Here is a 60,948-nt window from a genome sequence, read left to right as displayed (position 1 = left end):
ACACAATTTGTCTCTAATAGAATTTTTAGTAACTTTTCTTACCCACATATACAGTGAAGTAATTGACTATTACTGAGATGTATTTAAAAAAATCAAGGTGGAATACTGTGGAGGGGTTGACTTGACTGGAGTTAAAATGGGTTTAGGGAGTACAGCTTTTGAGTAGATGAGAGATTCTCTGGTATCCAAGTACTCTTTCCTGCCTTCCCCCATATTATCTTCATGCAGTGGAATAATATTGTCCCCAAACTTGGTGATAAGAGCTTTTTACCTCATAACACTAGGTAGCAGAGTTAGCAAACCCTTTTTTAATATGCCCCTTCCACACAGGAATCAAACTCCTTTCCACATCATAGATTACTTCTTACTCTTCTAGATGTCAAGGTTTTCCCTGCTTTATCAGTCATACTTCTTTCCCCACTCAAACTCCTCTTTAACCACATCTTACTGAAAGAATTCTTTTTTTTCTCACTTCCACCATTCCCCAAAGTATCTTTTTTTCCACCAACTCCTTTCAACACAAGTTATATTTTAGTTCCCTTCGTGAAAACCAAGTTTGTCTCTGCCTTTTTATTCTTTTCTCCAAATAACTTCCTTCTGCTTGCTCCTGCCTCTCATAATGAATGCTGTGTGAAAGTTTGCACCTCTTTCTTTCCCACAGTATCGATTTTGCTCTCTCAACCATACAATGAACTTTCCTCTTCTTGAAGTACTAAATTTTCGCATTACCCTTTTCCATAATTTACTGTTTCCATGCCCAGATTATTCTAGTCTGTCAACATATTTCCCCTTTTCAAATTTCACTGAATTTGTCCCATTTAATATTTTTTCCTGAATTCCACAATCTAAACACTCACCCATCTGTCAGCAGACTGTACCAACAGTTGTTGCTTAATTACTGGGAAAATATTTAACACACTAAGGATATCACCATGACTAAATACTACAATGCCCTTGCGCATCAGACAAGCACAGATCACAAGTATCTCAAGAAATTTTAATTTTTAAGAATCTTGCAATTCATTGAAAAAGAACTTTAAAATCCAGTAACTCTAATGAGAAAAGTGCTTGAAATGGCAGCTTAGTTGATTCAGATGGCAGTTCTATCAGAATAAAAAAAATTTGCATCTACATCTGTACCAAAACTAACTATTTTGGAAAAAAAAAATTAAAAATTAGTTACATCTAGTCCATTTAAAACAATTTAATAGGAGTATTTCCCTCAATGCTACAAGAAACTATGTTAAATAACATTAATACAAACTAAGAAAAGTCAGAGAACCTGAAGTTAGAAAGATACCATCTTTCTCTCACATAATGAAAGATAAAATACATACAATTCATTCAAACAACTATATTACCATAACTGTAAGAAAAAACTTAAATAAAAATGTTTAAATGAGGGAGCTGAAAGTCAGGCATCTAAATCCACGTATAGGCACTGAATAGCTGGTTTAATTTTCAGAACTGCAAACACTTTCAACTTACACAAAGTTTAAGGTGACCGACACCTACAGAAGTCCCATTAACACTTATTCACATAATTAACTTTATTCATCTGAGGAGGTCCATCAAACTAAAAGGGAGGATTTATATGGATAGATCACATGACTAATGTTTACAGGATTACAACATATGCTAATATATGGATTTAGTTGTCTAATTTAAGTCTCAAAATGTAAAACTTTCGATCACAACATTTAAAATATGAGTTGTTTATGTAATGATGCATTTAGGTTGTATGCTACAGTCTTTAAAAAACATACGCCATGAGGAACTCCCACTAGATTTGAAAACAGAGCAATTAGTACATTTTTTCAAAGTGGCAACCAGAGTCCTCATGATCAATGTATTATTTGAAATATTGAGGTATACAAATAAGAGAAATTATTCAGAAGCAGCTATTTTCCTTAATGACTGTATGTCCTTAATGACCTTCCACAGTTTAAAAGGTGAAATCCTGTTAGCAAGAATGGAGATTTCTGCTTAGAAATGGATGACATAGATAGTTCTGGTATTTTAGAAGTCTATGTAACTTCCTAAGTGCCTAAAAAAGAAACGTAATCTTTTATACCCCAACTTTTAATCAGGGATCAGTATTTACATTTGAATCAATACCTCTAAATACTTTATTAAAATCAGGATGCTGGCCATCACAACACAATTAATTTCAGTTAGTTAAACATCTTTTCAGTTGCTAAATGAAAATACACTTTCCCACAAGCATTTTTAATCATTCATCTATTATTACTTATCAGGTCAGTGTCACATTATTTGTCTTTACTATGCTCTTGTTCTAACAAATCACAACAGCAAAATAATTAGGTTGCTCTTTTTAGCAGAAAAAAAAGGGCTCAGTCCTGTAGACACTTTTCAAGTGTCTAATTTTATAAATGCTGATCATCATATTAGTATACATAAAATAAAGCTTGAGATGAAATGTTTAGACAATCAGGGTTCAAATCAGCGTAACAGTTACTACTGATATCAAGTCTGCAATGGTCAGAAAGCTACAGCACTGAAATTGCTAGTCAGGTAATGTCTATGAAACTGAATTCATCTGAGGTCTACTAACCACTTCTGTGGTAAAATGAAAATATATATCCACTTTGTTCCTGGGAGGGAAAGACAAGGCAAGCCACTGACTGGGTCTTACCCTCTTCTTTGTCACCACTGAATGAACAATTAGAGATTGTTCTGGTTTGCAACACAGGTAAGGAACTGTTCTTTTAGAAGACCAGATCTTTTAAAAATTTAAAACTTGATGGATTGATTTGACCTTTATTGTGTCCACCCAGATGTCTTCAACTAGCAGGAATCCACCTTGGTTTCAGAGTAAAGATCTCGAGTATCCTTCTAGTTCCATCCTATTTTTTTTTTTTTTAAATCATTAAGGCTGTTTTATATCTGTGTCAACTTGATTTACTTATACCAAATTGAACAATCACTTTGAGGACCTTCAAGTGGAATGATCAGTCTTGTCAATACTCCAGGAAAAGTCATTGTATCCATTGGAATAATTAGTCTCCAACATCGCCATCTCTGTCACCTATAAGCCACAGAAAATGAAAACCTACAGCTAGTAAGGCAGTTCCAAGGAGATCTCCCAGTGCAGTAAGGTAAGGGATAGAAAAACTGTCAGGATCTTTTCCTTTTTTCCAGAAGTGGTGCACCATCCAGTCAGCAATCCATAATAGAGTAAACACCTACGCAACATCAAACAAACAAAATTTGTATTATTATCATATAAGTTACACTGAAAGGAAGTCAACAGCCAACATTATTGTCTCCTTAGTACACGGCACTATTGTATACAATATTTGAATTGTACTGCTATTCAATATACATTGAAATGTATACAGCATTTGAAAAATATAAATAATGTATATGAATTAATTTCAGACTAAAACTCCCCACACCTAGAGGTGGGGACACTTAGCCAACTTCTCTCAGCCAAACACATGCACAGGTAGAAGGAACATATTGAATCATTGATAGCATTCTTCACCCAGTCTATGCTTGAGGACTTCTGAAAATGAGAAAAAGCAAAAACTCCAACCAAACAATGCAACTGCACTTCTCACAGAAGGCATCGTTCTGTACAGTGAGAGCATAAGTGGGGCTTCGAGATCGTTCAGAATCGACTGACGTTGCCCCAGATGAAAACACTCAGCCCAGGCATAACTCTTGTTTCCACAGGTCTAGAACTGACCTGAAATCAGACATGATATAAGGAATACCAGGTCAGATTAAGAACAGTTTCATCTCAGTTTTATGAACTGCAAAAAATGTCCTCAAAGCTACTTTTATACCTGAAATACCACCTTCAGCCCTTCTGTAATAAAGCACACCTGCAATATATATTATGAAATTGTCACTCCAGACTGAAGTTGTCCCAGAGTAAAAGATTTCATTCCCAACTGTGAATGTCTGAACATTCGAGAGGTTTGATCTTAATACCAAAGGTATGCATAATCATTAATCCAATTTTAGAAAAGAATTCTTTTAATGTTGCACAGCTGTATGATAAGAGATTCTGGTTCAATGGAATCATGTGGTGTGGCATTGGCACAAGATGAATGGAGAAAGGACCACTGACTGAGCTTCCATTTCTTCTTGTCTCTCCTAAGGAGCTCCGTAAGATGAAAAACCACTGTATTTTGTGTATTTTTAGTTAATTAGATCTTTGGGAAGGGTAAACTTAAGACAGTTACTACCATAATTAATTTTTTAAAAGTCTACTATGTACATTTAAAAGAATATGCAGTATCAAAAATAGTAAAAAGTACAAAATTAATATTTTATTAGTCAACGATCAATTACTGGTATCAAAAGCATCTTTATATATGTATTCACTCATTTATTGAAATACTGATGTTTGCAAGACACTTGTCCATAATACAAAATAAAGTAAAATGAATGTCATAGAAAAATCGTGTTGAAAAAGTTTCTCGATTAATCTTTGCTCTGAAAAAGTATATGTTAAAATGCAAGCCTGAATTTCTAATTTAAAAAAAAGAAAGGGAGGAGTATTTGCTTAATGAAAAATGCATGGCTTATTTATATAAACATATCTTCTGAAAAGGGAACTCTGTAGTCTAAGCTAATTATGCAAGTCCTAGGTGTGCTGACTGGAATCCAAACAAATATATTTAAAACAGATGTTTTCCTTGGAAGACTATCAGATTCTTTGAGTCAGGTCCTTCTTCTAACAGAAACAAAAAGAGGTCTGTTTATAAAAGATATTGCACATTAACATCTCCTACAGGACGTGCAGAGAAGACTGTGCAGCGCTCCACATCAACAATAGTTACACATGTTCCATTAGAATATGAGAGCGTTCGTTCCACGAATAATTTATAATGCATTTATATAACACAACCAATTAGACATAACATACACAGTCCAGTTTAAATGACTCTATACACTTTTTGGCTCTTAAAAATCATGGCATGAAGACCTTTAATTTGTCTATGTTTCCATCCTGAAATAACTGACTTAGACTACTGTGAAAAATGGGTAGTTTGGAAATTAAGTTTTGTGAACCTTCCCAAATAATTATATTTGCTGTATTAACTTATGGGTGCATAACAATGCAAATTATAACAAACCTGGCTTCTGTAAATAATAGGAGAAAAGTTATAGCATATTATAGTAACTGATGCCTATAACAGTGTATGATGGCAGTTAGGACATAGTGCTTACAGAATGTTATGAGACTGCAGTTCACAAGCCTTTATTTTGGTGAAGGAATAATGCTATCATCATGCATTTGCATGGCTAGAAACTCACTAACATTTAAGAATTATGCAGATCAGTCTTTGGAAATGGTTACTTATTTAGCCACAGTAGTTGGTGTTGCAAGACAGAAGTCAATCAATGTGACTTAAATCTTTAATGAGATTTTGCTTCTTATCAATGTTGAGGGGGTGATCAAAGTCATCAATCAACTGTTATTTTTTAAAAAAAAAAGCAAAAGCCCTACTATGAGTTTGCTTATTTTTTGAAAGGAATACAGTCTTTGAATTTAAAGTGATAAGAAAAGTCACTCACAAAGATCTGACACATGTAAAAAAAGAAGAGAAAAATCACACAAAAGACATTATGAGACTTGTTACTTTAGTGGCACAACACGTCACATTTTCTGAGATTTATCAGTGACCTATACGCATTTCAGCAAAATGATACAGATGGCATAGCAGTACAAATACTGTGTACTTCGGCTCTGCTCTCATGCTATGAAGAAGAAAGCCTTCCTTCTTCAAGTTGAAAACTGTCTGGATTTGGGGGAAAAATAAAGAGATCAACATTACAGAAGAGCCTAATTATATAGTACAAAAATTATCTGTTTAGCATGAAATGCTGTAGAGAAGTGATAAGGAAAGCTCGTAAATATACGCAGAACTGTTCAAGATGTGAACTAGTATTTTAAAATGATTTAATATACAGAGGAAGAGAATAATTAAGTGTTTTCTGCAACAAAGGAGATAGGATTCTACTAGTAGAATTATGAAATGGAGCCCTAGGAATTCTTCCAGTCTGAAGAATGAAATAACTGCAACATTTAAAAACAGTAAAAAATAACTAAATATCTATATACATAAAAAGTCACTGATCAAGAAAAAAAGCCCAGAGCCAGGATTGCTTTTGCAATACAAATAAATAAATAAATACATTAAATACAGGCAAAATTCCAGATGTTTTCGTATTTTAAAAGGAACATCATGCTACATTATTACTCTCCTGGGAAAAAATTACAATCAAAACTGAGGAAAATGAATCTAAAGACATCATCAGTTTCAGACTGTATTTCTAAAATGATCTATCAGTCACATTGTCAAAAAAAGGTCCTCAGAAGACAGAAGCAGCAGAACATAGCAGTAAGAATGGGAGGGAGGGAGCTCAAATGTCATGATTGCAAGACTAGAAATGGGAGCATTGTACACTACAAAGCATTTTTTTTCCTTTATTATTGGGAACAAAATTTACTTTCATTCTTTGCAGGTCTTTGATACAAATAGCAAGATTAGCTAAAGAAAAGTTATTTTTGGTCTTCTGCATGTGGTAAGGACCCCTAAAAGCTATCTTTATTTTCTAAAGTAATTAATTTCTCATTATTTCTGAAATGGGAAAAGAATGAAAAACTGTTATTTAAAATAAAAATACATAACTCCCTCCAAACATTCTTAATACTGTCTAAACTTTCTACAGCCCAATTGATACATTGCAGGATGCTATAATATTTTTATTGTTTCTTTAATCTGGGATGACCATATTTCATCAGTGAATGAATGCACTCAAATGCATAATATTTGTAAAGTGGATTTGAAACTTTCAGGTTTATATATGTTTATACATTAGTTGCTGTCATTAGTGAATTCCGACACCAAACTGGAAAGAGGAAGTTTAGGTTATATATTTGCATATGCTTTTTCACATGGGCATTATAAAAATTCAACTATAACTTTAGTATGCAGAACCAAGACTTTTTAGCAGTTTATTTAGTGTGCCTTGGACAGGATATCCTGCAGGTTGCTAGTGCTGCTGAGTCACCTTAAATTGTTTCCATGTGAAGGTGCATTACAAAATAGTTTAATTCTGCTACTTTAGACAGGAAACACAGATGCAAATAACCCGTTGTATCTTGTTTTCAAATGTGTTTTAATTCTCCTTTATTCTCAAACGTATATTGACTCAAAATTCACCAATAATGTAACTATGACAAGATCTGGTAATTACTGCATAAGAGCTCTTACAAATCTATGAAATTAAAAGGTAATTTTTCTTTTAATTATGAGTTAAAACTCCTAATTAAGAATCTCTAAAGACTACTGTGTCCTGACTCTGACATCATTCTCACCAGATTTATGGTTTAGGTCTTCTAGTGATTTTGACCTTCATTAAGTTAATTTTTAAATTATATATTAAATTTCTCAGATTCTAAATGGCTTTTGATGTCTTTATGTGAAACTAAGTGGTAACTGTAAGGCACTCGTAATAAATCTACACTGAATTTACTTGCTGAATTTCTGTTGTCTACAGCTAGAATTCTGTAGTCAGTAAACTCTCAGAGTAGGGTCTACATATATGTTTCAAAATAAATTTTTCTCCACTCTCTTCTCAGGTAGCATATCTGGTATGTATCATGTCCAGGGGAAACAAGTCACTATTTCCTCCAAACATACAGAGATTTCCTTCAATGTCTGGCTGCAAAGAAACTACCGAACAGCAAGTTCTTTCTTGCTGCTCTTGTTTGTGTTGTAGCTAAGTGGTATTAGCTACACTATGGTATCCAAGTACCCAGCCTGCATAGCATACATTTATGTTAAGACTAAAACCTCATCTAAGTAAAAAAGAGGATACCATCTTAACTGAAGTTGTTTCTAAATCAGTTTGATTATACTGATGTAATTTTGTGGGAGGGAGCTTTTTTTAATTCCACCATTTGAATGCAATTTCCTCAGATTGTGTGAAGCCCCCATAATCCAAGGGGAAATAGTGACTTGCTACACCACTACGCACAAGTCTATGGGGTTGGGTGGGATCCACCCAAGGGTACTGAGGGAGCTGGCAGAAGTGCTCACCAAGCCACTTTCAATCATTTATCAGCAGTCCTGGCTAACTGGGGAGGTCGCAGTTCACTGGAGGTTAGCAAATGTGATGCCCATCTACAAGAAGGGCCGGAAGGAGGATCCAGGGAACTACAGACTGGTCAGTCTGACCTCAGCGCTGGGGAATGTTATGGAGCAGATAATCTTGAGCGCCATCTCACGGCACATACATGATAACCAGGTGGTCAGGCCCAGTCAGCATGGGTTTATAAAAGGCAGGACCTTCTTGACTAAACTGATCTCCTTCTATGACCAGGTTACACACCCAGTGGATGAGGGAAAGGCTGTGGATGTCGTCTACCTAGAATTTAGTAAAGCCTTTGGCATACAAATCAACAACATTCCCCTGGAGAAACTGGCAGCTCATGGCTTGGACAGGCGTACTCTTTGCTGGGTAAAAAACTGGCTGGACGGCGGGGCCCAAAGAATGGAATGTGGTGAATGGAGTTCAATCCAGTTGGCAGCCGGTCACAAGTGGTGTTCCCCAGGGCTCAGTACTGGGTCTAGTTCTGCTTCATATCTTTATCAACAATCTGGATGAGGGGATCAAGTGCTCCCTCAGTAAGTTTGCAGATGACACCAAGTTGGGTGGGAGTGTTGATCTGCTGGAGGGTAGGAGGGCTCTGCAGAGGGATCTGGACAGGCTGGATCGATGGGCCGAGGTCAGTTGTATGAGATTTAACAAGGCCAAGTGCCGGGTCCTGCACTTGGGTCACAACAACGCCATGCAATGCTACAGGCTTGGGGAGGAGTGGCTGGAGAGCTGCCTGGTGGAAAAGTACCTGAGAGTCTTGTTTGACAGGAGGCTGAATATGAGCTGGCAGTGTGTCCAGGTGGCCAAGAAGGCAAATGGCATCCTGGCCTGTATCAGAAATAGTGTGGCCCGCAGGAGTAGGGAATTGATCATGCCCCTGTACGCAGTACTGGTGAGGCCGCACCTTGAATACTGTGTTCAGTTTTGGGCCCCTCACTACAAGAAGGACATTGAGGTGCTGGACTGTATCCAAAGAAGGGCAATGAAGCTGGTGAAGGGTCTAGAGCACAAGTCTTCTGAGGAGTGGCTGAGGGAACTGGGATTGTTTAGCCTGGAGAAAAGGAGGCTCAGAAAGACCTTACCACTCTCACAGGTACCTGAAAGGAGGTTGCAGTGAGGTGGGTGTTGGTCTCTTCTCCCAAATGACAAGCAATAGGACAGGAAAATGGCTTCAAGTTGGGCCAGGGGAGGTTTAGATTGGATATTAGGAAAAAATTCTCACCAAAAGGGTGGCCAAGCATTGGAACAGGCTGCCCAGGGAAGTCATTGAGTCACCATCCCTGGAGGTATTTAAAAGACGTGTAGACATGGTGCTTAGGGACATGGTTTAATGGTGGAGTTGGCAGTGTTAAGTTAATGTTGGACTCAATGATCCAACCTAAATGATTCTATGATTAGAATCCTCACACTACTGAGAAATCCAAGACATTTTTGATGTGAGCAGGAAGTCATTATAAGCACTGCTGATTTCTAGGTTTTCTATTGCCCCAAACAGCCCTGAAGCACTGCAAGTTACTTCACAGCAGTAGACATCTAACCTTCATTGCATAAGAAGGACTGCATTTTGGAATTACTTATTTGCTTGGTAATAGCTCTGGGGACCTCCTATTGTTCGTTTATTCCCCAAGTCTTTAGCGTAACTGTGTGCTCAGATTTGGTTAGGGGGTGTGAAAATTCCTTAGAGGGCATTTTACAGACTCAGTGAGAACATGCAGAACAGAGGCCACCTTTGAATGCTCAGAGTGCTGTGCTGGGACCGATGGCTTGGCAATGCCAGTGCTGCTCTCATTCCACTGCAGGTTGACAGAGGATGAAATTTTACTCAGTGCATAGCCTCATACAGTTAAAAAATACTTGTGCCTTGGTGAGGTACAAGAGGAGGACTGTTTTTCAATTAATATAGTCTTTGTTGGTCAAATACCAGATTGTACCTGCATGTGGCATACTGGTATGTACTTGTGTATGACTTGTTTTTGTAAAATTTTCAAGAAAAGAGTATTCCTCTTAAATAACGGCCACTCACCAAATCTAAATTACATTTAAAATCAATACACCGGTTTTCATTAATGCACATTGGCTTGCCCAGATACTGTATGTTGCATTATGTGAAGTACCCTACATACTTACAGAGTATACCTTCCTCATAATACTTTTTTTGTATTTTCCTCTGATGCTGCCATTCACAGTGAAAAGAACAGACTCTTCACTAATTCAGACCTTTTGAAATCAAGCCTAAAAGTTCTAGCTGAATGCAGATTAATATAAATATTTGTGCAGTTTTCCCCACCTTTATGACAATACAATCATGAAGTCTTAGCCCCACTAAAGTTAAAGGAAGTATTGCCTTGGATTTCAATAGAACCATTTTATTAATTTAATTGAAGAACATTTGAAGAATATGTATTTATTTAAAGAACAGAAACAACTGTACTATTAAAGGTAGGAAGATTAAAATAAAAGAAATTAAAACACTTTCTGGGTTTTCTTAAGTCTAGAAACCAGAACTGTTTTCTTCATAGAGAATCAGAGAGAATACAGATCATAATACAGGCTACTCATATTACTTAAAATATCTTACTTTAATGATTTTTAGAAACAACTACATATTCAGTGAAACTGTACTTTGTTTTACTACATAGTGTATTTTTGGTCAATAATAACTAAATCATACTATTGCTAATGTATATCATGTCATATTAATTACTTATTTACCATAAATATTTCAATTAAGTGACAGGTTGGGGAGAGAATATCTAAGAACAGGTAGGGAGAAGAGAGGAAAGAAGCTGCTAGGCCCAGGTGGTAAAAACCAAAAATCAAACAACGGAAGTATCAGAATTGGATTAAAATGAAATTAGCCATCTGATTGGAACTTCAGTAATACTGTATAGAGTTTGCAATGCAAATAAATTCTGTTTTATCACTTTGGGAAGAGGAATATTGAAGTTTACAGGCAATCTGAAGGAGTCATGTTAAAAAGCCAAATAGAATTCATATATATGTTACAAATTTACTGTAGAGATTACGTGGAATAGCATAAACATACAGAGGAAGAGAGAAATATGAAAGTCATAATTAAAGTTTTTGTGTTAACTTTTCCTTGATTTTTTTCAGCTTACTATAACATTCCAGTTCTACTTTTGTCATTTCCCTAAGCCTTTCCTCTTCATTTTAAACACAGAGATAGATAATCAGAGGTAATAAACAGATCTTGAAGTTAACTAAAAATCTATTTCAGTCCACTGTAAAATATGTCATTAAATAATTTAACATCTTACAATAGTCACTTGAATTTTAAAGATAGAAAATTCACTTTGTTGTGGTTGTTGTTTTTAATTTAGCATTAATTCTTTAACATAGTGGAAAAAATGTAAATAGGTGGTATATTGCCCTAATCATTATTCAGCTACCCTTTCTACCCCCCAGCTCAATATAAGTAAGGAATTGGAAAGGGCAAAATAACGATATCAAATCTCCTCAAATACAGGACTGACCATAATTAACTCTTACCTTTGGAAATTACTATGTTCTATTAAATTATCATCCACCACCTCAAACATTAAAGATATAGCCTGCAAGCAGGCTTGTAATTTTTGACATCTATTTTTATATGTCTTCCATACAAAATGAAAATAAATGCCAAGTCCAATATATTATAAAAAAGGCCTAGAATGCAGGTATCTCACTGCTCAAAAGACTGTAAATGGATTTGTTTTGTTGATAATTGTAATTACAATAATTAGCTATGAGGTCTTTCAGTTTTACAGCAGAACTGGAAAAGCTCTCATTGGGAGGACAAAAATACAAAAGAATTCTGGAAAAATGAGATCAGTAGATGTTGGCTTGTACCAAAAGAAATGTCAGCTTGAAAACTGTTCTTTACTATATCCAGGTGCATAGATGATGTCACTGAAAAAAGGGAAGAGGAATGACTACAAATATTTAAGTGTTTTCCTTGACAAAGGAGAAACTTAAAAGCACACAACTGCAGTAGGGAAGTGCTTCAGACCGTCAGGTAAATAAATTATGTTCAAGATGTAAGCGTTAAAGCAAGAATTGTCTCTCTGAAAATTTTAAATCTGCTCTAATTAAAGGTATGCAAAACTACAATAATCCCTACTAGAAAAAAGCCAGAATAATTAAAACGGGGAAAAGAATCTATTAAGTATTTTCAGAAGGTGTTAAAAAACTTGGGGTTCCAAGTTGTAAATCTGTCAAGACCCATGAGAAGTTATAGTGTGCGATACTGTTACTCAGTTTCAAAGTAAATACATCTCAAAGTGCCTGTTATGTCTAAAGACAGAAGGTAAAGAGGAAAAAATAATATATAAAAGGGAGCATGGGAAAAAAAAAAGCTGTATGTCTGCTTTATAGGTGAAAAATCAAGAAAATCAGGTGTGGCCTTATTGACTGCAATGGGGATGCATGACTGCAAAACAGAATGCTCTAATCAGACCTTGAATTAATAAAAATCAACTTTACATGTGTATATGTGCTGATGCTGGGTCTATTAGAATTACTTTGTGATCTGAAAGTCCTGCCCTAATGCCTTAACTTGGTTTTCAGATGAATTTCTGCATTTCTCTTACCTTATCCTTTGCTGCTGAAGAAAAGGTTTGTATCCCTAAACATATTACGATTGCAGTTCTATGAGCAGGAGGACTGTATGGATTTCACATGGATTTATGAATTCAAGTTGATTCCCATGTGAAATCTCTGAAGGCTAATAATGGCTGAAATTGCACTGCAGTCTCACCTTCAGCAGAGGCATTAACTCTTTCCTCAACCTGTTTTTGTTCAGCTTAAAGTATCACTGAGAGAGCCGAGCCTTAGAAAAACTTGACTGAAATGGGCCAAAGGATTCAAAAGTAATTAGAAAGGACAGCCTGACAGACAGAACAGACAGTGAAGGAATAGCATCATTTCCTCAGGAAAACACATTATAAAACAAGTGATAAGGCTGGAAACTTGGAATATTATGCAAAAGGAAAATGAAAAGTATAGCTTTTAGTATGACATTCTCACTTGCAAAGGTTGGAATGTTACCAGTAATATTCTATGAAAAAAGTATAGAATTTTCATGTCAAATTAAAACAGTGACAGTGTTTGAAACCTATCTTTACTGAAACATCAGTGTGATAAACACAGAAAGACAATTCAGAACACTAAAACTTATAATTTTTATTAAGGATTGACTAAAGATCATGTTGTTTGTATTTTAAAACTAAATGGTAACATTTTGAGAAGGAGTATGTATATTAACTTATGGATATTTCAAATGTATTTTTATTGTGTAACATGAACAGTCAATTTTTTGTTTTAGGTACAAGGAAACATTATAATTAATTCAGCCAAGTTTTAGCTAAAAATTGGCTTTGGATTTAATAAAAACATTTCATTTTGTATTAATGATTTTTCTAAGTGAAATTATTTCACCTTAAGACATTGCTATTTCAAAAGGCATCTTTCAAGAACTGTCCTTGCTGGCTGTGAACAGGCCACTAGGTAAGACCAGCCATAATAATGTAACAATGTTTGACAATTAATGCAATTACAATTTCTTGTACAGTGATCACTGTCGGACTAATTTTGGCTTTAATAAGTATTAAGAGTGCACCAAGCAAGCCAAAATATTCTCATCTACTGCATTTTTACTATGTTAACTAAAACAGTAATGTGAATCACTTTAGGAGATTTCTTTGAGAGTTTTCCATGTATTCATTATTCATAAATGCTACTTTTCCTTCTCTCCATCTCCCCTCTAGCTGATTAAAATGATGGGGTTTTAGATGCAATGGTTCCAAGATGCATGTGAAAGAGAAAGCGCAAGATGCGATGACTCGGAAATAATGCAGTCAAGTGTTGTCTGAAAAGCACTCACAATACAGATACACCTGTGTAAGCTGTACACATGTGGAGATAAGCAGTTACTTCAAAACTATGCTGAAAGCCTCTATTAACCCATACCTTCTTGCACTATTCATGAGATTTCAGAAGTCAGATAAAACATTATTTTCTTCAAGACCTTGATTTTCTACAAGCATTTTCAAGTTGTACTTGTTCTTACCTGTAGCAGAGCTGCAAACAAATATACTGCTATAAAGATAGGAGTTAAGGAAGTGTGGCCGCTTTTCATTAAGTGGATAGTGTATAAGAAAATCAGGTGTCCAGGAATCACCAAAAGAAGCAGAACTTGGGCTGATTTGTTATTTACTCCTGCAATAAAAAAAAACCAAATTCAGTTAAACTCTTCAATTACTAAATCAGATTTTTATATTTTAATATAAAAAGCAGTTGTGGAATTCCACAGCATTGACTATTGTGCAACAGCAGGCATTATTTTCTGCTAAAAGCCTCCTTGAGGATTTTTCACGGTGTGGGGAAAGGCCACCCCTAGTGTCTGCCAGAAAACTTAAGCAGGGTCCTTCCAGAAGAGGGTGCAAACTGTCTGTTTTCATTCTGTACTCATGTAATACCATCTGCTTTTTTGGAGCTGCAGTGACCTCCTAAAGCCTTCCTAGGAAAGGGGATGTTTTGGACACCATATTCAAGATATCCTCAGAAGTACCTTATATTTTTAAAAAGTAATTCCACATTTACCATTTCCTCATCTGTTCCAATTCATTTCAAAAATATGAAAGTGTAATACATGCTGTCGACACATCACATTTCACCACAGTTACTACATTATTAGGAAAGGGGGCAATACAGGGGAGGAATAAGTTGTGAAGCAAGAATCTAGAAAGAAAATGGAAAACGGGAAACGGAAGCCATGGACTTGGCTTAGTAATAATGTTAGATGTAAGGTTTGTTCCTAACAGGAGATTGGTTTGAACTTCTGGAGTTAAATGACAAAGGTTAGGCACAAGTAAACAAGCTAAGGAAAGATGAAAGTTGAAATCCTTCTGAGTGGGTATCATCAGTGTCCTGCCTCATCAGTCGCTACCTTCGACCCTTGCAGGGTTACACCTTTCTTTGTGTTCCTCTCTATGCATTGCCTCCAGCAGGGAGTTCCTTGTGATTCCCACAAGCAAACAGCTGCAGGCAAAGGAATCTGCCAAGCCTCTGCTGCCTTTGAATTGCATACAGCAAGTTGTTTGTTGCTGTTTCTCGCTGGGGGTACAGTCTGACATACAGGGGGAAAAAGAGGAGACATGAGACAGTAGTTTTAACAATTAACTGACTAATACATACCTGTACCATAATAGGTTCTGCATGGATAATAGCAACCCTTGGCTTCTTCTGGCAGTTCTCCAGGAATGCTATGTAAATGGAGGTAGGTAGAAATTCTGCTAGCTTGAATAGCTACTAGATTACCACCAATACCTGAAATACAAAAGGGAAGAAGTGGTAAATTTTCAACTATTTTTTCCTCTAGTAGGCAATATTTTTGTAAATTTACCAACTTCCTCTGTTTACCACAACATCCTATACACAACAGTCAAAAAGAGAAACATCTTTAGAATGTTTGTTAGGTATAAATGGGCTAACACCAAGCACTAAAATAAGTCAAAAAACTTGGGCTACAATTTGGTGTATCACTAGATATTTGGAATATCCACATAGGAAATCTGGATATTTGGAGATCAGTTTTGATTCATGATAGGTACAAAAGATTCCTCCAAAATGTTCAATGTGATGCTTTCTCATAGATGAAGCTCCCTTTTATTGCTCCCTCTTCTCTGGAAATGCCTCTTGGAACAATAGAAGTACTACATAATTGTGCCACTGCTGGATTACCTTCCTAGGTCAGTATTGCTGGGAAGTATAAATAATGCAAAGCAGATGCACTGACTACCACAAGCATAAATGCAGATTTCACACGCAGAATCATAAGGCTGCAAAAGACTTTAAGAGCTAATCTATCCATTCCCCTTTGCCACAGAGCAGGATTATTTATAATCTTCTGCCATTCATAATTCAGGCTGGAAGGACAAGACAAGTGTTTGAATAACTGATTTTTACAAGCATGTTAGTGGTGGAGATTCTACCTTCTCCGTGACAGCTGTTGATATACTTCCCATTAGAAACAAGGTTTCTATGAAACAAACCATGCTATGATGCGAAGTGGCTGTCATTGTTACAAGGCCACTGTCTATAATCTTTAAAAAGTCATAGAAATCAGGGGATATCCGTAATGACTGGAAGAGGGCAAATGTCACGCCCATCTTCAGCAAAGCATTTGACAGTTTCCCACAGCTTCCTCCTAGACAAACTGGCAAGTTACAGACTGGATGGGTAGTTCGTGAGGTGAGTAGGAAATTGGCTAACAGGTCATACTCAGAGGGTGGTGACTGATGGTTTTTACTCGGGCTGGCAGGCTGTCACAAGTGGGATCCCCCAGGGATTGATACTGGGCCCCACACTATTCAACATCTTTAAAACTGACCTGGATGATGGAATTGAAAGCAGCCTCACCAAGTTTGCCGATGACACTAAACTGGGTGGTGAGGCGGACATGTCAGAAGGGAGAGCCATCTTACACAGGGACCTGGACAGGCTGGAAGAGTGGGCTAGCAAGAACAGTATGAAGTTTAACAAAGACAAGTGCAAAGTCCTGCACCCGGGACAACACAATCCAAAAGCCCAGAACAGGCTAGGATCTGTGTGGCTAGGGAGCAGCCCTGCTGAAAGGGACCTGGGAGTCCTGGTGGACAAGAAGAACATGAGTCAGCAGTGTGCTGCTGCAGCAACAAAGGCAAATCGATACTGGGCTACATCCATCTCTACTTGCAGAGATAGAGGTGATCAGCCCACTCTACTCAGCGCTTGGCAGGCCACACCTGGAGTACTGTGTCCAGTTCTGGTCCCCACAATTCAAGAAAAATGTGGACCGACTGGAGAAGGTCGAAAGGAGGGCCATGAAGATGATCAAAGGGCTGGAGAGCCTGCCCTATAAAGAAAGACTGAAGGAGTTAGTCCTTTTCTCCCTGGAGAAGAGAAAGCTCGGGGGAGACCTCATCACAGTTTTCCAGTACTTAAAGGGCAGCTACAAAGAAGATGGAGGCTCTTTTTTCACAGGAAGCCACATGGAGAGGACATGGGACAACTGGTACAAGTTGCACCAGAAAAGGTTTCATCTCAATATAAGAAAGACATTTTTTACAGTGAGAACAATCATTCACTGGAACAACCACCCTAGTGATGTGGTAGAATCCCCTTCACTGGAGGTTTTCAAGTCGTGACTGCACAGGGTGCTAGATAATCTCATCTAGCCTCCCTTTCCCACAAAAGGTTGGAGCTTTCCAGATGATATTTCAACCTAGGCTGTTCTATGTTCTATGAATTTTTACTTCAATGAATAGAAAACTAAAGCCTAAATCAGTTTGTTATATCTACATTACAGAACGCAGTGGTGCTAGCATAAAATTTTCCCGTTGTTATTATCCTCTAGAGTTGTCTACTTGCATGTCAAGCATGTACCTTCTTTTTTCTTCCCCAATGGGCTGCTCTGAGAAGATATGGTTAGGCAGCAGTAATGCAGCTCTTCTTCCCACTTAGGAAGGAGAAAGCCCTTATTTATTGTAGTTGAACTGATTTTTATCTGATGCTTAGGGCTTTGTTTGGTTGCAGAACAAATATCTGTGGTCACCAGAAGACTGTATTTGCCAAAGTCTTTTGGTGAGCATGGAGTGGTTTAAGACAATGATCTAATACTGAGAACTCAAAGATTTCCTGCCTCACCACTGCTTAAAGACAATTAATGGCCAAACCTAACACGGAAGTAGGACTTTTAAGCAAAAAGCTTCAAATAAAAATCAGGAAATGAGGTATTAGGAAAAATCATGGAGTTGGCAGAAAGGACTGTTCATCAAACTTACCTGCATCTTCCCAGTCAGAAGATACAGGGACAAAATATGAACTACCAAAAGGTTGAGTCAGTCTTTGCAAAGAAAATTAAGATAACAGTAGCTTTTTTCCAGACAAACTACAGGAAGATAAGTAAAACAAGGGATTTATATAAACTACAAAAGGGGTTTAAACAGATTTTTAAAAATCTAAGTAGGGTCCAAAGTCTGTCTTTTGAGACAGAGAACAATTTTGAGAACAGTAAGTTTGAGACTTCTGACTAATAAGAATAAAGTATGGAAAGGGAGGCAGAAATAAAATTAAGGATCAATACACTAAATTTCAATAGGCATCAGATAATTTCTGTGACTGAATTATGAAAAAGCTGTTATGTAAAACTGCTTCTTAATAAAGCTACAAAGCTGGAGATGGTGCCATATGACTAGAAAATATGAAAGAGTTTCTGCTTAAAAAAGAGGGGATAAAAGCAATCTGGGTAATTACATGCAGGCTATCAACTGCAATAACTGATATATTCAAAACAATATTAAAAGGAAAAATTAGTAAACTCTTCTCTCACTATCCCTATCTATTATAGCACTATGAGAAGAAATAAAAAACAGAGGCAAATTGGGCTGTTTTTCAAGGTATGCTTTGAGGTTTGTAGCAACGCAACCATAAACTATGTTGGCACAAAAAACCAGATTTCAAGTATTTCCTAGGACGTATGCAATTTCCTCTTGTGACTGATAATTATCTGCTTCAACAAATCCAGACAATCAGAAATATGATAGATGATCTGGACCTCTTTCCCTAATTAATAACAAAGGAAACTGAGTGAGAGAAACGGATTAATGAAAATGGAAATTTACCTATTTGAAATGGCAATAAAAAAACTGGCTGGACAACAGAGACATAGACAAGTCTATCCAAGAAGGTATGAGATGGGTTGTTAATGCTTTGATAATGTTTTTAATAAAAAATCTTTTTACTTTTATAACCATCATTTAGAGAAAGTATGCCCCAAGCCCTGTGGTGCATGTACATAACAAGAAAAATCAATGAAAAGTAGTAATAGTGATTATAAAACAAACTGGCCAGCCATGGGATGCCAGTAAAAAGGAGGTGAGATCTGCTCTACAAAGGAAGCTGACATGCTAACCCAAACAGCCAGTGCAGAGTCTGATTTCAAGATGTGTAACAGTCTCTTTTCTATTTTAACTGCACCTAAGTTGAACATATATGATCTATTTCAGCTAACTGGAAATGCAATATTCATATGTTAAAAACATTATTGTAAATTTTATTTGATCTGAGTCTCAATAATCTAATATCAGTGGTATATGGATATTTTTAAACTCACAGAACATAGGCAGGTATGCTGAAGTGTAAAAAAGGCTTCTAGAATCCACATAACCTGCTCAGTCTCAACCAGCTGACAATGTATGGTGATGGACAGGAGCAGTCACATTGTCTTTTAGTTCTGCCACCCATCTGCCAATTCTTTCTTCTATTTTTGAACCTTTGGGCCAATGTCAACCACGTCCAACACAAGGATTCCTTGAGATACGAACTAACCATCTCCAAGTATGGTTAAACAAGTTAACAAAAAGGAAATGGTGGCCAGGTAAATAAAGAGAAAGAGTCAAGCCCATGCCCTCGGTGAGACAAAAGCAGTAATATGAGCTGTATAGTTAACAGCATAAGCATGCCAGTTGGCCAGTCAGCACCTAGCTTGGAGCTAGGTGTGCTGCCTCTTGTTCAGCCAGCAGTTCAGTGACACAGAAGAGGAATGATGATGTTGTGGAAAGCAGAGGGAGAATGGAGAGAATGTTGTGAGCAGTGGACGTTGCAGGGACCTGAGGCTATAGGGAACACTGGGGGTTGAAAACGCCAGCTGGTGCTCTAAAAACACAGGATCCAAATCAGCATGGAATCAGGTCTCATTATTCTGCTGGTCACAGAATGACTTGTATAAAGCTGTGCTTGCATTGAGTGAACCACTTCAGTATGTACAGATACTCAGTTTGTTTTGTAGCAGCAGGTACTGCACATGTGAAGTTCTCTCAGCAGTATCAGATTAATCAGATCCCTGCAAGAAGCAGAAAAGAGATAAAACTGCGTAGGTTGACAAGATGTCAATACACAAAATTGATAGTTTCTCAGCATGTACTGAATGCATAAAATGGTCGTGTGCTCAGTAGCTGCTCATATTATGAAAATCTCTAGATATATATGAGGACTGTTTCCATGAACATTTAATTCAGAATTTTTTTTCCCAGGAAAACAGTATTGCAGTCATCATAGCAAATTCTTTATAATAAAGACTAACTTTGTTAGCTTCTCTTCATTCTCATGAGAACTACAGCACAGAGGAAAATAATTTCTTTCAAAAGTAAAATCCTACAACTGTTACTGCATTCCTCTCAGAACAGCAGATGTGTTTATCTTCAATATGAGAGTGCTACTTTGTCAATAAGCAGAAGAGACATTGCCTGCTAAAGTGTGAAGGATGTCATGCTGACTTACATTAAAAGAAAATGTAAAACCTCATCATTTTATCGAGCCAGTTAAGGGCTAAGCAAGAGCAAATACTTCTTATGAAAATTGCTATCACAGTTTTTTTTTGTTTATCAAGCACAGAAAACCATATTCAAGTAGAGCCAAAACCATGTCATGTATTTGCAAATAGGCCTAGGGGCATAATTCTATTAATCACTATCTGGAAAAAGGACTTTTTTCTAATAATAGAAGTAACCATGCTATTCGGAAAAGCATGTTAAAAGTATTTTACATCAATGTTTCTTAAAGAATATTTCAAAGGTCTCTCCCAACCTAAATGCTTCTGTGATTTTATAAAAAAGTAAATAAAACCACCTCTTCCTCCCAACACTATTTCAGCTACATTTCAAATGAACAGAGCAAGCATTACTTCCTTACTGCTTTTGGAAAACAGATGTATCCATCTAACCTTAGATAGGGACTCTAGATTTTGAATCTTGAGCAGACAAGGTACTTGTCTTCCAGTGATTTTCCAAGGTAGCTCACAGTCTTTCAGACACTGTTGGGAGCCCCGTGCTCAAGGTTTTCGTTTCTCTGCAGAAGACCAGGCAGAATCATAGGTGTTCCAAAGACAAAGTTCATAGTAAATGCAGCCATCTAGGTTGCATAGTAACCTATCTGTAAATGCTCCATGTGTAGAATTGGTATAAATTACGATGCTGTCGAATAATATGACTACTATTTGTCCTCTCAGACCTCTAATTCAATGCCACAAAGTATTGTCTAAATAGCACGTTGACATTTTGTTTCATCCTTAGCATAAAATGAATGCCTGATAGTCTTATTTAGTATCCACTATTCAAAGCTTGAACTGAATAGAGACCTACTAGTTTCCTTTCTGCTTTTGAGTGGTGCTTGTAGCTATAAATCTGAATGCTTTACAAACAGTAATGCATTTATCTTTAAAACATATCTGCAAAGTGATATTTTTGTACTATCTGCAAAGAGCATTCTTCAGTTTTGGATACCTAATGTAAAGTATTTAAGTGGATTTTTTTCCAAAATGTTTATGTATTTAAAGCATATTTCTCAATGATTTCATTTGTACCAATGAATGTTTAGTATCTCTGCAGCTCAGATCCAGAATCTCTAACCAGGGATTCCAGAAAAAGAGAAGAATTAAGTTATTACTAATTAGTAAAAAAATCTGGTTTAAGGTACCTTTTTAGCACCAGGGGAGAACTGTATGACAGCCAAGAGCAATTTTCCAAAGCAGTACTCAACTACCTTATTTATAAAGTCACCTTGTCTCCTGTATGTCCCTATCTCATTCTTCCTTCTTTTCTTTTTGTTAAATTTATATAAATGAAGAAGGCTTCCTGCAGAAAACTGCCTCCTATGAAAGTACTGAGAGCACAAGATAAAGCCTACACACTAGCTTTAATGACCAGTGCCATAACTGTTCATGAGACAATAAAGAACAGCTGCATGATGGGGCACACAAATAATTGTGTAAGAATAGGCAAACCATATGCATACCAAATAATTGAGAATAAAGATTTTTAGAAATTCAGTTCTATGGAGACAGCTTAATCAGCCACAGAATACCATGTTGTTTCCAAGAACCTACTCTATAGCTTGCACAATGGGACTAAAATCAATTAATATCCACATAAAGGGAGAATTAGGCCAACACAATTCCCCAATTGATTTTTCTTGTACATCTATCAAGAGAAGGAATACAGAAGATTCTCACTTTTGCACACTCCTGATCACAGTCCATAGTTCAAAATAGTCTTGCCAATAGTTTTGCCAATTAGTCTTTTTGGACTTCAACAACAACTTGCTTTTTGATGTCATTTGTGTTATTAAAATTAAATGAAAAGGAAGGAAAAGAATCTTAGTTACAATAGTGACCAAAAGCTCTACATTATTGAATAATTGGATTATCTTCCAGAAAATACAAGATTAGTTTTTGCCTTGACTTCTCTACCACTAAGTTCAAAAAATCATGTTTTATGCAAGTGAAATACATAGATTAGAAGCCTAGCTTAACTAACTACCTTTTTATGTTGTTTTTTTTAATCCATATTTCTTCTGTCTGCCTTTTTACTTTGTAGCATTTCTTTTAATACTTAAAAATGTTTGGGGGAAAACAGTTGGAAATTATTAGCTTTTCCTACATGGATGTTTTTTAAGAGAAGTCTTTGAGACATTATATATGCAAACTATTACATTTTATGTTTGATTTGACTCATAAATAATTTCTTTCTTATGCCTAATAAAAAATTGTTTCTTGACTGTCAAAAAATGAAATTTTTCTGGATATAATTGCACTGTGAAAACTAATGATTATTGAAATCTTTGAAAAAATTTACAAGTAAGACTTAAAAGAAAGAACACACATCTACAATAGCACAGAATATGGAGATTTACATGTACAGGTTAGCAACTAAAAAGTAGTAAAACTATCATCCAATAATGCATCAGAAGTAAATATCCAAAATCAGAAACCTTCTCCCTTTTCATGCCAAAATAAAGATTGAATTATGAAGTTCTTATACAGTATAGGTGCCTTCTGAGACTATCACATTCATTCCAATTCAGGATGCAGAAAAATTAATTTGCTGCCCAGCCAAATTGCTCTACTACCATACAAGCACACTGATGTTTTCACTTGTAGTTTACAGAGGCAAATTTCAGCCATTCAATGGTTATCTTCTAATGAAAGCATTTCGCTGATGTATGAAATCTGAGAGTACAACCATGCTATAAGATATTAAAATATATAAAGTTATTTAAAAATTCACTTTAGTTTTTGAGCAGGAATGTTTGCTGGGTATTTTCTTTCCATACTCTGCAAAGCAAACAATTTACAGCAAAAGTTCTCTGAAAAACCTGAAAGTCTGTCATTCAATTTATCCTGCTAATAGATAAAATAGGTATAGTTTGGGTAATATATTACACAAGCTTAACTTTCACCTCCCAGACAACAGACATTCAGTAAGTTTTGTGTTAAAGTTTTTCATACAGGTTTCTCCTATTCCTTGGTCTACATTTATTCCCTCCAGATATCAAATAAGCTTACAATATGTACAGACAAGGAGTAAGAAATACCACAACAGGTTTGTGTAACCCTTCAAGAGTATTGCTTCAAACCATCTGCAAAGGCACGTGTTTCTACATAAAGACTGCAAAGCATTTCTGATTTTCAGGTGTTTTCAGAATCAATTTGCAGAACCTCCATTCTACAAAATGCATAAAAATGGGCTAAGGTCTACCAACATGTTGGTTATTGTGCAGTAACTCCTGAAATGAAAATACTTAGAAGATATCTCACGTTTTGTCTAAGCGTACAACAAAAATGGAAAGGAAAATTGCTCTATCTGGTAACTGCACCTTAGTTCATTTCTGCTGCATATTCAGAAGTACGTAATTGTTTAAAGCATTATCTTTTTTCTGCACAAAAGGAACTCAACTACTTGCAAATTGCAATTCCTGAGCCAAATTCAACATGCTGTGATGCTGGAAGAGGATTTGCAAATTTTAACTATCTATCTCATCCATTAGAAAACTTAAAGATCAACTTGAGTATCTAAGCTGAAGCACAGCCACACTTGGGCTTAGTTATTTTATTCAGAACTTCAGTACATCAAACACAGACATCTAAATTTCAAGTAGTTTGTAAGTATCACAATGGCTGAAACCACAAAACGATTTATTTGTTTTTAAAAAGCAGAGTTACAATTGAACCCAACCAACCATAGAATTAAAAATAATTATTCATCTCAATGGAAAAGCGGTTGTTAAATACTTCTGGCCACCAGGAGTAAAGCTGACTATAAGGGCATGTCTGCTTACGAACTACTTTAATATTCTTGGAAAATATTTGCAGTTATTGTTAATAGGGGTAGGAACCTTTGAGGTTGCTCAAATTCCAGACCAATATTTTTTAAACCAAAAGATTTATGGCTCCACAGTGTAACATATGTGATCAAAGTAACTTGTCTCACATCTACAAATATGCAAACCATCTAGACAGGACCAGGTTGAAAGCTACTTACTTAATGGTGCACACAGGAAGCCTAACACCTGACAGCTTTGCAGTGCATACTGTTCAGGATTTGAGATATGGCAACTGGCACTGAAAAAAACAGTGTCAGCTTGAAATCCTGGACAAATTTACACTGTCCTCAAATTTTGGCTGGACACAATCCAAATAGGTTACTATATTTCTTTGAGGTTGCCCTGTTTTCTTTCAGGTTTTCTGTGTCATAGGAGCAACGAACTTTAAGGTAAGAGAAAGGAAAAGGCACTTGAAAAGCATTTTGAGGGGAAAACCCTGAGCTCCTTTCGCTACTTAGGTTTACAATGAGAATTCCAAGGGCAGGAAAGCATTGGTAGAGAAAGCTTTCTGCAACAGTAATATTTAAAAAGCCATCTGTTAAGTGGTCTAGCACACTTTTTATGTCAGTAAAGGAGTGTCAACAAATATGCTTGTTTAACTGAAAGATTTCCTAAACTCCAGTTTACTACATTATACTGACCAGCAATATCAAAAGGTGCCAGTAGAATTATGAAACCCAAGAGAGGCTAATCTAACAGCAACCAAAAAAATCACCTACCTACAATTTCCTTTTCCCGGAGCTGTACCATAAAACAGGCCCACTCTGCATCTTCTACACAGAACATATTTTCTTTATATTTTCCAATAGAAATGCCTCTATCCTTAGAATTCTGAGGGATGAGGGGGTTAGCACACGAACATACAACACATTGCACATTCCTCTACTCTTTTGTGGACGAGGGAGAACCAGAATTCCTTAGTGCTTCTGTTGTTGCCCAGTGGCACTGCAAAAGCATTATCGCTGTTGGTAGTAACAGGCCATGGGCCTTAGGCTAACTCTACCTTAGGCTTCCATTGCAAGACTCTAGTCTTGGCCTATTAGGCTTGTTGTGAGCTTGTTAGCAGCTCCAAAATTGAGCTTGGTAGGAGGTTTGTCCTCTAACAACTTAGAGTTTAAGTCTGGGATAAGAGCAAAGGTCCTGACAGCACAGACACAGGACTATAAACAACTTGCTGATGGGCCATTACTAGTCACCGAATAAGTTTAAACTTTGAGAGCTGGGAGAAAAACTGCTAACAAGGAAAGAAGGAAAGAAGGAAAGAAGGAGCTAAGCATGAAAAATCCAGATGAACAATGGAGTAATGCACCTGAGGTGGTTTGGAAAGTAACATTCTCAGGCATTGCATAGTAGTCCAGGGGGCAGATGACAAAGGCTAAAGACAGTCTAGAAATACAAAACTTACTATGAAAAAGCAAGATTTTGAATGCGAGTGGTACAATCATCACAGGAATCATCACCACAGGACCACTGTGGGACTGCCACAGCTACAAGCATGCCTCTTACTGTCCCCGCCTTCCTGAAGGTCTCTTTCTTTCCCTGCCTTCTCCAATATCCCCAGCTTTCCCTCTCTTCCACCTACCTGATTCTTCCAGGATCTTATGACCTGTCAGCTAACCATCCAGGGCAACGTATGTCTTTTGGCTAGTTCTTTTTCTCTAAAAATAGTTCAAAAGAATGTATGCACGTTGCCTTAATTCTGTCGATAAGCTTATGAAAGAAAATAAGAAAGTAAATGTATCATTTACTCTTTTCTCTAGAGGTGTGTTTATAGTAAGTTGTCATTCTTAGCAATTAAAATTATTTACTTAAGTCCAATCATTAGCTAAAAATTTTAAAAAGGTACAATGTAAACACACAGGCAATCCAGGTTTCACAGCCAATTTCTGTGAAAGAAAATGACCTTGAATAGGATGCCTAGTTCCATTTCCAAGAGCAGTCCCTAACTGCTACAGGGTAAAAGACCATCATCATTGCAACATCTGGTAGGAGAATGAAGCCTTAAGAAAGGTGTGTATCCATGAGACCCGTATACATTGTAGGTAGCAAGTCTAGAATAAGTAGAGTCTATAGAGAAAATCCAGAAGTATTCTGGTACTGTACTGCAGCAGAAATAGAAGTCTACAGGGAAAAGTAAGAAACAATCACCAGACAGTTGTTCACTTTTGTAATCAAGGGATGTCATCTAGGAAAGCAGGGCCACTGGTAAGAGTACTGATTTGGGTACACCTGCCTAAAAGAAAAAACAATCCTCTTCTCTTAGGAAGGAAATCCAGGAGGTTACCAAAAAGGATCATTATAAGAAAAGTTACAGATGTAAAGCAGAAAAAAATTGAAGATCAACATGTCTGCCCTGCTCTTTAGGTATCTGGAAATCAGAATGGAAACGCATAAAAGGTAGATGCAAGAACTTGCAATTTTGAGTTAATATAAAGGCAAGGCACAGGCAAGGAAGCATAAAGGCTGAAGTGTAAAAACTAATTTACAATTAGCAAGGAACACAAGTGGCAACACAGAAATGCTTCATATTAAGAGTAAGAAGAAAGGAAATAGACAACCTTAATGGGAAAGAAGAACAAGCAACTTGCTCTATGGAAGATTGAAATAATCAGTTCCTTTTGTGTATTGACTTCATAAAAATGGTCATATCTGGCAACAAACTGATATGTATTAGAACCTGAGGGTAAGTTAAATGTAGTGCGTCCTTAGAGAGCTAGATGAACAATCCATGAATTACCAGCGATCATTTTTGAAAACTGATTATCTTGAAAATTAGAGAATACCAGAGGGCTGTAATGGGGAAAGAGAAAATATATCTTTAAAAAAGACCAAAAAGGATGATCTGGGGAATCTGTATATCAGTGAAATTTATATTCCTACATGAATATTAGTACAAATTATTAAAAAGACAATTTATAAGCAATTAGAAGATATGAAATCTGTAAAACAAGAGCTAATATGAATTTGCCAAGAACATGCTTCTGTCAAAAGGATACAATTTCCTCCTCTAACTGAACAGCTTGCCTAATGGTTGCAGCAATAGATATACTAACTCTCAACTGTAGTAAAGTTTATCAAAATGTTTTGGTGCTATCCCATGCTACATTTCCATTAGCAACCTCTGGATAATTAGTTATATCAGGGCAATGTGGTTCAAAATTAAAACTCAGTGTCCATATTAACATTTTATTATCAAGGTGGAAAGCAAGTAGTCATAATTCATTTAATTGATAGCTTAGAAAACAGAATAGAATATACCATATGTAATCTGCAAAGGCCAAGTTAAGTCAAAAGCACTTTGCAAGTAAAAAATTAGAAGTCAGAATCATCTTGGTAATTGGAGAAATGGTTTAAAAATCAACAATACATGAAAGTGCAAAATAATGTAAGAAATCAAATGAAGAAATACAAAAGGTGAAAAGAATATCTAGGGAGCAATACAGTGGGAACAGATCTGGTGATTAGAATTATTGCAAACTAAATATGTATCAATACCGTAATACTGTAGGGAAAAAAAAAGGCACTTTCAAACTGCACCAGCCTAATAAGACAATCACTGTTCTTGCAAAATTTGCCTTGTTATCATTAGAAGATAGAACACTTAACTTAAGGACCAAATTTTCACAAATACATTCTTACACACCTGGAAAGTGCATACCAAGCATGGGAAACAACACACATCTTTCTTGGGATATCTATTTACTTGCCTGCAGCATCCCTGTTAGTTCTTATATGTATGTACATTACATGTAAATAGTAAATTACTGTTTTGAAAATTTGTCCCTGGATGTTCATAAGAAAATCCTTCAAAATAAAATTTTTATCTACATTTTCCTCAGCCATAACTGTTTCAATTTAATATTTGATAATTTAATATTTGAAGATACTACTTCAATATTTACACTTTCAGTTTCTTAATGCATACTTTAGGTTCCTACTTCTTACATTCTCTATCATGTTTTAATGGTTGTAGTAAATAAGAACAGGAAGCACTCCGTAGGTGTTCAAATAAACAACTGTTGACATGAAAATCAAAACTTGAAATTAATATACTAGTTACTAATTAGCATAACAGAAATTTACTATAAAAGACTTTTCTCAAACCAAGGTATATCAGTTGATATATAGTAGCACATAATCCTGTCAGAGTCTTACCATTAATTACTGGGGTATAAACAACAATTCCAACTAAGTTAGGATCAGATACAGTTGTGTCCAGAATAAGGCCACCAATACTGAAAACAAAGTACAATATTTAGAATAAGCCAAGCAGTTACATCAATTAGTATTTAAAAACTTTTTAAGCAAGATTTCTTAGAATATCTTTCAAGACACAATTTTCATCTCAATTCATCTCCCCCCCGCCCCCGGCCATGACCTCGTTCTGAGCTACAGACTAGTGTTGCTACAGTTATTTATGTGTTAAAATTGACTTATTGTATAACAAAGACCATAGAACTTCAGCCAATCACTCCACTTTTAAGATTCATGGTTTTCATTTGACTAAACAATCTCTTAGCTCTGTGTGCAATTTTGACTGGAAATTGCAGGAGATGAGTAGCCTTCATTTGATACGGCACACTTCGCTCAGTCGTTGCCACAGGCTACTGCTGCCTCCCCCACTCATTCCCACCTGCGACTTAACTTTGTAACTTCCTCATTTTGGGAAGATTAAAGTTTATTCACACTTTACATTCTAGAGGCCCCTTAAAAGTTTCTTTTAAGTACAATCAGGTGTTAAATAAGATATCCAGAGGCACAGAGTGGCTATCAAGAGGAAGCAAGACAAATAGACTTACCTGCTTATAACCATGGCAGTTATAACAGGCTCCCATCCTGAATGGAGAACAGTTCTGGTAGCTGGGTGTTTGGCAGCTATGACAATCCCCATCGGAGTCAGAGCCAAAAAAAAGGCACCAACCAAAGGAGATACATAGTAATATGTCTCTAAAATAGTAATATAGAAAAAAAAAGCCCGTTTTACTTTCAAGACATTCCTATAAGTTTTTCTTAATTTAGAACTCTAAAATAAATTATAATCTACATTATATGCAATTGAGGAATTTTAATAGTCTTTATCACTACTGTACCTAAAGTTTCAACTACTGCACTAAACAAGGTGGTTAACATCTGCCATCTGTGATCACTATCTCCCATCTTCTCAAGGACAGAACTACCTATGTAAAGTAGGAACTTCGAAGCGGATTTTTGTATGATGCTTTATGATAAAAATGCAATAACTATGTGGAATAGAAAACATTATTTTGTAATATCTACTACAAAAAAAAGAACCTGAATATATTGAAAATGCATCTTGTTTATAAACAAATTTATAGCATATGTACACCCCCTTCTTTCCAAAGCACAGACAATATGGTAATCTTCCCAGAAATAGCATATCTAAAATTATGCAAGCACAATATGTAATATAGAGACATTTATATCAGCCGCTCAGTTGTTTTTTATAATGACTCTGATCCTGAAAATTCACAGCCACAATTCTGCTGCTTGCACCTATCCATTGGAACTGCATTACATTTCATAGGAGCACAACGGCAAACACCAGCGAGTACCATCATAAAGCTGAGCTACTAAGGCAAATGGCTGCCTCCACAGAAAGAATACTATTGGTTTTGGATCACTTGGTTTTATAATCCCATCCACACACAGAAGCTATTACACTGATCCAAGACTTCCTAATTCAACAGTAAAGTAAACAAAGAAAAAGTTATCCTAATGGCGGGGGGGGGGGAAGTATATATGTAAACTATGCAAACATTCCACTTTTACATATATTTAGTCTTACGAGAAATGTGGTCATGAGTTTAATGTTAAATATATTTTGTCTAAACTTTCAGAACTTGGACAAGTCTTATTGCAAAAGAAATTTTAAATTAAGAGGTTGAAGTAGTTAATGTAGAACACACAAACACCTTGCCAAAGAAGAATATTTAGTATACAAAAAAGTATTTTCACCCATGTTTTATGGCTTATTACAAAGGCTGCAAATTCAAGCAATTACTACTTTGATATTATCTTGGTGAAGCTAAAATTACTCCTGGAAGAATTGCTGCAGTGTCTTTAGAAGTTACTAACCTTCTGCATTGACTGGTAACAACCTCTGCAGCAAAGCCCACAGAAAAGATATTAAGATACCTTTCACTGTGTAAGCTAAAAGTAGAAAGCTATTAGAATGAGAATGAGACAAAGCCCAAAAGATAATCTTTTCCCTTCCTTTTCCAACTATTCTACAGCGTATTATCTCCTTCTTCCTTTGTGGTGCCTTTTTTTCCTCCTTTCTCCTCTTCCTGTGAACTAAGAGGTAGGCCTAATGTAAAGAGTTCTTACTCAGAAGAGGACACAGTACATGATTCCTTTATTTCATAATTATAGTTCTGTTTTATCCAACTTAATAAAAAGACAAAAATGTACTGATGTAAAGTTCTTGAACTACTTACTGCCCAGGTAAATGCATCCTTCCCTCCACTTGCAATGAAGAAAGATCCCTGTATGCACTACAGTTGGTCACATGGAAAGGCATCATTCATTCTACATCTATTTATTTAAAATTTTGAAACCTCCCTCCTTTTCCCCTCTGCTTTTTTCCCTCTCTCCCCCCCGCCCCGCCCCGACATAAATCATACTGTATTCCTGCTACTTTTTCTTTCTCCTTCTCTGTCTGTTCCTCTCATATAGAACCAAGGTAAGGCATTAGCATGTACCAGATGCCAAATAACTCATTTAAAGGTGTCTTTGCCACATTTTTGGAGAGGTTGCCAATTTTATTAAAAGGTGAAGTCTGCTGGTCAGCAAAGATCCTCTGTTGCAAACAAACACTGAACAGAAAAATACAGATGCAATGGTGAACATTACCCTAATTAATCACCATTTAAAAAAATTCTTTCACTTGTACATCAGCAATTAGCCCACTATACTTTTTATTACAGGACTTCTACCAACACAGGAAAGGAAATTAAAGTTCAAAAAAGTATGCCTTTTACAATAATTTCTTTTTTAATCCCACTAACAATTTAAAGAACTTGTTAGAATGTGTTAATAAAATAAGGGAGAGTATTTAACTGTCTGGACCAGCCTCCAAGCTTGGAGATCTAGTCCAAGAATGTAGTCCAAGAATTACAAAGAACACTAAAAATAAGTAAAGTATGTCATATAATTCCTTTCTTCTGGGAAAACAGGAAAAAAAAGCACACATAGATAAAACTGAAATCAGTCCAGCAAATGAACAATGAACACTAACCAAGAATTATTTAGTAGGTAACTTCTAAATCAATAATAACTATATGTAAAATATGAAATATATATACACATATGTCATGCTGCCACAGAAATATTTTGTAAGAAGTTTAAAAAAATGTGGAAAAAAAAGAGAAGACAGTCTCGTTAGTGTGTAATGATTCATGAATTATAACAAAAATAAATATAATTTATATCTGCAGTGCGACAGGACCATTTCAGAAAACAGCAAGTAGTCAGAAGGAAGGGCAGCTTTACAAATCTTAGAAAACATGACTAACCCGTTGCTGATTGTCAAACCTTTTGTTAGTTGAATTCAACATATTTTAAGTGAGTTAACAGCAGCTACAGGAAAAAAGGAAATATGCATCCATAAAATGACACAACCTGTCATTTTTACAGCAAAGAAAGCAAAAGTTAGATGAACTCTCAAGAGGGTGAATATGTGTTTTATAGCAATAAAACCAAAGTGCATAGTGATATAAAAGATAATGACATGAAACAAAATGCAACCGGTGTTTTTTTACACACTAAGATAGGACTTTCAAGACTACTCAGCAGTGGCTTAGCTTTGTTCCTCTGAGTCAACTGCAAGTGAGAGGAATTAATTTTTTTGGCCTTATTGTTCAACATTTTAGTATGTCTAAATGTCTTAATTTCACCATGGAGAAAAGTACAAAACAGGTTTTATACCTGAGTCCTTTAAATGGAGTTGGACATAAACTGTATTATAAAAGCTACACCATTGTTGCAATACTGCTGTTTCTTCTTGAAAAGAACAAAAGCCAGGAGTGGCTCTCAGGAGTGGGGGATCTCCAAGGAGAGGACACAGCCAGAACTTAGATTATTAAAAAAACCCCAAACTTCAGCTATGATAACACACTAGCACGTTGTTGGAATCCTCTGTTCTAAAATTCTAAAGGGAATGATGAATAAAAATAAATAGGCCACCAACCATCCCCATACTGATAAACAAGGAGGAAGTATACATATTCATCTGTTTACAAATTTTAGACCAGACAACTGAAATTCACCCTGCCCAGGTTTTTTTAAGGCAAAGATGATCTAAAAATTAAGGCAAGGCAGGTGCTCCCTACCAGAACTTCTAATTCTACTGCCTGTCTATTAAGTTTAATTAAAAACAGAAGTATAGAAGCAATTAATAGTTTAGAATTATATTACAGAATCTGTCACAAGTGAGCAACGATAATGCCAGTTACCTAACGGACCCATGAAACTACTCAGCTCCAGCCTTGGGAACAGAGCGCAGGACTTTTTTTCAGCTATGTGAAACTCTACTGTAGAACACCCTACTATAAGAATCTAAAAAGATGTTAACCTTGAGATGCATCTTTTAATAAAGGGTGGGCCATCTTCCTCTTCATACTTAACTCACAGAAGAAGAAAATGTATTCTACAATAGCTGGAGAATGGGAAGAGGGAATAAATGACTCCTCTTTAAGGGCTCACTTCACTCCATTTTTGATAGATTTATGTATGCAGGTAGCTTACATGATAAAAGGCATCTCAATCAACCTGGCTCTGCTATAGAATTTGTACCATCCAACAGTGGAAGATCAGCTCCTAAAAGCACTCAACTCTTCAATGAACTTCTGACTGTGACTTTAAACTAAAAAAGGAAGGAGAGAAGAGGAAAGAGACAAGGTTTTCAACTGAGTCCTTACTGAACTTCATTTACTTTAAGCCCTCATGCCTTTAGTAAACAGTGAAACAAATTAATCTTCTAGTTCGCAGAACTCAGATGCTTAATGTTTTATTCCTTGTCCAGGGTATCTACTGTGACATACTGTTCGGTGCAGCACCACTGAAAACAATGCAGCCTCTAGTAGGAATTAGAGGTGAATTGGAAATATACTACTTCAAACCAACTGTAGGAATCTGAAAATAATAATGTGAATCACACAGTTTGTCTTCGCAACCCACGTCCAACATCAAAAGAGATAAGGGCATACATTTAAGCCACATTCTGTGAGAAAAAAGGAAAGCTTTAAAAGAAGTCTGCAGGTCATTACTGACAAATGACATGCAACTCGGACCTCCACATTTCATATACTGCGTTTTCCAATTCCAAAGCATTCCCCGTTTTCTGGTCGAGGAACTGGCGCGATGGTCCTGGGGAGCCCTCTAGTGCTCTCCCCCAGCTGTTTAACAACGATTCACAGATACAGCTCTTTTAAGGGCATTAAGGCAGAAGGAACATTTTGCTATTTAAGTCCCCATGTCTGATGGCTTTTCCATCATTTTTAAAACACTCAGATGCACTTCTAAGAAATTTATATATGATGGTCACCAAACAAGATGTTTAATTTGGCCCTAGCCTAGGTAAAAATGTTAGTCCTTTTTCCTGGGTATACCCTTTCTCCCCTTGGTATGCCATGAAGCATCATATCAAACCAAAGGTTGAGCACAGGTGTACAGCTTTGTTAGATACAAGCATAAAGCTTCTACACAAATTATTTCCCCCCTTCCAGTCTCGTTATCTGAAAAAAAACTCTTCCCATGCAGAGAGAAGCCAGAAACTTACTTTTGCTTCAGTACATTTCAGTAGTGAGGCTCAAAAATCATAAGTGAAAATGGTTAATTCAGAATACAGTTCAGAGGCGAATCCCATCTGCTTCATTACTAGCCCATAAAATGTAGATTTCTTTATAACATTCCCATGGTGCTTGTTACTCTAGCATTGAGAAAGCAGGGAAACAACAGAAAGAACAAAATAATATCTGTGCTGGGTGAGGCCAAAGGTCACATCTAGTCCAGTATCCTGTGTCTGACTATGGTCAACAGTCCAGGCTTGTGGAAAGAAAAAAAGGACAAGTTTAGAGTGATGCTTGTTTCAGTGTGCTCTGCCAGCTTCTGCTGGTGTTTGCCTCAGGGATTTCATCACTCAAGTTTTTGTCTGCATCTGTCTGTTCAATACTCCTCAATGGATTCTTCTCTGATTAATTTATCCAAATAATTTTCTAAAATCACTTTGGTCCTCTTAATATATCATGGCAAGAAGTTCCATATACCAGTCACATATTGTGTAAAAAAGTTTCTTTAACTTTTTTTTAACCTGTTGCCTACTTTTTTAATACCTCTTCCCTGCTATTCACAACTTTATATACCTCTCCTGAGCTGAAGCTACTCCATAATTTTATTCCTTGTTACTATTTCATAGTTCAAATACATGCATCTTGGAAACCACAGATTTCCAAGGGCTTTGTGGTATGTTCTTACTCTAGAAATACTCTCTGTTTCCTACGAGAAAGAAATATAAAAACATTGGAAAAAAAATATAAAGAGCAGAAGCAGCCATTTTAGCGGTAACTAGATAATTACATACATCACCAAAAGAGAAGTACTTCCAGAAGACCACATAGAAAGAAAATTGGGAGTAACTCTTGAGCGCACTAATCCTTCCCCCTACACATGTGTGCAATCTGAAATTGCAGCGGCTGACTAAAATGTGACAGCTGTAAAAGTAGCAAAGGATCAGTTCAAACTGATCCCACTTCTTTCTTTATTCCTCTGAGATACATTAAGTCATATGTAACTAGAGATGTGAATTTATGGAAATGTGTGAAGGGAAGGAAGAAGTCCAAGTTTCTTTCCCCATCTTTGGGAGGTTGAGTGGTTTTTGCTTGGGTTTTCTTAGATTAAAAAAAAGCATGGTTTAGAAGAAACTGAAATATTAGTAACTAGTTACTCCTTTGAAAAAAGGAAACATATCTGTAATTTATATAAAGCATAGGAAGCGGTACTAGATATATTCACAAAATAATATATGTTGTTTATTTACAAATTACAATTATAACTACCATTAAAATCCAGCTACTATTAAAATACCAGCACATGTAACTACGTGTGCCTGTGGTCACAATTTAAAAAAAATGGTAAGGAGTAGAGGAAGCTGTTTAAAAACATTAAGACTCGTAATGAGTCATTTGGGTTCAACTCAGGCAATTATATAGAGAACATTACAATGCAAATACATAAGAAACTAATATTGGTAGGGAAAAGAGTTAGGAAACAAATGAAAAATCACTGGCCTATTCATTACAATGTAGTTTACAAAGAAAAATTTTAAAAACCAAATGAAGTTTGACCTATAGGGCATAAGTTTCTAAGAAACTTCATTTGAAATACTTACTAGTTAACATTTAAAGCCTGAAGTCTAGCATTAAGTATTTTAAATCAGAGACAGTCCTGACTAGAATAAATTTTAATCATAAACCTAGCCGCAAATCTAATCTCAGTATTAACCCAAATTTGGCAACCTCTTCCAACTCCACACCTACTCAGATAGCCAACATATGCCAATAATCCTAGCTAACTCTCTCCTGGCTAACTCCTTTCCACCTAGCTGGTACACCAACTTCCCTGGCATTTCACTGACTAGCATAAACCCTAATTTTGAACTGAAATCCAATCAAGCATATCAATTGTTGGGACCTGATATCCATTTTAAGCAGGATAACCCAGTGTTCCAGTCTCGTAAGGCTTTTGGGCATAGCAATAAATCTAGATAAACAGTCTCTAATGAGCTAAACTCTAATTATTATCCCAGTCCTAGCATTAGCTAGAGACACCAAATTTCATGAGAACAGAGGCTTTTGCTCTGTTCTTCTCATCAGGAGAAAAGAAAGGAAAGAGCTTAAAAAAATCCTTACTAATTTTCTTTTCACTGTAAGTTTATAAGGTTCCTTAAAAGAAGTATCTAAAGAAAGTATTTGAGAAATAAGTTATTCCAATATAAATTATTTAAATATAGTTATGATATAAACAATACAGTTTAAGGTTTTTTAGAAGTATAGAAAATAGAAAATAGAAAAAATGGCTGTATTGCACACTGATACATTTAAGCTGACATGATGTTAACACTTTCCAAATATGAAAAATCATATACTGAAAACATAAAATTATCAGTTGAAAACTAAAAGACAAAATGGCAAGTCACACCAATGTAGCTTGAGTGTTATTAGATACCTTTCCTGACTGATGTTGTAATACTTACACAGAACAGAACAAATTTTCACATAAAACAGTTTGAACAATGAGCATAGACATAAAAGAATATATGTGGTGATATCAACATGTCTGGTAAAACAATTATGGACAACACAAAATTTGGCCTGTGGTATACTATACTATAATTGTCTACAATTATGTCTTTTAAAATAGAATATACTTTAAATTGTTTCTATAGAAGGAGTCAGTTGCAGCAATAATTTATTTTTAAATATAGTTCTGAACATTATTCTCCTCCTGTGACAAAAATGTTTTCATACTTTTTGTTCCTTCACAGGGGAGATGAAGAAACAGGAAGAAAAAGACTGATTTTTGAGTTCCTCATTCTCATTTTCCAAGCTCACATCTCCTTTGTGACAAGCAAGCATTTAATTACATCAGCTACTATTTGAGCATGCTTCTAACAATAATAATTATAGGCATATTCATTTTTAGCAGACATTGTGATGATGAACCTTCTTCAGTGGTCTGTTCCTTTGAGAGTAGGATTTAGAGAGTACAGGCCTTAGAAATCAGAAAAACAGTTTCAAAGGGACTATAGAAACATGCAAATCACTAGTAGAAGACAGGAATTCCAGGCAGAAGAAAAAAGTAATTTGTAACAAAATTAGTTTGAAGTTGTTTATGTGTAATTCACCTGTTCATATCTATTAGTGGAAAAATAAGCAGATGGTAAAAAACTGTCATCAAGAACCCAGACAGAATTCATGCATGAAGCAGGATTAGATCATTGCCCTCTGTAGTCAGTAGTTGGAGAAGGCCTCTCCTTTGGTGCTTAGCTATTCAGAGTGCTTATACATCTTTGTATCTTTCATGGCAGAAGTGCTGTTCAGAAGAAGGCTGCAGCTAAATTAGCAGATTCAAGTTTGAAATATAGTCACCAAATTTATAAGACAAAACAAAACAAAGAAAACAGAAGAGAGCAGGGCCATTATTTGGAGAAGCTGGAAGCGGTTACTTTGTTTACTGAAAAGCAGAAGGAAACGCTGGTAAAATCAAGCACCAGCACAGGGTACAGGAGGGAGACATGGAAGTGTCACGCTGTGAGGGAAAAAAGAGATAGGAAAGAACTGAGGAAACTGGTATTGGAAGCTGGAGTAGGGGAGACGAGGAAACAACAAGGTATTGCAATGGGAGCTGGAAAGCACTTGGAAGGAATAAGAAGGAAATTCACAATAGTCTTTGCATAACTCATTTAAAAGTCATAGCAATCACAAAGCACAAGTCTATCTAAAATTAGGCGTCACTTCTTTGAATCCATACTTGCTGTAGACTTGCTATTGTTACTCAAATTACTTAAATTATTTTTATCTTTATTTCTGGGTATAGCTACAGCTCATGATATATTTGAATGGCGTCTAAACCACATCCTGACAAAAAAATTCTCAGAGCAGAACTCCTCTCCCAGCAGCTTATCAAGATACCCAGTTCATCTCCTTCCCCTTAGTGCAAGGGGCAACAATTCAAAAGGGCCCTAGGAAGCAAATATTTGATTAGGGTGGGCATTCAAGAAAACCTGGATGAAGACAGCTTCCCTGCCCACCCCAAGAAAGCAGAGTAAATTCAGCAACTATAGTTTCTAATTCACATGTAGATTGACTGTGATACTGTGAGAGTCTTTCAGATATTAGTAGTTGTGCCAAGATGGTGGTTAGTGAGTTCTATCATCTTAGGGAAAAAAGGAAAAAAAAAAATCATGGCATAATGTTGCCACCCAAGATTTATCATTCAACAGTAAAAATGTTGACAAAAGTGTCAGTCAAACTAAAAGGTTTTCTAAACCTCTCCCTCCCTGCCTTCTCTGCACCCTCCTAACCTAAAAGAGGTTCCTCGGCAGACATACACACTTAGAAACATACTTACCAAGGCAAGTATAAAGACCTTGACTTATCCATGCTAGTATAGCAAGAGTGATAAGATCTCCAAAACTTGCTGCTATAGGAGTGGCAACATTGTCAGGATTAATACCAGTCTTCTTTGATCCAACAATAACTCCAACCATTATTATACCTAGATTCAACAAAGAAGACAGTACAGTAACCATATCTACTGTTGTAACTCCACAGAAAATTCCAAGATAATGGCAATTTCAAACTTGATAAATACAAAGTCGGTGCTCTTGTCCCAGGATGATTGCTCCTCCTACCTGACTGATGTCTGTATTTTTAAGTTTTAGTAATTTTAAAAAATGAAGTTATATAGTAAAAAAAAAATACAGTAAACACACACACAAAAAATCAAGAACCTTCTGTACAATGAACTATTTTGCTAATGATTAGAATTAGCACTATTGAAATCGTAAATCAGCCGTGTCCTGAAGAAAAAAATATGCAGTGTATTATTTCTACACCCTATTAACTTTAGCTGACTGATATTTAAATTATGCTAGGCTGAAAACAACATAAGATTAAATACTTTGATATCTAATGTTGTGCAAGATTTCCAGTCATGAATTTGGCACCAAACATCAAGAAGCCACATCATAAATTAAAAACAAGACAACATATAAAAATGTTACTTGCTACACAGTTAAAAAAATTTAAATTAGGTATGTTGGCTTCTATTTTTTTTCTATAAAGAGCAACACTAACTTTTTAAGAGGCATTTTCCTGCGGAATGCAAGTGGTTGCTAAAAATAAAATTCACATTGTTATTAACAGTCTTCTTTGGCATAGCCTGAGTAATTTCCCTCACATCACATAATACACATAAAAGCTTCAATTGTGTATACTCTTTTTTATGTTATTTTATAGAATTTTTGAAAAACTAGCATTATAATTTTCATGTAATACTAGTGATATTATGTATTGTAGGTTATATTATCAGTTCATTTTCAAAGAAACTGCCTAAAGTGTTACACTCCATGAAATTCTCAAAAGAAAGAACTGAAAGGATCCTGTAGGAACACGATATTTCAAAAGCACCTGTTTCACATGTAGGAGGATGAAGATTAGAAAGCAATTTCCTGTGCAGGGTCACCACCAGATGACAACAAATGTTTCTCTTCATGTCCGAATTATATATGAGAAGTGGAAAAAATGCAGTCATGTTCCCCAGTTCTCTTGCTGCTCTTAATTCTGCATGTGATCAAATTCAATGGCTTTGTAGTCACCAGAAAAAGTGTGTGCTCTTAATTCCATGCAAAACTTCAACAATTTTGTAATTTTCACATAAGTAAGCATATTAAATTAGTAAAAAAAGTAAGTTAAACATTTTACTTGACTTACTACTATACAAGACTACTATGCTTTTTCATTAAGAATATGTCACAAGTAGAGGTACTTTTTTCCATCCCTCATGTCCATTAGGTACCATCTTTTATAGTTAAATGTTTCCTGACAATTGGGAAAGAAGATTAAATTCATCACACCATATGGCTCCAGACAGGAGTACTGTTTGTAGAGAGGGACTTGAACTTGGCACAAATCCTTCACGTAACAAGCCAATTTGTTCACTTCTGATACAAAACAGAGTACAAACTAACATATAAGCAGCATGGACAACCAGGGAGTTTGGATACAGCTGAGCTATTTTCTGGGGCTTACCTGAGCTTAATTACAAGTAAGTTCTATCTGTTTAGTATTAAGAACATATTTTGTACATTAATCAATATAGAAAGCAAGGGAAAAAAGTTCTCTATCATATTAGGTAAAATATAAAAAAACATTCTTTTTGTTTTAGATATGCTCAGGAGGTCACGCAAATCGAACCTTTTCAAACAATATGACAGGAGAGGAATGCAACATGCAGGCCTGTACGGACATTGCAAAAGGGCATCCTATCCTCAGCTGTGTTTCAGATGTATTATACCTTAATGGATTTAAATTTGTAAGGAATAGCAACATAATATACATTCACCATCCACAGAAAATGAAATACCTGTTAAAAGTAACACACATACTCCTTTTACCTTGTAAAAGAGAAGCTATGAAGGCAGTTGCTACGCTGCTAGAACACAGAAGGATTGAATGATCAAAGCGGTATTTGCCCTCTGGAATCCAGCCCAATATAACTGCTGCCACTGCTGCCAGAAACCCAACTACTGTTGCCTGAACCTGGAAAAAAAAAAGAAAGTGAACAGTTCTTAAAATAACTGCTATACTTGCAAGGACTACACAACCATTTTCTATTATTCTTTCCTCCTATCTACATTTAATTGCAAGGTATAAAGGAAGCATGCTCATCCACTTTGTAGTGACATTGATAACCTTGGATGATCAAGTAGAAAAAATCTTAGCCAGCAGAAAAGGCTTTACCAGCATTTCAGAGACTCAAGAATAACAAAAGTAAAGTCAGGGAAAAGAGCTGAGGATTTACCAGGAGCCAAAGCTGAAATGCCTGAAAACGTTCCTAATGCCACTTAAAACAGTGAAGTTGCAGTATAAACATTCCACCTATTTTTTGAGCATATTGTATTATAGCATATGAGCATGAAATAGTTCTTAATCTTAAGAAATAGTTGCTTTGGAGAACAAGCATTCCTCAAATGACCAGCTATTTAAAATATTGTTTATTGTCCAAAAGCTCCATCACATACATCCTTTAAACATTGAATCCAATGCAAATATGGTACTGAAAACATTTGAGAGGTCAAATTTAAAAGGTTTTGCCAAACCTGAAATTTTTCTCTGATCATCCTCAGATCCTCTCTCAGAAAAAATAAAAAGGAAATACCCTTGATACAATCACGAAGAATACTTTACCTCTTCTTCTGATAAATATAAACTCATATTTTTTTAGAGAACTACACTGTTCAAAAAATATCAGTAATGCAAACTTTATATGTTAAGTATGAGCCAGTGTAGTAGAGCTAGTTTCCCATTAACACTGTCCATCTCCATACTTACCAACGTTTCTGATGGACTTTTTCAATAACTTTGTTTACTTACAAGAGTTAATCAAAGTAAGTCCATCATATTTACCTGTTTTAAGGCCAAATTGCCAATTATTAGGTTCCACTTCTCAATGGGAGAATCCATTTTTCCAATATTTACCTGTTAAAGTTACAAAAGAATTTCAGACATTTGTGTCTAAAATTGTTTTACTTGAAAATACACCAACGCAGAAACCCACAAATAACTCATACAAAAAAAAAAAAGACATTTTGAAAGCAAGCTAAAACCAAGCTATACTTTTCTCAAGTCAAGCAGTGCTGTTGATTTTAAATTGTACTTACAGTATCTATCCAAAAGTAGCTAAACTTGATGTAGTTTTACATAGTAACTTGCTTAACATTAGCTTCCTGTGCAAGATATACTGGCCACCCCACATTCCAGGAACGTCCAAGCACCACCAGTGATTAGATAGTGGCTGGAAGAGAAACTTATCAGTGTTCAGTCACTTTAGACTGAACTTGTTTCTATGGCCCTTAAATTCTATGAGACAATAGAAAGATGTGTAGATATGTGTGTGTGGACACACACACTGTCATGGAAGTGTGTTAATTGACTGCAACTACCTGCACAGAGAAACTGCAAGTACTTACAGAAGATCAGAAACCACATCTAATACTGTTTAGTATTCTAACTTTTTATTTATATAATACAGCTAGAGGCTTATGATGCTGTAAATGATATAAGTCCAGTCCTAATGCAGTAGCTGGAAAGACAGCAAATTAATTATTCTCAGAAATGAAAAAGTACATACATACTCTTTTATAATGTATTTCCTACTTTTACTTATTTTTTTGAGTTAGAGGACAAGATCTGAAGGACAGTATATACTACTGCAGTATGACTATATTTAAAATAACTCCCTTTTTGAGATAACTGAGCAATTTTTTACATTGAGCATAAATTTTAGTGTTTTTTCCCCATAGAATACTAATTTATAAGATAACATATCTCTCAATATACAGAAAATCTTAATGCATATTTTTTTCCTCTTTGATAACTTCTTTCCAGTTGGTTTTACTTCCATTTCTTTTGTACTTTGTTCCATTTGGTAATAGTAGTGACTTGCGAGGAACAAAGTATTAAAAGAAATGCTAACTTTAAAACTTAGAAACATAAGAAGACACTTTATCTCAATCTACACTATAAATATTTTATAGTGTTCAAAATACAGTCAATGCTCCACAAAGACATGCATTAAATTTAAATATTACAGCAATATTTAGGGAAGGGCAGATAAGAATCTCCTTTGCATCCTTCTTAAATATATATGCTAAACAAATGAAATGGCAGGCTACGGGGAGCTTCACTCTTTTTCTCCTTTGAAGAAGTTTTTGAAAAGTATCCCAAAAATCCTTGTTAAAACAGTAATCTTGCAAAATGCTTAATTCAGCCTAAAAGTGACCTGCTGCCAAATGGCATAGTTGTTCCCTCCCCTACTATCAGCTACACATTCACAGTTTCTTTGTTGAACCAGATCTACCAACTCCATGAGTGAGTTCACAGCAACATAAATTTGCTTGCTCATTTGATGGAAAATGCTATTTTTCACAGAGCAAAAAGGGGTTATCTTCTACAAAATGATCTGATCCATCATATGCAATCATGTAACCATGCACAAATGCTCTTAGGGTTTGGAAGGGAGAAAAAGAGGAGGACGACTCCTTTCAGCTGCAGATTTCCATAAAGTAAGATCAAGTTTTATTGTGATACTGTGGAATAGATGGACCTAAACAAAAAGTTTGTAAAGTCATACTGCTAATGCCTAACCCTGATAACACACAGTCAAAACAAGCGCTTGCATGACTTTACAGGGATGACTGGATGAGTGGTGCTTTGGGTTTAGGTTGTTCTTTTCTTACTTCCTCTTAAAAAAAAAGAAAAATTAATAGGGAGAAAAGGCAGCAGCGTGAATCACGACAATGAGAGTGACTCAAACTACAGAACAAAGCTGAAGAATACAAAACACATAATATAAATATTGTGCTTGAATGGGCATTTGACATAAGTACACCTCACACAGTTATGTCAGCACAGCAGTGGGGGGAGGGAGAACAGTTTACATGAACACTAACATAAAAGAGAAGCACAAGTTATGCCCTGAGGTAGATTAAAAACACAGTCTTGAGACAGATTTAGTGAAACGATTGTGAAAAGTCATTTAGTGAAAGTGGATGGGAAATTTTAAGTGACCGGTAACAAGCAGCTAAAATAGGAATTTGGGCAACAAGATGACTGAATGTGATCAGGAAAAACTTGAAACTCAGTGTATTGTGGTTAACAGAAACTTGCTAACACAACAGTACTTTTTGGCTGGCTACTTAGTTACAATGGAGTAAAGATAGTTTACAGGCCCAACAGCATAGACATGTCTACAAATTCAGATGCAATTATAAGCTAACGGAGCAAGAACGTTATGGATTAGCTCCAATGCTGGACTCATTAGAAATTTCCTCCTCAAAGCCATTCACAGGGCACAGTCTTGCATTTACTGTAAAGACAGTATCTGGTGGGGAGATAGCTAGTCCAAATTCAGGTCGGAGAAAGGAAGATCAATCATACAACTGCCTCCAAATAATTGTTTAGATATGCCCTGAATTAATATACTCCAATTTTCACCTAGGATGAGAATGACAGAACCAAAGATTGGATGGCTAAAGAGTGTAGGGGGTCAATGAAATCAATGTGAAGGGTACAAAGGTCAGAATAACCTCTTTGACAGAGGTCTGAAAGAACTGGCATATCAATTACAGGTCCAGTAGTAAGCGTTTTGATTAAACTCTCCAGTAAGGAATGATACACTATGACACAGCACCTGTTTTTAAAACCTGGGGGAAGGAGAACAATCAAGGCCACTGTCCTGGAGTTTAACGTCGTATCTGGCAACTAAGCCCAAGCTGTGTGCTGTAAGAAGTTACATGTAACTAACAATTAGAAGCATTACTGAGTTCTTGTGGGGGTTTTTTGGGGTGGTTTTTTTTTGCCTTTGCAGTAGGCAAAGGGATGCAAATGGCTATCCACCAGCTCGCAGAGCTGTGCACATTGCAACTGATGTTGAGCATGAAAAAAGATGCATAAGAGAAAGCTGGAAGGTTCTTTGCAAGATAAAAGGCATTTTTTCTGTTTTTTCGCATATAAAAACTAAGTATAATCTTGTTAGCATTATCCTGATAATGAATGATATATACTGTTCTTATTTTGTATGATATTGTTCTCTCAAACCTCCACTGTGTTGTGCACATACGCATACACACACACACTCTACAGCATTTACTGATGAGCTCTTCACCAGCTAGAACAAATTAGAGCCACCCCTGGCAAAAGAGAGAACATTCACCAAACCATGACAAGCCTCTACCTGCTCCCCATGAAGGGTGTCCAATGAACTTACAATATGACTAGGGAAGTTCCGGAAAGTATTTCAGTCACCTGTGCAACTTAGCCCAGGGTCTGTCACGATTCTTGACGAAAACAGGTCATACAAGGAAATCAGAGGCATCAGAAAACAAACAAACACCCTCCCCTCAAGTCTGTTAATGCAAAGCTAGGAAATAGCTTGGTGCCAGAGGTGCTGTGACCGTGACATCAGGCAATGCCAAAGAATTTGGAAGTCCCACACACCACATAGCACTGTCTGAAGAAATGTGTATTTCACTGATTTCTTCTCAGCCAGTTAATTAACCTTCATGGTGGAAGGATGCGAATAGAGTCCTAATCCTAACCTGATTTGGCCAAGACAGACATATGACAATTTCTGGGGTGAAAGGAAGCATTCATGACATGCTAGAGTAAAAACTTCTGAATCATCAGCTGATTTATGTCTTGGTGAGACTTAATGACAGTGGTAAGTGGCACTGGTAACACTCCTCAAACTAAGCCCTCTCAGCATGAGCTGTTTGAGTCTTGGTAGGAGCTTGGACTTCAAATGGCCAAACTGTCTCTGAAAAATCATATTCAAGACTTCAACAGATCATGTAATCACATGGTTACTGGGATACTCTTAAGAGTGCCATTTTGGGCTGAGGGGAGCAGCCTGAACCTCATGATGCCAAATTTAGTTAACTACTGAACATGCAGCCAGTGTTGTTGAAACTCCAGTAACCTTTATCTGTGTGTGTGAGAGGGAAATCAACTCCTTGACTTTTGGTAATGGTTGATGGATAATATGAGCTGAGGTCAGGATTCCCTGAAAAAGGAAAAAGGGTCTGCATAACCCTTTTCCAAATGTCCCCTGAGAGCTGTGAGGTTCACAAACGAGATGCCATTGGTGAGGATGGGGAAATCAGCCATTGGTTGGACCAGAAGGCAAGGTCATAAGCTCAACTGAGACAATGAATTAAAGATTCTGACCCTCTTTTTTTAAGCCTTCAGTAAGGCACTGGTAGATCTTGGACTTGGTGTATTTTTCACTATGCAGTACAGTCTTCAGGCCATGAACTGTACCAGTCAGGAACAAATTAAGCAACAGATCAACACCAAAAAAAAGTAAGGTAAAAGACAAAAGTATTCATGCCTGACAGTAAAGGCAGTAAGGTTTAAACACAAAATATTATTAAGAAACAGCAAGAATACTCAGAAAAGGCAAAGCATTAAAATAAATGAGAAAATATGACAGAATAATTAATGCTGCTGTTGACAAAGATACAACAAAACATGTCAATTCTTATGCATGAAAGAATGCATATGGGGCAAAAGTAATCCATTTCTGTAATGGGCATGACACAAGTAAACCTTCATAGGACTGCTAAGGCTAAGTCCATCACGGTGTGCAATTGGGCAATAACTCAATATAATGTGGCAATGAAATTTATTAATGACAGAAAGCTGGGAGAATTTGTCAATATAAAGCATTGTAATATCGTACAAAAACTGGATGACCTTGAGGATTACAGCAATGAAAACAGATTAAATTCAACAGTAGAAATGCAAGGTGATGCACTTACGGTCTAATAATATTTCTGCCAGAAGAGGGGAGTGACAGCTGGAAATAACACAAAAGGAGAAATACTAGGATACTGTCATTGATCACAAAATGACTGCAAGGTCTAAATCTGACACTGATAAGAAAATAAGCACATATAAACTTAGAAAGTTTCAAGAGCAATTTTCAAGAGAAATAAGGTAGTGCTATTCTACAAAGCCATAATGAGGTCTCATCCAGAGTTATATACGCCTTTGACCAAACATTTTCTAGAAAGATTCATTCAAGCAGGAACAGGCAGAGAGAGAGGGCCTTGCTGGAGAATGGAAAAATTATCTTACAAAAGAGAAACACTGCATAAGCCAGTGTCATACAGAGATACCCAGTTCAGGTACCAGAAATAGTTTAGCCACATTATTAAAACATTCTGTTCACAACAGTTAGCCACACACAGAGAAAAGATATATGGTAATTTGGCTTGCTTAGGCTAAAAAAATGAAGGGATGAAACATCTTCTGAGATGTAGAAAAGAACTATGACAGATACATAAGAAGATGTACAGAAAACCTAGTTATGCTATGTTAGAGTGTTGACACACACAAAAAAACAAGCACACACAAAAAACCCCACCACAACAAAACCAAAAAGGAGTAAAATTATTTAGGCAGAAAGCTACAAAAGAGTTTCTTACAGTTTGATCAACAAAGATCTGGAGTAGCAATGGGAGCAATGCTTCATTTTTGGTGCCACACAAATGGTCGTTAGAAAAATGTGTTCAAAATGGACACATTTTGCTAGCCTATTCAAACCCCACTGAGGCCAGAGAGATCTGTCAACCTTACAGAAAACACATGTAAATCTCAAAAATCTTCTTTATCTGTTCTGACTGATGACGTAGAAGAGACCAAAGAAGTAAAGTTTGATGTGTGGAGATTAGAAGAGGCTTAACCTTTTAACTTTGCCCGTTTAATAACAGATTTAAAGAGTCCCTGTAACAGCCAGATTAAGCCATAAACATAAAACACTTCTCTTCCAAAGATTTATTTTCCTTTTGAAATATTTACAACATGTATCTGGAGAATGAAGAGGAAGAGAAAGTTACTCACAGCAGTTGACAGCCGGGATGCCAGGGTCATTTCCAAATTTCCTTTGAGACCAAGAAGTGCAGGAACCAAGATAAAAACTTCAGTAACATTCTTGAACACATCCCAGTGCTATTTAAAGGATATAGTGGGAAAAATTCAATTGAAAAATTCTCTTTACACCATCAGCAAAGTATTCAAAAAATTCTGAAACTCATAATTTAAGCCTCTAAAAAAATCAATATTTTTATATTAGACCTAAAAGTCTAAAGGCAGAACTGTTATCTATCTAGATAAAATAGATTTATGACTGCATATTACTACTTCAAAGATGAGAATACCAAAAGTAAAAGATACAAAACTTGGCCTAAAAACAAACCTAGTTAAGACAAGATGTTATTAATCTGAAGGTTTTTTTTTTTTGTAATGACTTTAAAATAGTACCAGGTGCTGTGACTGCTCTTGAATTCTGCTCTTAATTCACAATAATATTTTCATCTTTTCCCTTCCAGCTGTGTAGAAACCTCACATAAAAACAGAAAGGAATTAATTGTCAAATGGACAGAGCCTGTAAGTGAAAAAAGCTTCTCTTCATTCTTTTACTTGTAAGTGTGAAATTTAGAAGAGTACAATTCTCCAAAACCTAGATTTTATAAATCAAATACAAACTCTCCCATAATGTTGTGTGCTGAGTTGTCAGCACAGAAATGCTATGCTACTTTATATTTCTGTCAATCCATGTATTTAATTTGTAATCATCAACATTAACAAAAATAAAGTAAGAAAACTGTAAAATGTCTTTGTATTCAGGGTTTTGTAATGATTTTAATTATTAATTTAAATTTTTAAAATTATTCAGTTCTCAAAGGTAAACAAGATCTGAGAATTTCCTATATGTGAAGTTACATATGTATTTACTACTGGGAAAGAACAACCATGAAATGGTTTGTAAAAAAACAAGCTTAGAAGGCTTTGTTGTCTTCAAATTTTCATTTTCAAAACATGTTCTGTCACATTTCAATATTCGGCTGACATCACAGTTTAATGCTTAGTTTAAGGTGAAAAAAAGGTAGTACTGACACTAGCTATTTATTTTTGCCTTTACATCAAACCTCTCTCACACATGGTGAGCTGGACTGGGAAACCAATAAAGATTAAAAGTAATATAGAAGGAAAAATCAAGACATATCTCAATCCAGCTCAGAAAACAGCTACACAAACACTTACATTCCCTGAAGGTAAGGAAGGCAAGGTGAAACACTGGGTCGGAAGCCAGTAATGGCAGTAGGCATAACTGCCTCTTTTGGCTAACCGTTACGCTGTATCATGAAGTACATTATATATTAAGAGAATACAAACAAAGCCTCTGTACAAAGAATAAATTGGTAAGATGTGAATGAACAAAGCACGAGATTGATGTAAAACAGTGCAAGGAAGCAGTAAAGTTTGCATGTCAAATTTTATTTTCCTTTTTCTTGATGTATAAAAGTGTCTTTTCATTGTAATTGATTGAAGTCCAATCTTTCTTTACTCTCTCAAGATTTTGAGTGACAAAGATGGTCCACTCTTTCTCCTCTTTAAATTATCTTTGTAAACTCTTTAAGTGCAGCTAAAGAAAACCCTAAAGCTGAATGAAACAAAATTAAAAGCAGATTAATTTCTCTGCTGTCTTTCAGTTTAAATAGTGTAGTTATTTAATATTTTTTTAATAATTTTTTGTGAATCTACTCATACAGGAAGAGAGAATCCATGAGGTTTGCATTTATAAGAAATTTCTGTTTTTTAAAAAACAGATATTAGATAGGAAATAAAAGAAAATATAGCCTTCAAAACACAAAGAGAAGCCAAGAAAATAGGCTAGGCCAATAAACCTTTCTTAACTGTTACTTTCTCCAGAATTTTCTTCAAATATCACTGCACAAAGAATTATTTCATGGGCAACTGTCACTTTTAACTCCACTGAAATTCTGCTGACATCTGCAACTGTGTTAAGCTAGAAACCAGTCCTAAAAATGTTCCATATCAGTAGGGTCTTAGTGATATAATACTCCAAAACAGGTTTTAAAAATATTATTAAACTTAAATCTTAAAATGCAGAGAAAGTTCTATTTTATCATAACCCTGAATAATTATCATCAGTACACCTACTGTTACATAACAAAGTCACATACACCTGAATATTCAAAAAAGTTTTCAGTCACTTCATATGAATTTCATATAACATATGAATGTAATACACATTTTCATAAATCACTTGCATTATCATGGACAGAATCTACAGAGTATTTCAGAAATTGCATGGACTCGAAGCACAAAAGGAGATAAGATAATGCAATAAATTCTTCTAATCTTTTTAAATTCCTATGTATTGCGGCATCACAGTTAATTACAACTTCCACTTGACTACATATACATTTACTAGTGTCAACAGAATTTTGCATCATTACTATATTTCTCTTGTTAGCTAAAGAAACAACACTTACCAAGACTCAAATGACTCCAGATTAAACATTGGAACTGGTTAAGATGAGGTTTGGGAAAAAGGAGCTCATAGTAGCAGAACCATACACAGGCCTCATTACTCCTCAATATTGTAAATATTTACAATATCATGCATTAGAATTACAAACCCCACGGACTATCTGTTAAAAAAAAATCTTCCAAAGCAAATACCAACCTGTACAATATCCAAAACCATGCCAGCAGAAACTGTTCCAAATCCTGCTAGCAAAAAAGGTACGAGTATCTGTAATGCCATAATACTACTAGATTCTTTGGGTTGTTTTCTACTCCCTTCCACAATGATATCTTCATTACTGTCACTAGATAGGTTGTCTTCCTGCAACATGGCTTCTGTTTCTGAAGTGTCCATTCCATCACAGTAATTATAACTGGTAAAATCATCATATTTAGGGCTACAGCTAGATGGACTGTGTCCATTACTACCATGAAAACTTGGTTCTGAGAAGTGATGGTACTCTGTGTGTTGTTCAGACCTAACATTAAAATTGTGTCCTGCCTGTTGTAATCCATCTTGCCAGACACCATTCACTTTCTTGTGTCTTTCATCCTGGTTTATTTGGTAAACAACAGGAACCATACTCAAAAGCAGTCTCAAAAATTTATCTGACTGAATTGTATTAAGATTTATGGTCCAGTTTACAAAACCTTCTCTGTCATGAACTTTGCTATTTGTTTTGGAGATGGTAGACCTGCCTTTACAGTTAGTCATAGTGCTACAGAAGTACAGGTTGAAAAGCACTTTGTTCTTCAGATGTCAGTGAAAAATCTTGTAGATGAGTCATCAAGTGCCACACTCGATGATTTTAAAACAGATAAACTAAAATGGTCCTTTTTTGCATGCAAAAATGTTTTTTCATTGATCTCAGATCTTCAACAATTCCATAAGCAATACTGGATCTGCAAAAAAGTAAAAAGTATATATTCAAGCAAGCTTTAAAATATTTTAACTCTACAGAAGACATAAGATACTGGTTTAAATTTTCAGATCACCCAGTATCTTTCCAAATGAAGTACTTGTAGAAATGCCAATCTCCTACAACATTCAACTGCCTAAATTGAAAGAAATTAGAAAGTAAAAAGGGAAAGTTGGTGGGTGAGGCAATTTCACAAACTGGTGTATTTTCCAGTGAAAGAGAGAGAAAGAAATGTAGACTGTAAGTGAATTTGTGAAGGCCTTAGCTTTGCCTTTTTAAAGCCCAGCTAGTCAAAGTCTTCAGGCAGATACTGTGTGTAGCCCTAGATTTCCAGTGGCCTTGAAAGCAGTAGGTCCCCAGAGAAACATATATCTGCAAGGTGCAAGGGTATGGACAAATGGAACCCACGTGATGCACTGCGGGGCCACTGTTGGTCCTCCCACCCTACGCTAATGGCAAGGAGCACGGAAAAAATAAGGAAAAAAACCCTGACTCAAAATGCTATCAGAGTTGGTAAGCCCAAAGCAATATTCTGGGTGGCAAAGGCCTTATGTGTTGACAGTCTCTGCCCTCCATCTCCATAAAAAGATGACAAATCGATATTGCTATATACAATTCAAAAGCATGTTAATTTAAAATCATAGTAACTGATTTTTTTCTGAAGCAAGTATACAAGTTATGTTAAATATAAAGAGCTACTATACACATAATAAGACTGGACATTTTTTCATAAAATACTACAATATCAAGGAAAGGTGACAGTAATGAAATTCAGACCAATTAGTCTAAAGTAGTTTAAATTAGTCTAATTTAAAAATAAACCTGCAGTACTATATTCATAAATATGGCATATTAAGATTTAATTAAAATTGGAAAAAAAGTTGGAAGTGAGGATAATTAAAGAGATTAAAAATCTGATTTTAATTTAATTTTGCATGAAGAGTAGGTTGCAGATATTTCCTGAAAAACAGGTTATTCTGACGTCTAGTACAACTAAAATGTAATTATTTCATCAATATTCACACTTGATGTAGTCAGTTTGGTTTGCTTTCTGCAAGTTATGCAAATACAATATAACTTTTAAGTTTAATGTGATTTAATGAGCATTTATTTCTTCTTTGAAATTTCCATTATGGTAGAAAATTAAACAATTATATATTGGCAGCCTCAAGTCACTTGACATTTCCTCTATCAGAAGCCACTTTACCTTCCTCTTCTTCAGTTTTCATGTTGTGATAATAGTTATGGTAATTTACTAAAAGAACAACAGTTTTCATTTGACTTGAAGCTTGTTGATTTCGGTGTTTATTACTAGACTCCCTGAATACAGCTAAATGATTGCATAAACAAAGAAACAAAGGTCTGCCAGACTGCACAAGCATGATGTGCAATAATACAATTCCACAAGCTCAAGACACTGTATCTATGCAAAGCTGGGAAAACATATTTTTACAGACTGCAGGAAATAAAAATAGTTTAGGGTTAGAGGATTTTTAATCTTTTTTTCCTAAGAAAATGAGGCTCCTAAGATCGTAACATTTATGTTATGATCCCTATACTTCCCTTCCCATCCTATCAATGTTTTTAAGTTGCCCAATATTTCTGTAGCAATTTCAGATAGATTTGACAGAGAGTAGAGATGTCAAAGCTTTGAATAACTAACAGCCTTAGAAGACATCCAAATTTGTGCCCTTGCTGTAAGGCATATTCAAACATTAGTTAGGATAATTCACTCATATGCGGCCACAGCAAGTCAACTTCAAAAGTCCTGCAGGTCACAGAATTACTTATTTTATGAGTGAAGAGACAATTCAGACACAACATGAAGATTTTCCCTCTATCAACAGCTTTATCCAAGGGACATATGACCAAGAAAGGAGTATTTTAAAAATGACAATGCAGTTTATTTCTTGATTTAGAAAGAAGACAACTTTTGCAAGAAAAATCAATCTTTTTTTCCACAAGACCAACAGAGGAATTTAAGTAACCAAGATTCCTGCAGTATCTTTTGCCGCCCTGTAGCAGATTGTGCTGCGCTGAACCTTTTAGCATAAGTACATAAAAACTCCTAGGCCTCAATTCTGGTTTCCATACACTTTAATTAAGAGTAACAAAACAACTTTTGCTGCTATCCCAGAGGAGCTCTAACCACAGGCCAAAATGGTCCTGTGTTAAGTGCTACAGAAAGACAGAACAAGAAGAGGCAATTTTGTTGCTTCCTGGCCCAAAGGTGGCATTATCTAAGTAAAAGAAAAGAAACTATACAAAAAAAAGCAGACAAGCAGAAGCAGATGTATCATTAAACTGGCAGACTAACTATTACCAACTTCTATGACAACAGCAAAGAGCTTTACAGAAGGATTAAGAGGAATACAAAAGAAGAGAAGTTCATAGAAGTTCAGGAAAATTAAAATTTCAGGAAGAGTATAGCCTTGGATGCTGAAGGTTGACAGCTGTTTTATGACGAAGGGAAGTGGCCCACTACTTGTGAAGCTTGCAGAGGGAAAAGCTTTGGATCACTTTAGCCAGCTGAGTTTCGGTTGGTCACAAGAAACATCTAGATCAGAGAAACTTTATGACAGAATTCAAGAATGGGATGTAGAATTAAGAAGTAAAAGTGTCCATGATGAAATACACGTACTTAGACCAACAGCAACCTCATTGGGTTTTTTTTGGGGTGGTAGTATTTCTTTGAGGAGAGGTGGAGGGGTAATAAATGAAGGATTTTATTTCACGCACGGGGAAATACATTGAGAAAATTTCCCAATAGCTTTAGAAGGTAGAGTCTGGCTCTCATTGTGGTTTCTCCAATATGTCCTCCAGTCACATCACCAGAGTGCTAGACCAGTGACTCACGGAAATTATTCACTGGTCTGGAACTCTGGCCAAAAATATTTGTGTTAATTAACCGTATTTCTCTAACATATGGAATTTTTTTCATTCTAAGTTTTTACTTTTTTTTTTTTTTAAGAAACAAATCTTTTGGGAAGATTGTGGTTTCATTTAACATGAGAAAGTGTTAACAAATAGAAATGGCACTTAAAAGAAAAAAGGAGGAACAGAAAAATGCTTCAGTCAACTAGCTAGTTACAGAGCAAGGAAGAGATTGACATGGATGGCAAACAGTTGAAATAGTACAAAGCAGTCTGGATGACAGTCATTTATGTTTTTCCTACCAAAAAGACTTGGAATGACAAAAGGTGAGCTAATGATAAATGCTGAAAAAATAGAATTTAAGAAGACAAACTGAAAAATATACTATCTAGTGAATAGTAATTACTTCCTCAGAGCACGCAGAGAGGAGATAACCATGAAGCCCTCTGAATGTAACTATTCATTTCTAAACACGTGTTCCAACAAAGATAATTTTTCAAATGTCATCTGATGCAAAAATTTTATTCTGAGTTACAGGATGCTGATATTGCTGTACTTTTAGGGGTTTTTTTGTACCTATAGATAATGCAGCAAACCATCCAAGGAACAGTATGATCTTAGGGACAAGAACTCCATAAGAAGCTTTATCATTGACAAGAACAATGCCAATTTTACTGTGTTGTCTAGAAAAAGATATAGCCAGCTCAAGAAGCAAGCTCTACTCAAGTAACTCATATGAGGAAAAGGAGGTAAAAATCTCAAAAATGACATTTCCAGTTTCTGTAAGAAGTGGAGATAAGTGAATCTGGTTTCTTGCCATATAATTAGGAGGTTACAGAGAAAGGTGAAGTACTAAAAAAATGAAAAGAGAGAGACAAAGATCCTCTGAGAAGCCAGGAAGCAGCCTCAAATTTATCATACCTAGCATGTTATATATGCAATGAAAGGACACGTTGTCTTTGTCCCTACAAGCAAAATAATGAGCTATGCCCAGACTATGAATATAAATAATTTCCACTTCTCTATTGTTTCCCCAAGTACCTACTTTTAATAGTTGCTTTTCCTTCATCATTTTATAACACGTAACAATTACTGTGTGTTATTGACCTTTCTCAGTCCTGCAAACATACACAAGCATAAACAAATAGTCCTGCAAACATACACAAAGAGGAAATACAGCCATACCCTGCTGTTTGCTGAAGACATGTTCCTGAAAAGTAAGATACTGCAATCCAATGGATAACAAACCAAATTTCCCCATAAGAATTAATACAATCAATGCATACAGCAACTTAAAAGTTACACACAGAGACAGTATACAAAACATGGAAAATGGACAGGCAGAAGCAGATGATGTGGAATATAGAGAGGACCATGAGCTGGAAGAGATGCTGACTTTTGCAAATGGATACTTGCTTTTAGAAAAATCTCAGATGCTTCAGCTATGAAATTGAACACCTGATCATATTTTTCCACCATTCACCCTTGATGGGCTTGTTTGGCTTGATTTGGTCTTGAGGAAGATGAAGATGACAAGGAAAATGTAATTGTTTAGGAAGAGGCAGCAAGAATGCTCTTCATTATTGCCCAAACGAATTGCCAACACTGCTTCAGACAACACACTCATGATTCAGTTCCCAAGAGCATGGAAAGGAGATGCTTCTTCTATACTTTCCTATGGTTTAAAGAACACCCAGCACTAGCAGGATTAAGGGACTGGATTCTACAGCTAAATTTGATCATTTAGTGATAAGATAGCTGATAATTTATTTAAAGCATGAAAACAATTAGTAATTAAATCACTGTGCTTTTTAAGTACCTTCAAAAAAAGGGGAATGAAGAAGAGTGGTGAATCATTGAGTATCAAACTTTTGTAGAGTTAATGTTATGACAGGCTAAAACAAGTATTTATCAAAGTCTAAGTTTAGGAAAATTAATTTCTTTCAGAAATTTCAGAGTTTAGATAACAAAACCAAAAGATAACACTTATCTAAATAATACTGAGGGCTTTCACAGGATCTAAATCTAATCACACGATAGTCAAAACCCATTTTTCCTAAAAGCTGCAAACATTTTTTACAAGTAATCTTTTAAAGCAAGAATAACCTCTACATTGTAATTCTAAGTAGTCTACAATGAAACACAAGAGCTTAAACATGCCTGCCTGAGAAACACCTCTCAGTACAAGAACGAGCCACGGAAAGGGATATTTAGGAAAGTAAATGAACATAAATGAAATACTGAGCTTTAATATTTTGCCATAATGAGCAAAGATTAAGCTGGATTCTTTTCTGGCTTCAAAGACGAAGCCAGACTCTTTAGTCAAAGGATGGGAGGGAGTGGGCACAAACTGAAGTACAGGAAACTCATTTAAACATAAGAAAAAGCTTTGTTTTACTGTGCAGGTGGTTGAACACTGGTCCAAACAGGTTATGGACTCTCCACCCTTGGTGATATTTGAAACTTTAGGACATGGTCCTAAGCAACCTGCTGTACTTGACCCCACACTGAGCAGAACTGGTTGACTAGACCATTGCCAGAGATCCCTTCCGACCGCAGCAGTTCTGAGATTCTGTCAAGTTTGAAGGTTTTTGGGGCCCTTTTTAAGTTCAGAATAATATTTACACAGGTGATACAGGGATCTGCACAGTCTCTTTTGTGTCCTGCATACAAAGAAGTTCCCAGTGTCGCACTGACGCCCTTATCACAGCTGTGGCTATTCACTTACATCATTGTATCCTAAAGAACATATCAGTAGAAAGTGAAAGCTACATCATATCACCTCAGCACATATAGCAAGTAAACAGACTGTATTATCAGTAATCATTTTGTAGAATCCAGAACCCAAGGTGGCACACTGGGCTAAGATTATTTAAACCAGATACTTAATGTTTGGTATTAAAAACTGGAAAACATGCTGAAAATTAAGAAATGTTGCATGCAAAGCAGATATATGGGCATTACATGTCATTTCATAAATATTATGCAGTAAACTGGTTAACATGGTGTTTATTGTATGGCAGTTGTAGGTTAAATCAACAGCAAAAGAAAGAAAAGAAAAAATAACGAGAGGAAAAAACAGATTAAAGAACCTCCAGGTGCCTTTTTGAATATAAGACACTGAAAAAGCTGCCAGCCTCAGGCTCTGTTTTCAGACAAGTTTGGGACTGCTGCATTCCACTTCCTGAACATAGCAGCTTTCGATTCTGGCCCCAAGGAAGAGAAAAGCAGCTGTGGGAAAAAGATTTGGTTTGCCTCTGTACTTTTAAGGTAACTCAATCAGAAGAGACCAAAACAGAGCCAGAAACAAGGTAGCAAGGCTGTGAAATGTGGTCAGGTTGTAAAATCACCCAAATGGAATGCCAACATGAAAAATACCAGGCAAATCCCATCCAGCCCATCAAAAGCAGGTGGGAAAATCTGCAGTATAAGAGATAATGCAGTCCTATAGATTAAGTAACCAACAGGTACTTACCAGAATGACTCCTAACTGTACTATTTGGCATCCTGATTACAGGTTTCTACTGTCATCACCATGGAGGGATGAATTGCTTATTAACTCAGGCACTAGGATACAGACTTCACATTGTTTTTTGTGGATAATATCCTAAGGTATTTGAAAAGCAACACCAGTTTCACAATCCCTTTAAGGCAGTATGTGTAGGGAATGCTGCCAGAACAGGTCTTCCCACCTGCTCTCATCTTTTCACCAGCATCACTGAACTGGTAAACTGAGGATAACTTAGGATGTCTGCTAAAGCCTGTTATGCTACCTAGAAAAGATATATGAGCAGACTTTTTTCAGGTATTATGTTTTGTTCCTGATGCTAAGACTAAACAATTATTTAATTTTACATGTTCCATTCATCAGAGTCTGGTTAATGTACTGTGGTCTATAATCTAGGATCAAATGCGAGTGAAGCAGCTACACAACTGCATCCTGGACAGCATGGGGAGTAGGGGGGAGGAAGTTACAATATTCACTGAAATTAAAGAAAGAAGCTATTGCTTGAACTTAATTGAGAATTAATGACAGAGTAGAAAGTAGAATAAATCACAAAAAGCTCCTATGTTTTGGCAGAAAAGTGTGGAAAGAGCACAAATGTACAACCACGTATTAATTACAATGCCAGTACACAAAAAGAAGATGGTCTTTGAAGTCTGCATGCGTGCTGCTCGGGTACTGGTTCCATGCTTGTCTAGCAACTGCATCTGCGGTGGCAGATTCTGCCATATTTTTATAGGCGCAAAGGTGGGAACAGAAATGCAGGCCCATACGGATGCACAGAGTGCCAGGGAATAAGGGCCATGGGAAATGCTGGCCATATCTTGTGCATGCACGGGGAAACCAAAGCAAAGGCTCATTGTCCGGGTTACCTGGAGCAGCGCATAATTCCGCACACATGATGAAAAGAGCTGCCGGGGAGCTGCTCAAAGGAGGAGCGCAGGGCACCGGGGCGCGGGCTGCCCTTGGCGCCTCAGCATCCGCGGGCCGGGCGCAGGACACCCGGGCCGGCGGGCAGCGAGCGGAGTCCGCCCTGGCGCCGGGGGCCGCAGGGCGCGGCTGGAAGGCGGCGCGGAGGGCGGCTGCCAGGGCGGGCGGCGGTCCCAGGGCGGTATGGGAGGGGACGAACCCCACCGCACACAGGGGGAAACCTCCGCGCGTGGGAAGGGGACGGGCGGCCCCGCGGGCCCCGCAGCCCTTGGGCACCCCCCGGCATTTGGGGCGGGGCAGGCGCCCCGCAGCTCCGCCACTCAGGAGGAAACTTTCCCGCCCGCTGCCTCCCTCGCCCCGAGGCGGCAGGTCGCCGGCCCGGCCCGGCCCCTCTCCCCTCACTGGCCGCCCCACCTTCCCCAGCCCCCGCCGCCCCCCTCGGCCCGCGCCTTCCCCTCACCTGGGCGAGGGCGATGCCGGCAGCGGCCCGGAGTCCCCCTCCATCGCTGCGGCGGGAGGGGAGGGACCAGCCCGGCGGCGGTGACAGCTCCGGGGCTAGGTGAGCGCCGCCGCCACTGAGCAGGCGCGGAAGCAGCTGGAGGGCGGGCAGCCCCCGCGATGATGTGGCCCGTGATGCGCAGCAGCCGCCGCCGCCGCCGCCACCGGCCGCTCTGACCCGGCGGCGGGCGGGGGAGGGGCCGAGCGCCAGGGGCGCGAGCCGCCACCAACCGTCGCCCCGCGCCGCTGAGGGGAGAGGACGGTACGGGGCGAGGAGGTGCGCGGCGGGGGAGGGGCGACACCTCTCACAGCCCGGCCCGACGCCCCCGGGCGAGCTCCGGCCGCCTGTCACCCCGCCGCCGCCTGCGAGGGGCGCTGAGGGCCCAGCGGCGGGACCCGCGTGGCGTTCCCGGCCCCGTCAGGCAGCGCTGCGCTCGGTTTGCGGCACGGGGCAAGCTGGGCCCCCGCCGCGCTCCCTCCGCAGGGCCTGCTGGTGCTCGGCTGCCTGGGGAAGACGGCGGCCGGGGAGAGGGACAGACCGCGGAGCCGCTGCCCTGGCAGGCGGCGAGGGCGCCTTTGCTTCCACTCGCAGCAGCTTTCTTGGCGAGGCACCGCAGCGTTCTGTACCGACGCCAGAATGTCAGCTACTCGGGCGTTTTTGTTCTTTCCTGCTGCTTGGCTAAAAAGAGCTCCCTCAGAAATCCATTTTTTGATGTATTTGGGTCAGTGGGAATAGCCTTGCTCTTGCCCAGCTGGTCTGCACACCCTGCGCACAACACCGAGGGCTGACGTACGAGTCTGCGGGTAACTCAGCTTGAGCTCAGCTGCCTCTGTCAAACTAAATCGGAGCCAAGGCCTTGCGGGGCCCTGCTAATCAATCCTCAAAACTCTTGTTTTGAGACAGACTTAATATTAGTACATTAAAATAGTCAAGCCAGCTAAATTTGTGCAGTTATTATCACTACTAGTATTATTCCTGGATTGTTGCTCAACACTTCAAAGTAGTGAGGATGCCTTAAGTGGAAGGTGAAAGGGGAGAAACAGGAAGAAAAGAGAACCGGATATTTAGTGATGGTGTCAGCAGCCACGTCTACTGCATCTCTTTTCCTTTCTGTAGACAGAACAAAAGGCAGCATGGGCAAGTCACCAAGTGTCTGCCCGTAAACTGGAGCTAGCTGCTGTGGGTATGTGTGGAAAAGCAGAAAATTGAGCACGGGAGGATGTATTTGCAGGACCAGGGCCAAAAAATTCTGCACTACGACAGTGAAATATACACAGCATCATCTTGAACTCAGTTGATACTGCATTAAGTGAATTAAGCAGTCCAAACCTCAGAGCTATTGAGTCAGTGGTGGATGCTGCCTCAAGCCTGAATTTATTGGGAATTTGGGCTACAGATGCTGTATGGTGTATCCACACCATGCAGGGTGAATACATAGTTGGGCCGCCTTGCAAATCAGATAAAGATCTCATCTGCCTCTGTTGCCAACGGGTTAGACTGTAAACCTGAGGTTTGTGAATAGCACCTGAGGGTGCTCTTTCTGGCTTTTCTAATTGCTTGTCTGTTTGATCTTGGGCAATCATTTCATCACTCCCTATTACAGGTTCCTTGACAGTATTATGCCCCTCCCTCCACTGAAATCATGTAATGCCCATGCATAAAATATATTATTTGAGGTTCCCAACACTGTTATTTTGGGTTGCATGCAATTACAGAAAGACTCACTTTTGTGGCCTGAGGCAAAACCTTCAGTCCTCGAGATTTTTCACTCATCAAAGCTAGCAACAGGATTTTTCTGGGAATCCAAAATTCTGGGGCACAGTTGGGTGGGAAGGTGCAAACCAGGTAACAAAGTCGGTGTAATGCAGCTGGCACTGCAGGTTGGCTGGGAAAGGGGCAGAGGAGGCTTGTGTGGGCCAGTCTGTCAGGAAAACCACAGCGCAGTCTCTTGCCTGAGGCCTTGAGAAGGTTTGCTTCTTACTCCTCTGTATTTGTTAATTCTAAGATACAGGGATATGGGTAGGGGTTTTTTCCCTTGTGTTCTTTGCAACGAGGGCATAGAAACACCACTTACCCTGTTACTACTTTTCCTCATTTTTGGCCTGGACTTCCCTCCTCGTCTCTCCTGAACGATTCAGTTCTCTTTTTACAGTTTTTATATTGTCTAGATTATAAACAAAC

At 37.1% G+C, this 60,948-nt stretch overlaps 1 protein-coding gene across 1 annotated transcript; it reads right to left on the bottom strand.

The window, feature by feature from the left end:
- Window positions 1–2,549: 2,549 nt before the first annotated feature.
- Window positions 2,550–50,754, bottom strand: SLC41A2 (solute carrier family 41 member 2; the record flags this gene model as incomplete). Its single annotated transcript, XM_081998768.1, has 10 exons — window positions 2,550–3,206; window positions 14,213–14,361; window positions 15,340–15,471; window positions 28,498–28,577; window positions 29,142–29,289; window positions 38,491–38,637; window positions 40,538–40,682; window positions 41,550–41,621; window positions 47,547–47,654; window positions 50,200–50,754. 10 exons carry the CDS (start codon window positions 50,752–50,754, stop codon window positions 3,021–3,023), a joined length of 1,722 nt encoding a protein of 573 aa, XP_081854894.1. The 3' UTR covers window positions 2,550–3,020.
- Window positions 50,755–60,948: the final 10,194 nt, after the last annotated feature.

Source organism: Phaethon aethereus (genome assembly GCF_964289735.1).
Source record: "Phaethon aethereus genome assembly, chromosome: 1".
NCBI lineage: Eukaryota > Metazoa > Chordata > Aves > Phaethontiformes > Phaethontidae > Phaethon > Phaethon aethereus.
This window is presented reverse-complemented; position numbering and strand designations above follow the sequence as displayed.